General features: G+C 42.9%; 3 protein-coding genes across 5 annotated transcripts in view; all 3 read right to left on the bottom strand.

Moving 5' to 3' along the window:
- LOC101281463 (pancreatic lipase-related protein 2) overlaps window positions 1–699 on the bottom strand; it is a 17,077-nt gene extending 16,378 nt beyond the window's left edge. For all 3 annotated transcript variants that reach the window (XM_004265801.2, XM_004265800.1, XM_004265799.1), the window contains exon 1: window positions 651–699. In XM_004265801.2, coding sequence (XP_004265849.1) covers window positions 651–699 — 49 coding nt within the window. The remainder of the gene's footprint in view (window positions 1–650) is intronic.
- Window positions 700–9,953: 9,254 nt separating this feature from the next.
- Window positions 9,954–24,760, bottom strand: PNLIPRP1 (pancreatic lipase related protein 1). Its single transcript, XM_004265802.1, has 13 exons — window positions 24,753–24,760; window positions 24,227–24,275; window positions 23,530–23,684; window positions 22,926–23,051; window positions 21,144–21,278; window positions 20,224–20,332; window positions 18,605–18,724; window positions 18,378–18,497; window positions 16,718–16,836; window positions 15,691–15,820; window positions 13,674–13,782; window positions 12,796–12,963; window positions 9,954–10,071 (listed from the first exon to the last, which is right to left on the bottom strand). The coding sequence occupies exons 2-13, from the start codon at window positions 24,273–24,275 to the stop codon at window positions 10,008–10,010; spliced, it is 1,404 nt and encodes a 467-aa protein (XP_004265850.1). The 5' UTR covers window positions 24,753–24,760; the 3' UTR covers window positions 9,954–10,007.
- A 13,219-nt stretch (window positions 24,761–37,979) lies between these two features.
- Window positions 37,980–51,573, bottom strand: PNLIP (pancreatic lipase). The gene is made up of 11 exons (XM_033421126.1): window positions 51,528–51,573; window positions 50,137–50,291; window positions 49,411–49,533; window positions 47,356–47,490; window positions 44,988–45,099; window positions 43,620–43,739; window positions 43,384–43,503; window positions 42,757–42,875; window positions 40,490–40,619; window positions 39,278–39,386; window positions 37,980–38,148 (listed from the first exon to the last, which is right to left on the bottom strand). Exons 1-11 carry the CDS (start codon window positions 51,571–51,573, stop codon window positions 37,980–37,982), a joined length of 1,338 nt encoding a protein of 445 aa, XP_033277017.1.
- Between the last annotated feature and the right edge of the window lie 20,352 nt (window positions 51,574–71,925).

Genomic DNA, 71,925 nt, shown 5'->3' with positions numbered 1-71,925 from the left:
TGGGGAGACTGTGCTCAGCAGGGTTTGGGGGCCTCACGAGCCAGGCAGTGAGGGGTTCTGACTGATGGGAGAGGAGGTGAGAAGACCTGGCAGTGTGGGAAAGAGAGCACCTGTGAGGTACACCTGCGAGGTACACCTGCGAGGTACATGGGGGATGGGCATAAGCAGATTCGGGCTCAAGGGGGCTTTGGTAACAAGGGAGGTTTCAGGACAAGTAGAACGTGGGTGTCTGCATCTCCTCTGGGCAGGAGGCCGGGCAGGACGGGAGTTCACAGAGGGACACGTCCACAAGATTTCAGTCTGCAGACGTGCACTTATCTATGCCTAGGAACTGAAGGTATTGGGGGCCTGACAAGAACGTCCCACTCTCCACCTGGCCCAGCTGCCTGCCACCTCTGCCGCCTGCTCCAGCCACTGGAGCCTTTGCAGGAGGACGGGAACCAAGCTGGACAATGCTGGGATAATCCTTGTTGAGCACGGTGCCCTGTCTCTACCACAGAGTCATCACTCCCCGACTGGTAGCGATTGCTGTTTCATGCAATAATGATAATGCTATTAATTAGGGAGAAGGTGATGAGGATGCCTCTGTCTGTCTCACCCAAAGGCCAGCCCAGGCACGGTCACCAAAGGGATGGTGACAGCATCCTCACCTCTGACTGTGGCCAGCAGGAGAAGGCCGATGGTCCAAGAGGGCAGCATCTTCGGGGATGAAGACAGAGACACGCACGGACACCAGATGCACAGGCACGAGGCTGGCGGACAGGGCAGGCGGCCCTCAGCACACATGGGGCTCTCCCTCGATGTGGGGACCCTGAGGCTGAGGCCTCCCTGCACACAGGGAGTTGGGCAGCGCCTCTCTCGGACCCTGCACTCAGGGTCTTTGCACTGCTGTGCTCCCCTGTTCTGGGCCACGTCCCCCTGGCAGCCCTACCCCTACCCGGCTCCCTGCCCGCGTGGGGCTGTGACTTACTGTGTGGCCCCAGAGCTTCCACCTGCAGTCCAGCAGGTTGGCCATGGCCTTTTATAACCAGACTTTATCCTTTGGATTCCTCAGAAAAGGACGGGGGTGAGGGTTAGATAGGGCTCTGTACATGCCAGGTTTGAACCTAGGTTATCATAAATACATAAAGCCAGCTCAGCTGGGGAGCAGGGCTGTTTATGAAGTGAGATTTGAGGAAAGGGAAACTGACTTTATAGGATGGCAAAGGGCTCTGTTAATCTGCATTTACAGGTACAGTTGCCAAAAGATCGTGTTCCCCAGGTGATAAGAGGGAAACTCCAAGCTGTAGTGCCACCCACTCAAAATCCTCTTGGAAACAGGAAGCCCGAACTCATCTCATTGCCCTGCAGACACTGGCAGAGCCGTGCAGGAGTGGGCAGTCCGAAGCATCCGTTCAGTGGAAGCATCTGTTTATGAAGACAGCCCTTGGTTACTTTGGGGGTGAGGTGGGTGGAGAGCATCCTTCCAAAGATGCTGGACAGAGTTGTAAAAACCCTGCTGGCGGAGGCACTCAAAAGAGTCAAATAAACACTGTTCAGATACAGCTTTGTTGGGAAACAATGTAGTTTATGACCCAGGGATAAGAAAGATGGAAGTGTTTGCGTTCCTTCAGGGCTGAGGGGTGAAAGCCAGGTGCTGCCCAGCTGTTTTAAAAATTGACATATGATTTAGATGCTCCAAAGTGTATACATCTTAAGTTGAGAACTTGAGTACAGTTTAATGAGTTTTGACAAATGTATACTCCTGTGTATACGCCCCAGATCGAAAAGCATTTCTAGCAGCCAGAAGTATCTCTGATGATCCCTGTACCACCACCCGCACAGCCATGCTCCGGCTTCTATCACCATAGATTAGTTTGGTCTCTTCTGGGATTGCATATACGTGGGATTATACAGTATGTGCTGGTTAGAGTCTTGCTTCTTTCGTACAACACGGTTTTGAGATTCGCCCATGTTGTTCCATGTATCAGTAGTTGGTTCCTCTTTATCGCTGTGTTATATGGTACATTTCTGTGTGACTCTATCAGTTGGTGTATCCATTCTGCCTTGGTGGACACGTGGGTGCTTTCTAGTTTGGGACTGTTATGGACGATGCTGCTGGGAACTTCCTAGTCTAGTACCTGTCTTTCGTTAGACTTGCACTCGTTTCCCTCAGGTTTGTCCCCAGAGGTAGCATTGCCGGGTCCTGGGGTGTGTGCGTACTTAACTTTAGGAGCTGCTGCTAAACACGTTCCCGCAGCAACTGCACCTGCATGAACTCCCGTCGGCAGCTGGGTGAGAGTTCCAGTTGCTCCCTATTCTACTCCTGCCCTTCAATCTATCCCACAAGGTTGCCGGCAATTTCCGGAGGGTTTCAAGTGTAGAAAATGGCTTCTCTTTTTTGTGAACTTCCCTTCTGAGAACTCTGAGGCTGGAGGTGAGCAGGGTGGTGCTGAGGGAAGCCCAGGAATGAACTTCCTTATCTCAAGTGGGCTTAAGAAAAGTCAAGCTTTGTGGAACTGGTAAAGTGCTGATGAACCTGAGTGGGGTCACCTATACCTCAATGACCCCAAAGCCCAATGTTGCCACCCCACAGCTCCTGTGGGTGTCCTGCAGCTGAGGAAGGAGGTTAGTCCAAGGCCTGACACTCATGCTTATCAAGGACCCTACTGAGGAGCCTGGAATGGCAGTATGAGGCTGAATGGAAGCCCTGGACCCATGCCACGGGGCCGGTGGCAGCCCACCACTCTTGGGAAAACATACAAACTCCTCACCAGAGTGCAGCGTTACCTGGACCATGCCTCTCTCCCCTCCCTCCCCTTGAGTCTCACTCATTGAACTCCAGGCACACGGGCTGTGTGTGGTCTGTTGAAAGTGCCCATCTTGGAGTCTTCGCATACTCTGTTTATTCTTCCTGGAACACACTGCCCTCAGTCTTTCCCTGCCTAAACTGAAGTTATCGCTCAGGGCTCAGCTTAAATGTGACGTCTTCAAAGAAGCCTTCTCCAGTGCCCGTGGAGAAACCAGACCTTCCTTTACATCTCTTATCACGTTCCTTAGTTTTTCTTCCACGGAATGTATCCCAACCGGTAATTATATTTCAGGGATTATTTGTTTAGACCTTGCTTTGGTGGCAGGGTCAAGGTCTATAGAATCATTTATGTGTCACCAGAGCTTAGGACAGCGCCTGACAGGTACTAGGTGATCACTAAACATTTGCTGGACGAAAGGATGAAGCATTGGAAGCTAATGGTGAGCTGGATAACATCCGGATCTCTGCTGCCTTCTCCTCCCTGCTCCGTGCCCCGGAAGCTGTCTCTATGGACAGCCCCCCTGCACCACTTGCCCTTGGCCTTCTGGTTGGGTTCGGTCAATGGGAAAGAGGTGGGAGGAGGGAGAGGTCGGGGTATTTCTTCCCCAGGCTCCCTCCCTTCTGTGCTGTGGTCGGCTGATGGCTGCACTTCCCTCCTGACAGCTGCAGCCCCTCTCAAGCAGCTCCTCCCCTGGCCCCAGCTCCTTCCAGACTCTCATGACAGCTTCCTCCCTCCAAGCTTCAGATTCCAGGGAAGTTAGAGCTCCCAGCTGCTGCTACATCCCTGGTGATTTAGTACCCCTAGTGGATTCCCTTAACCCTGTCCATAGTTCTGTAATGTCCCTTGGATAAGCCCTTGGACTGGGCTATCTTTTGTCACTGGGGCCCCGGCAGGTGCGTCTAGCCACTGGACATCCCCTGAGAGAGGTTGGTCGCAGTGGTTCAGAGGCCTGTGGTCCATCTGGTGGGTTAGCTGGGCCTTGGGCACCACCCTTTCCTGACTCTATGTTCCTAATGAGGACATTTCCATCCTCGTTAGGAAAGGGTTTGGACTGTGTAGTTGTCTGGTTTCACCACCCATCCTAATAGCAGCCAAGCCTTTCTGTGACTTGTCTTTTTTTTTTTTTTTTTGCGGTACGCGGGCCTCTCATTGCCGTGGCCTCTCCCGTTGAGGAGCACAGGCTCCGGACGTGCAGGCTCAGCGGCCATGGCTCACGGGCCCAGCCGCTCCGCGGCATGTGGGATCTTCCCGGACCGGGGCACGAACCCGTGTCCCCTGCATCGGCAGGCGGACTCTCAACCACTGCGCCACCAGGGAAGCCCTGATTGTCATTTTTGACAAAGATTTAGTGAGACACTTTCAGATAGTCTGTGGTTCCCATTGTCTATGCTCTCCTGGCTCCAGCTACAGACTGGTCAAGGAATCTGGGAAAACTTCTCACCTGAGTGGCCAGTGGTGTTTCATCTGGTCAACAGTCACCTGGGAGGGCAGAGCTGGAAAGAAAGGGGAGGGTTATAGTTCATTTAAGCAAGAAGCGATTCTTGTTATTTCCAGGTCACCAGGCTCTGTTCTAAATGCCAAGGGCAGGTCATGGTCACCCCTGTCCTCAAGGGACCCACTGAGGCAGATTTGCTCAGTATGAGGAAAAGTTTTGTAAAGGTTAGAATCACTGGGAAGTAGGATAGGCCGTTGCTGGTAGGGCATGACCCCGGCCTTACTTGGATGACATGGTGACTGAGTAGACATAGACAGAAGCCAAGCATCAGATGAGGGGTGACTTAAGCGATGTACTTCTAAGGTCGTCTTCGAATCTGGGATCCCACAGGAAATTTTGGAAACTGCAACCTAGAGAAAGGACTCACCTTTCAATTCAAGCAAGAGTCACCCTGAAGGAGCGCAGCATCTAAACCCCTCTTTCAAAGTGGATAAGGAGTCATCCAAGAGGTGGCAATACCTAAGATAATGAGAAATAAGCTGAACACACATGTCTCGGGGATACAATCTCTGGAAGAGGTGCTGAGGGCGTGAGAGAGCTGAATATCAGAGGAGAAATAGGTGGTGTTGGTTCAAAAGGTGTCTTGAGAGAAGACGGTGGCCATCACATCGTAGCTCCTAGAGCGCCTTTTTTATTCCCATTCTACAGCCAAGGCAACAGAGGCCCTGAAAGTAAGGGGCTTAGTTGGGGTGAGTGGAGGAGGAAACCTTGATTTTAGGCGCCGCCTCCTACTGTGCAGCTGCTCTCTCCTGGAGGCCTCAGTTTGCTGCCCTGTAAATGGGGGAACCTCGGTGGATTTAGGAACACTGTCCCTGCACCAAGCTGACCCCACGGGGCTGGGCACCCCTGCCACAGTCACCAGTGGCTGGGGGCAGACCCACTGGGTGCTCTCAAGCAGTCCCGAGCCTGCCTGGTCTCTGTGACAGGTGACCCAAGGCAGGGCCCCATGCCGCCTCCCAGTTGGCTGCCCGTGGCAGGGGCAGCTCCGTTCCTCCTTCCTCTCTGGGGGCCTGAGGTTCTGAGGTCCTGCCAGCTGTCTGCCCTGGGAGGGAAGGGAAGGCCAGCACCTGTGGGAAAAGTCATTCACTGGCCACATGTAGGCAAGTGGCAGGGTCAGAGCCTGGGGAGCCCTGCCAGCTGGCGCAGCTGCTGCCCGGGGGAGGGGGTGGCTTGGGTTCTCCTTCGCCTGCGCCCTGAGGCCTATTGAGACCTGTTCATTCCTTACCTTCATCACCTCTTTTATCTGTTCCCTCCCCTCGCCCTCGAGGGGCTGGCATCACGTCTCTCTAGGGCACCGCATCCGCCTCCCCCAGGGTTTCCTCCCAGCTCTGATCCTGTGGGTGGCTCCTTGACGCCCTCAGATGCGTGTTTCACGTGTCTGTTCACTCTTTCGTGTTCATTTTTATGCGGCCAGAGCGTGCTGGCTGCTCTTCCAGCCTTGAGGGTGTAACAGGGAGGGAACAGAGTATCCTACTGCCCTGCCCTCATGGAATTGATGGTCCCTTGGGGCACAGACACTGATTGCCTAAAGGAAATACAATTTCAACTGATTGAACAAGCTAACAAGGAACAGCACACTGAAGAGGGCTTGTACCAGGGCTACGTAATTTGGGCTTTAACTGAAGAGAACAGTTTGCGGGTATCTGGTGGAGAGGGATCCAGTTTAAGTGGAGTCCAAGCTCCTAAGCTGGACATGCGAGGTTGGCCACTGTTATAGGTTGGGTTGGGTTCTTTGCAAAAAGATATGATGGAGTCCTAAACCCTAGGACTTCAGAACATGACCTTTTGGAGTTACGGTTTCTACAGAGGTAAAATGAGGCCAATTCGAGTGGGTCCTAATCCAGTATGACTGGTATCCTGATAAAAAGGGGAACTTTGGATACAGAGACATGCACAGAGGGAGAAGGCCATGTGAACATGAACGAAGAGATTTGGGTGATATATCTACAAGCCAAGAAATGGCAAAGATCACCAGAAACCACCAAAAGGAGAGAGGCGTGGACAGGGTCTCCCTCACAGCTGCCGAAAGGACCCAAACCCGTGACAGCTTGGTCCTGGGCTCTCCAGCCTCCAAAATCATAAGTTTTTTTTTTTTTTTTTTTGCGGTACGCGGGCCTCTCATTGCCGTGGCCTCTCCCGTTGCGGAGCACAGGCTCCGGACGCGCAGACTCAGTGGCCATGGCTCACGGGCCCAGCCGCTCCGTGACATGTGGGATCTTCCCGGACCGGGGCACGAACCCGGGTCTCCTGCATCAGCAGGCGGACTCTCAACCACTGCGCCACCAGGGAAGCCCCCCCACTCCATCTTTTTTTTTTTAGGCTCCCAGTTGATTCTAGTTTGCAGGCTGGTTGGTGCAACCCTGGCACTCCTGGAGCTGCCTCAACTAGTCCCGCGAGCCCCTGGATGCCCAGCTTCCTGCACCTTGGGGTGAGCATGCAGGGCCTGAGTTGGGTGGGTCTGAAGCCCATCCTAATGAGCACTGCTTTGCGTGCCTGCTGCCTTCTGGTAGCTTTGATTCTGGGGTCAGACTGTGGCCATACTCCCTAAGGAGCCTCCCTCATCTTACAGCTCCCTGACTTAAGGATGGAGCCTTCTGTTCCATTATACAGATGAGAAAGCTGAGACCCAGAGAGGTGGAAAGCCCTTGCCCAAGGTCACCAGGCTTGACTAGAGCCCTGACTGCTGGCTCAGTGCCTTTTCCTATTGCTTCCAACCAGACTGAATGTCCCCCTGAGCTTTATGTTAACAAACTGACTATGAACGGGGTGTATTTTCATTGCTCCAAAGGCCGTATTCATATGCATTCTGAAAAATGCACCACCTCTGTTATTTAAAAAAAAAAAAGAACAAAGTCTAATCAAGCTGGCCCCATGCAGCTGCTGAAATCTGGATTTCAATCTGCCGGGGCCACATAGACACTGCAAGTGTCCCCCAGAGTAACCACGGACAGCCCTAATCTCCCCATCCATCTCGCAGGCGGTGCGTTAAGGTCAAGGGTGTGTGGGGACAGGAAGTGCAGGCTCTGTAGCCGCACTGATAAGTAGCCAGGGTGTTATGATGTGATTTCTTCTGTGCTATGATTCCTGCTTACCTTGTGTGAAACGTATAGGATTTAAGCTATTGAAATAGTTCAAAATAGTCACAGTAGCCAGTGTGAACTTCCATATTAGCTGTCTTGGAACGTCCGCTGTAGGACTGCGAGTGTCTTAGAGTGATAAACTGAGTGGTAGTTTAGATAAGAAATTTGATGGGTAACATACGTCACTAGAACTGAAGGAGCAACTGATAGAGACAAGGTACCCTGGGTGTAACTGTTACACCTCCTGACCCACTCCTTGAAAAGAGACACTGAACCCAGAGACTAGAAGGCTCTCTGCTGGAGGACCCGATCCCAAGGTGCTGAGCTGTTGCAGGTGGTCGCTGCCCGAGGCCCTGTCAGAGCAGAGGGCGACTTCCCACTCATGCTTGTCTGGAGGCCTGTGGCAGGACCAGGACCTCCGCTCGTGCCGAGATGCCTCCTTCCCTACTTCTTCTTGGGGTGTTCATTTACCACCTTTCTGATTTTCCCTGCTCTGACTAAGCTGTGTCGTGTGCTGTTTGTGTGCAATAACAAGTGATTCATGAATTGAATATTGGCTACGTTTCGTGTATCTCCAGCCCCTTGATTCTTACCTGGCTTTACCGCTGGCCCCTGCGACACACACGAGGTCAATGGTGGTGATCGTGGAGCCACCTGTTCTCTGCCCTCCTGGGAATTTTCTCAGGCTGTATATCTGATTAAAGGACTTACGCCCATTCTAGGAAAGGGACTCGGGAGGAGCCAGCAGGAGGCTGGCCCTGCTCCGGCTCGGGTCTCCATCAGCTGCCTTCCCTGTCCCTGGAGCAGGTTACCTGTCCCAGGTTACCGGTGCACCTGCTGTCAAACCCAAGGTCACCCAGGTCACCCGAGGCTCAGGGCAGAGCCTCCGCTGTGTGCTTATGGTGTGGCCAGCAGATTAGGGGAGCCTCGGCAACTGGCCTCTTCTGTCTGCAGTCTTTTTTCAGCTTCCTCCTTGTTTTAAAATCCTTTTCTCCAAGTTATTGGCCGTATCTGTCAGTCTGGGGAGCAGGTGAGACAGGCTGTCCTTGAGCAGGAAGGACCCTCTCACCATGGCCGACCAGTCCCGCCCCCCTCATTATACCTGGTTCCACCCGCCACCCTCATACATCTCATCACTTCTTGCCTGGATGTCTGTGGGGGCCTCCTCCTCCTTGCTGGCCTCCCAGCCTGCAGTCTCAGTGGGTCGTCTTCCTGCAAGCCTGGGCCTAGTTCCCACGGCTCTTCGGAGCCTTCCCCATCTTACTCCTCCTTCTTCTGGGCCCCCCTGGCCTGGCATATACCTTGCTGTTTGCCCTAGTGGGCAGCATGGTGGTGTTTATTTAGGTGCCGGCCCCCTACCACCGGGCACGCTCCCGGGGGCCAAATGGAAGTCGGCTTCCCTCTCACTCCAGTGCCTGCACAAGAGGTGGTGTTTGGGAGTGTCTGCAGAAGCTCCATTCCATTGATTGGATGTGCTGCTTGCCCGGGGCGCGGGTTCACGGCCAGCGCTGGGTCTCTCCTGCTCGGTGCGCCCCCCCCCCCATCACCACGGTTTGCTGAGTGCCCACCCTGTGCCCCTGACTGTGAAGCCTTTATTACAGTCGCTTGGGGAATCCTCACCATACCCTCTGCTTTCACGGAACACTCTGGAGCCCACTCGCACTCAGGTTGGAAGCTCAGTGATAGCTTGACGTGCCTCTGGGGCTTAGGAACTGCCATGGTGGGTGGGTGACCAAGAGGGGAGACACTCAAGGGAGGCAGGGCCCTTCCTGGTCCCTACAACCCCCTGGGGTGATCACGGGACAGGCTGGGCCACCTTGAAAACTCCCCCACCCCCAGGTAGGAACACCTGTGTGGGCGGGGCCACGGTGAGGTCGGCTTGGCTGAGTCTCCCCGCCCCCCCAAAGACAGAAAAGTCCCCCCTCAGCCGGGCCTGCATTGGGCACCCCCTGGACCCCTGCTCAGCGCCCGGCCCTGCCTGGGGTGATGCTTGCCCGGCAGGTGGAGAGAGGGCTCTGAGGCAGCCCCGGCCCAGGGCCAGGGGGCGCGGGAAGTCTGTCTGTGCTCTGCAAATGTGCCCACCACAGTCTCTGGGTGCTGGAGCCCCTTAACCTCACCAAGGGCCAGAGCCCCCAGGTGGTCCCATCACCACACAATTTACCATCACAAAGGGGCCACATCCTAGCACGGCCTTCCATGATCTCAAGGTGATGGCAGAGTCAGGGAGGGGCCCTGGAACCAGAGTCAGGGGCCTGACCCTCAGCCCCGATGGGGCACATCCGCTCCGTGTGCTGCAACAGCGAGCCCGCACGCCTGTTTCCTCACCTGCAGGATGAGGGGCAGGGCTAAAGGCTCTGCCGGGGCCCCAGCTCCACTCTCTAGTGTTGCTGTCTGTCGCCGCGCCTCGGGTGAGGAGAAGACAGTGGGCACGAGGACCAGGGAAACTGGGGGGAGCGGGGTTGGTAACTATAGGTCAAGGGCAGGAAACCCCAATATACGGAAATGGGCAGGGCATTTTAAAATAGTCAATTCCCAAATGTCCCACTGGGGGCAGCTGACACCAGCGACAGATGCTGTGAGCAGATAGATGCATGTACGGATTTTATTAGTGTTACACGGCGGCTGCATTGCACCCGGAGTTTAACAGGGCATGAGACTGAGCAAGACGTCTTCTCTCACGGTTTCTTCGCTACAGAAACTGTATCTGTGGAGAGAAAGGAATCTTTTTAAGTGCTGGGCGTTCTTACCTGGCAAAGGTAATTGCTGATTTACAATTCAAAAGGATGAGGGCTGCACTAGGGTGGTAGCTTCAAAAAGTTCCTGGAGGGCTGATTGCCTGGGGGCTTCCAGGGGGAGGGGCTGGCTGGACCCCAGGACGAGGTCAGGGGTCGCTCAGAAGTGGTCCCTGGTCTCTGGGTCCTCTGGCAGCCAGGACTGTGGGCACCCTGGGGCAGCGACTGGACCTCTCACGGCTCTCCTTCTCCACAGTACATGCGGGCCCCCCATAAACCCAGCAGAGGGGTTTACAGATGGGCTCACTCTTGCCCCAGCCATTCTGGGGACCCGATTCAGCCTACAGCAGCTCAAGAAAACACAGCAGCTACAGTAGATGGAGCTCTCGCTAGCTGTCGGCAACCACACTAGCTGATCCACTCACGCAGTGCGCACTTCGTCCTCACCACACAAGTGTGAGGAGGTATCGTTAAGAGTCCTACATCACAGGAGAGGAAACTGAGGCACAGAGGGCTCTCAGTTAATACGTAGAAGAACCAAGATGCAAACACAGGTCAAGCTGACGTTGTGGCCTACGTTTTCTGTGGTCAACTTCAAACCTCTCTGGACCTTGTCTTCCAAACCTGGAGTCAGGGGCCTGGCTCTCCCATTGGGCTGCCCCCTGCTGCCTTCCAGCCATGATACGGGGCTGGTTACTCGAGTCTCAGCAATGGAGTCTTTATTTGTAGAAGAGGGCTTAGCTCCCTCCCATGATTGGTGAGAATCCCAAGTCAATAATGTAGCATCTCATGACAATAAATATAAAAAAGCTTTATAATTAATTTAAAAACAATGCAGATGTAAGTGGTTGTGGTTACAGCTCTTCCAGGAAACATGGGATTCTCTCACCACCTGTGAGCTCTGAAGCTTCATCCTCTCTCCTCACCTTCCCTGGCCCCTCCCCACTTTCTCTTTGTACCTCATTTGTCTTTCCTGGAAGCCCTAACCCTAACCGCCAATCGAATTCCTGTCCTCTGCACCAGAGCCCCGCCCTCAGCAGCCTGGCCTCCCTGTGCCCCTCACATACCTCCCCCCGTCCCTCTGCCCGTCTCCCCAGCACCCTCTTTGGGCCCCTCCCCTCACGGGGAGTTCTTAGTCTGTCATTTGACCTTTCCAATGAACCATAAGTCCATTTTTCTCAACAGCTATACTGTAAACTCCTCAGCAGGCTCTGTCTTTGCATCCCCTCCTATACGCCAGGCATACCTGGTACTTACTAAAGTCAGAGAGGAAGGAAGGAGGATGGTGTGTGGGGAGAGAGAAATAAAGGGAGGAAACTACATTTTTCTTTTGATACCATGTCACTGGAGGAACTCCTGTCAGCAGGTAGGACTTGAAACCCCAATGAGATGACTAAAAAAATTTGAGGGGGATATGAGAGGAGGTCGGACCAAACTCTTAATTTTCTTTAGTCTCCCGCTTATTATTTTTTTTCTTAAATATTACTTATTAGCTGTTTTCCTAACAGCAAAATATTTGAATAAGTTGACGAATTCAGTATTTTTACTCCCCAAACTATTATAGTTTGTGACGCTCTATCTTCCCATATTTAAAATTTTTGAGGTCCACCATCTAGCTTCTCTTAGATCGATTCCCTCCAGAGTCGGCGGGCGGGGAAGCTGCCCTCAGGTCGTCGGAGGGTTGAGGTGACAGCTGAGGCACCTAGAGGGTGCAACGCCCTGGGTGATTTGGTCTCCTACTTGTTTTCCTTTCTTGAATCCACCTGTGAACAAGGCATCTCCTTGGGAATGCCTCTCATTTTAAAGATTCCAATGAGACCACCTTCTTCTGACATGATTTTAGCCACATCCCAGGATCCAGGAAACAGGTCCACTTCCTAATGGGACCTGGGCCACTGACCTTAGAGTCCCAGTGTCCTCCGATGGCAGAGAGGAGGCCTCGGCTCCACCCCCAGCCTGCATAGGGCTCCCCACTGGCCTCCTCGACACTGTATTTTCAGTGAGAGGACCTTCTTGTTCCGCGGACGCCCTGCCTGGGCCAGCCCCTCGGTCCTCCCGTCACAGAGACAGGGTGGACCCCACAGGGGTCATCCAGCTAATGAGACGGCTGTGAGGTCTGCCAACCCACGCCCCTGCCCGGGGGTGTGACATTCCCTGGGGCCTGAGTTTAGTGACCTCACCTAACCTCCAAACCTCAATCAGTGACCAAGAGCCCAGGATCTTCTTCTCGCCAAGCGGCACGGGGGTGTCCTGCTGGCCAGACTTGGGGTCTGAGCTTTGGTCATTACCCCCACCTCCCCGCAGATGCCACAGCCAGGGATGCCAGGAGTCAGGATGAGGATTCTGCAAGTATTGCCACCTCAGCCCTCTCGCCTCATCTCAAATTTTATATCTTTTGCTAAAACTGATTTTCTTTTCCTTCAATTATCCTGAACTTTCATTGATCTTCCCCTCTTTAACTTGTAGCCACTCTCTAACGGATACTTATAACTTTATACCCTTCAGAAATTATTTCTTATTTCTCTTTCTTATTTTTCCTCCTTAGTTTTCATGGAAGGCAGGGCGGTATCATCTGTGCCTGCCACAGAGAGTGCTGAGGACACTGGCTGAACCTCAGCTGACTTTCTGGGGTGAGTTTCCATGACAAATGCAAGTCTCTACAAACATCCTTAGGCACAAGCTGCAAAGACACGTACTCTGTCTTGTCCTCTCCCTGCTGCACGGTGATCTTGGCTGCCCCCACTTTGAGGAGGGTTGGGTTTACCACGTTGTTGTTCCAAAGAAACTTGACTTTCTCAATTGTTCCGACGTCAATATCCGCGTCAAACTCATTGGAGTGGGTGGAGCCTGGTGTGATAATCCCCCTGGAAACAGAGAAATAGAAACGTTCCCATTCACTGAAACAAGTTCTAATGACCATAAAGTCCCTGCCTCTCTTTTCTACTCTAGATTAACAAGATGATTTTTTGTCCAAATTAATTCTCAAATAAAGGTTAAAGAAATGAAAAAGTCAGCTCTATGCCAGCAGCCTCAAACTACTATTTATTTTATTTTTTATCCAGCATGTGGATCTTGGTTCCCTGACCAGGGATCGAACCCGTGGCCCCCTGAAGTAGAAGTACAGAGTCTTAACCACTGGACAACCAGGGAAGTCCCTTAAACTACTATTTAACTATTATTTCCTCAAATGTAAGTTAATTTACCCTCAAAACTTACCTACAGAAAACTATATAATTCCTTCATATTATTTTTTTCTGGTAGAATTATTTGTACAATAACAAGTTATCCACTAGTTTAACACAACAAATACGTGTGACTAGGCTAATCAGAAAATATGATATCTGGGCTAACATTAGATTTATCTTTAAAAATCTGATCTATTGAGAGAGAAAGAATAAAATGCCTGGATTTATAATCGAGAAAAGAACACATGTTAGCAAAAATCTGAAGTGAACTTCAGTACATAAAATAAATAATTTAGAATCCATTGATAAAGAGACGACAAGTATGTCAGTGCACGGATGTGAAGGCCGCGTGTATCAAGTGAGAGGTGGTACCGAGAAAGGAAATTTACTTGAAGACGTTGTATTGGTGAGTGTTTCCCTTATTTCCAAACAAAGCGACTTTGATTTGACCAATGGCTCTTCTTCCTGACAGTGTTATAGAAACTCCGTATCTCCAGCCTGCACAGGACATAGAAAAGAGTTTTTATTCATGCACAAAATAGTTGACAGAAATCTCAGGTTCTTGTCACATCCCTTACACTGAGGCATCGAAGTAGAAGTTCTACATGTTAACCTACGACTCAAACTAGGCCTTAAGGAGAAACACGTATCTGGCAGTGGACCCCTGTAGACTTGCCCGCCCAGTAAAGGGGTCACTAGCCACATGTGGCTGCTTAAATTTAAACCCAAATTAAATAAAACAAAAATCAATTCCTCGCTTTCCCTAGCCACCCTTTAAGTGCTGAATTGCCACATGTGGCTACTGATTACTGCATTGGACAACACAGAGCATTTCCATCATGGCAGAAAGTTCTGTTGGACAGCTCTGTTCTCGAAGGACAGTACTATGAGTTGAGGTGGAAAGAGAAGGAACAAGGGCTGGTCCCCACATTTGGAAAGGTAGTTCAGGGGTGCAGTCCTGGGAGCCTCAAGGGCAAGGTCTGTGTCTTCCCTCTGCCTCTCCAGGGCCCTGGGCAGTCTCCAACACAGTGGTCATCCAGACTTATGCCTGAAGGGCTGTCTTGGCACCCAGGAGCTCACACACATACACAGGAACCTATACACACATGACCACACACTCATGCGCACATAAACACACACACACAAAAACACACATATACACATGCACACACATACATACACACCACATACTCACATACACATTCACACATATGTAGGTAAGCTCACAGACACATCCTTTGCCTAACCCCTACTTGTCCGTTACATCCTCAGAGGTGTTTTCCCTGCCCCTTCCTCTGATCAGGGCCAGTTCCGCTGTCCTGCCGTGTCACAGCAGCAAGCCGTCGAGCCAACACACTTGTAGCTAACTGCTTGTTCAGTTTCAGTTTTCTCTGCCGGGTTATAAATTTCATGCTAGGGTGTCTTGTTCATCCCTGCACCACCCCACATCTAGCATAGCCTGTGGCCCATAAATAAATGTTAGTTGAGGAATGAATATATGGTTTTGAATGTTTAATTTGTTGTTTTAAAATATTGGCAAGTATTTTGTGCATCACTACATCAGAGGAAGGATTGATTAACCAACGCCTTTTTAAAAAATATGTAAACAGCGATGGAAATGTTCTATATCTTGATTTTGGAGATGGTTACATGACTTTTTATTTATCAAAACTCAGAATTATACACTACAAAGGGTGACTTTGGCTGTATATAAATTATACCTCAATAAACCTGACTTAAAAAACTATGTGAGACTTGTATTATATTTATGTATTTATATAAACACAGTCTCTTTTTTACAGTACAATATCTTAGGGAACTGTCATAAGGCAGGTTGGCACAAAGGCTGAAACATGCCTGACTCTACCCTATGTCCTAGCCCATTCAGCAGAATTTTGAGAGGAATTACCCCATTCTGATCCCCTCCAACACTCCACCAGAGAGGCACCCGCCATCAACGGGCATGAGGGACACATGGACAGAAGGCTGGAAATTGAGGAGATTGGAACTGGGCTTCTTAAGTGGGCTAGATAAGCAAAGAGTTGGTACCAAATAAATTTTGAATGGATAGAACAGGTGCGGATGACACAATTTTTAAAATGCATAGGACAAGGAACTGTGAGGTGGTGAAAATGCAGAGAAGATGGCCACAGAGACAGGTAAATTGCTATTATCCCATTAATTATGCTGTTTGTGTCCACTCATTTCATGCCATAGAAATAAAATGAAAGTAAAGCAGACCCTTTCTAAATCCTTGGTTGAGTCTTAAATGGGGTGGTTTGGGGGGATGTGTCCTTTTACTAAGATGAAATGTACCCACAAATATTTCAGGTGAGAGGCCACCCCTGTATGTAAAACAGAAAGGAAACCTCTTTTACTTGGGTGGGAAATCACAGCGCAACTTACGAGCAAATGTGCTGGAATCTCCTGTGTTCAGGAAGAATTTCTGCTGCTCCTCACGTGTCTTGCCAGCAAATCTATCAGCATAGTGGCCCATCTGCGGGCACCCTTCATCTGGACAGGGGAAGCACTTGTTCTAATGAGAAAGATGGATCCGGCTGTAAGGTGTGAATTTGTCTTTTTATGATCCACACGTCTGGGGAGCAATTTTCCTATAGTCTCAGTTTCCTCTTTCATAACTGGAAAGAGATTGGAATAGATGGTCTCTAAACTAACTTCATCCAGGATGTAGTACCCAAGCCTGATGCACACCACATGAGAACTATTTGGGGAGCTTCAGAAAATATTGATGCCTGGGCCCCAGGTTAGATCAAATATGCCTTCCATCGAGTGGTAGGCTGGTGAATGACTAACAGGCAACTCTGGGACAAAACGTCCTGTAGAGTTTACCGATTTCTGTGGTATAAAAATGCTGTGCCTGTGGCCAACTTCAGGCTATCAACACGATGTCATTGAATGTGGGGTCGGGAATAGATGTTCACACCGGCTCTAGTGAGCCCGCATAGGCAGGCTCTGGGGTATCGTTTCGTGCATCTCTCCTTGTTGCCGGCTGCACACGGCACAAACTCCCAGCCCAGCGTGCAGAACCCCAGCATCCACCTTTCCTTCTCTCTGGCATGTAGATTCTTCTCTCCCACATTCCATACTTGCCCCGCCCCTGTCAGAAATGTGCACACTTTCCCCTCCTTCTAAACTCTATGATTTTCCAGCCAGATTCTAACTTTGCCTCTGCAGGAAGCCTTCCTAGATCATTGAATTGACTGCTCTACTCTCCGATTTCCCAGAATCTTCCGCTCCCACATGACTCTTCTAGAATTTTAGCTACCTCCTGCCTAAGGCTTTTTTCCCCCTCCACTCTACAGGACCGTGAACTCTGACATGCGGTGCAAAACAAGTAGGGGAGAGTACTGCAGATCCCAACGCAGCAGGACAACAGCCCCACCTTGGGACGAAAGGTGGCATAATAGCTTACAGACTCAAAGTCCTTGTAGGAAGCGCAGGGGTACGCAGCGAACCCATCGGGATTGAGGATGCTCTCCGAGTAATACTTGTAGCTTCTCAGGTGATTGCAAGCCACAAAGTCCCGGGTTCCTGGGTAAGCAAAGAGGGAAGTCTGCACAGGTGGTCAGGACCCCATGACAACTTCTCTGCCTCTCTCTCCAAGTGGGATGGTTCCAAAGTGGGACCATATTTTCAGAAATTGAAGATTAGTCCAAAATCCAGCCACAAAATGACAGTTAACATATAAAGGCTGCTTTCTGTGTGCCGGACAATGTTCTGAGCACTTTACATATATTGTCCCTGTAAGCTTCACCTTTCCTCAGAGGTGGGTAACATACCATCCCTAATTACAGAAAGACATACAGGCTACAGCCTCAGATTTCAGATTTCAGCTAGGAAGTGGTGGAGCTGGGATTTAAACCCAAGCCCGTCTGGTGCTTGAGCCCAGGCCTCTAACCTCTGTTCCATTCTGTGTCCCAGGCACCAGGCTGGAGGTCCTCGAAGACACAACCGGATGTGACTTGACCTCCTAGGCATGACCAAACCCGGGCAAGGACACTGTCATGCCATGTTTAGGTGAATAAAAAGGAAGGTCAAGTAGCTTTAGGTGGCTTTATGTGAGCATGCCTTTCACTCTCATGTCTTGTTCCTTCTTAGAACCTTCCTTGGCTCCTATAAATTCCTGCCAAGGGGCAGATGTCGCAGCACGCATTCCAGACCTGGCCTGAACTTGCTTGGCCTGATGGGTTACTGATGGGGAGTCTAGGCTACTGGTTACTGGTTACTGGTTACTGGTTACTGATGGGGAGTCTAGGCTACTCTATCCGTGCAAAGCCTCCTAAAGCTGTGAAAGACAAACACGTAGGTCCTCATCCCTAATAGTTGCTTTGATGGTGTCCGTACTTGCCAAGCCATTACGCTCACGTTCAATGAAAGTCTTTACTCATTTGAGTTAAACGTGTGCGGTGCCAAATGATGAGTCTGGCTGAAAATCTCACCTGTTTGTTGCCATTTTCACCTTATTAGATACAGAGTCAGAGCTGTATCTGAAAGAGGCCCTTTATCCCAGGTGTGCTGATCAATGATAAAGAATGGCCACCTTGAGTAGCACAGTCTCTGCTCTAACCTTCCTCACCCGTGATTGCTTCTTTTTCTTTCCCCAACATAGAGGAGTGGTGACTCTCGTGAATGGATTTGCCGTGGACATGATTGGGAATTTTGTCTATGGAGTTGTCTATGGAGTGGAAGCCAGTTACATAAGCTTGAACCATATCACTGACTCCCAAGGGACAATTGGCAGAAAAATTCTCTTAGATTCAGGATATTTACTTTTATGGTATTTCCTTCCTTTATTAGGTAGCTATCAACTGATCGTTGGAGTTACAGCTCTAAGCAATGGTTTTGTAATTCTTTGTTGCTTGTTCACTCCAGGACACCACACAATGTATAAGGAAGTAAATCAGCAGAGCTGAGATATAACAAATGATACGTGGCTATATTTTTAAGAAATAAGGTCTAGAAGGGGGGATTGTATATTTTCAAAGAGCAGTGTGTTTTCGTTGTTAAGATTTGCTGTGGGAGTGGCGTTGCTCCCCCAGGGAAGTGATGTCCCCACTCTGCTCTGGCTTTACCTGCCCAGATGCCATCTATGTCCACGATCTGTGACAGGGCATTCTTCTTGCATCCGGGCATTTCCTCTCCTCCGTTTGGGAAGAAATCAAGGTGACCCACCAGCTGTTTCGTTCCAAAGCCTGAAATGTTTAGAACAGCAATGAGCTTTTCATAATGCAGGGCTCTCATTAAAAGCACATGCTCTCACAATCGCACGTGCTTGCAGCTGGAACGTGGAGGGGCTCACCCATGAATGGGATCAGGGGAGCTGCATCCGTGTGGATCACATCAACAAAGTCAGCGTCGGAGGGATCGAGTCGGACCTCTTCAGGAGTACCCTCGAAACTTGCTTCTACAGGATCCAACCCTAAAAGAGATGGCCAGTGTTGCACACAATAGGCCTGGCTATAGGTGCCCCCAGGATTGAGGTTGTACAGTTGCCCAGGCTGTGCGCTACCTAACTCAAGGGGTGCCATACCCTGGAGTTGTGCAGTGCCATGGCCGGGGTATGGAATATGGAGACATTGAATCTCAGTCATGCTCATTACATTCCAGTGGAGTGGATAGAGAAGGGCAGGTGAGCAAAGACATTTAGATTTTGTTTAGGCAAGGGTTTTTCTCCACATCAGATTCTCCCACTTACTTGTGTATCTTTCTCCTTCAACATTCTCTTTCTCTTCCCAAGTTTGAAGGAAAAAGGGGCGAAATAGTATGGTATCACAATTCAAAACACAAATTCTGGGACTTGGGTACCTTGCTCCAAATCCCTACTCGGCTATTTTTTGAGCAAGTTGCATGACCTTGGATGAATCACTTGACTTCTTCTACACCTCAGTTTCCCCTTTTATAAAAGGGGGTAATAATAGAGCTATAAGATTAAATGAGATAATATATGTAGCATTTAGCACAGTGCCTGGCACATCATTATGGGTGTATAAGTAAATATTTAGAATTATATCTCTTATATCTCTGTTGTTTCGTTCCAAAGCCTGAAATGTTTAGAACAGCTATGAGCTTTTCATGATGCAGGGCTCTCATTAAAAGCACGTGCTCTATATTTCCTTCTTGACAGGACTCCTAGATTTAACAATTGTTTTTGAAGATTTCATCAGAGCAGATGAAAAGGCACGAACATAATTGTCTGTTGAAAATAAAATGGAACGTTCTTATAAAGGTAGAGACTTGAACCAAAAGACAGCAGAACCGGGATTGAATGTCAGTCCTACCACTGAGTAGTTGTGTGACCTTGGGCAAGTCATTTGCTTCCCTCAGCCTTTTTCTTTAGTTCTGAGGATTAAATGAGAAAACGTAAAGCACTTTGCACAGTATTTGGGATAAGCAGGCACTTAATCTATGCTTACTATAATTATTTTATTAGCATTATAATGACTATATTGATATACTTTGTGGTTATAATTTAAAGGCTTTGCTTGGGTTAAAAGGATGCTTTTGGTGTGATGGTGTCTGGGTTTCTTCTACCAACGAAGGCAGTGGAAGCAAAATTTTTGTGTTCTATTCTGCCCTTGATTTCAGAGAAGGGAGAAAGGAATGACATTATGGACTTGTCTTAATTATGTTTGCTCACGTTCATGCTAGCCTTACTCTGCATTTTCCTGGGTGTTCAGTCCTGCTGAGAGACCCACATCACCAGAAAATGGATGGGGACAGAGGCGGAGGAAGTAAAGAGAACAAAGACACCACTTCCCCTGCCACAAAGATAGGCTTCTGGGGGGGCTTCCTAAAATGCTCTGTGCAGACTCTAATCTGGATGGACTCTTTGGGCCCAGCTCCAAGCTAGGCTGCAGTCTTGTATACGCTCCGGGGCTACTGGGGACCAAACCTTGGGCCCCAGCCCTCAAGTCTTACCTGTAATCCTGCCCAGGCCTGGAGTCTTTCTCCCTGCCTCTCCTGCCACGTGGGCCCCCAGGCTGTGGCCGATGAGGTGGACTTGGGAAGGTAAGTAACTGTAGTCCGACTGGAGAGGGAAGATTGTCTTTTCAGGACATTTCTGTGCTGTGGTTTTTGCAAACCTAATGCCGGTACTCCTCTGCTGAAAACCTGCCACTGCCCGTAAGATCAAGCCCAGCCCTTTATGAAAGCGTCAGAGCTCTTCTGACTCAACACCTGTTTTTCTAGACTCTTTTCTATCTAGACACTTAGTGGAACTTTCAGGCCCTCAGATATGTCGTAGTCTCTCACCTCTGGGTCTGGTTTAGCCTCCTCTTCCTCTTGTCATGTCTCCCCAACCACGAGTCAGTCCAGTTCACATCGACACAGCTCAGCCATTAGCTCTCAACTTAGACGTCTCTTCCTGAGAGACATCCTTAATCACCGACCCCCGCTCCCCAGACTGGATTAGCTGCCCCCTGACCCCCACACACGCTCCTATAAAGCCTGTAGCCACCCTTCCCCCTCCCCACATCAGAACGCTGATCACACTCAGTGGTCCCTGTAAGCTCCCCCAGGGCCTTCTCTTTATTCCCTAGCAGAGCTCCTGACAATGTGCCCCCAAATATTGGATGAACAAACAAATGACACAAATTCAAAGTATTCACACCTGTTGGTCTCAGAGATGTTCACCCAGAAGTACTCATTTATTATAGGTGTACAGCGCCTTGAGCACAAACACCATAGGTTTTGATTTGAGGTGAGTTTTAGAAGTAAGACTCCAAGAGAAATATCAATTCTTTCTATTTCCTCTTTAAACATGTAACTCTCAGCTGTGTCTTTACCCAACAGAGACCGGTGGGTGCCTTGTGTCCCCTCGCAGCCCGGCCACCACTCACCTTGAGCATGGCCAGCATCTGGGCCACCTGGGCGCCCACCACACGCGCGTTGTTGGCAGCCTGCGTGTAGGTGGTCTGGGAGCCTCTTTTCCAGTCCACGCAGATGCAGTTCACCTTCTCCACCTTGAACATGTTCTGGTGTTGGAGAGACACCAGGGGGTTATCGTGGGGGCTCATGAAACCGCTTCCAACCAGAGCTCAGAAATGGTCGCTGAGAGTTACCACTGGCTGTCCTTCTGTCTCTTCCTAGCTGGGGCACAGGGATGAACTCGACTTCGTTAGGAATCCCGTTGCCAATAGGAGTTATCCCTCAGGGCAAAAGCTACAAGAAAGGCAAATCGATTCCCTCTCTAGTTCGTAGACTAATTAAAAGCTGACCACTCTCTGGTTTTCTTCGACCAGATTCAATCAGGTTGATTCAATAAGGTGGCTGAAACCAGGGCATCATTCAAAGAATCCTATTTCGAAAAGAAAAGGTCTCAAGTGCATTCTCCGGCAGCCAGGGTCTAAATGACCTTGTGGATTTGACTGCTAGGGGTCCTTTCAGCCTCTTGGCAAAGGCTGGACTTGCTTCACCCCAGGCTGCTGGTATTTACGAAGTTTTAAGGTGGGAGGGAAGTGTCACTATTTTTATAGTCAGGACAGCACAGTATTTCATGGAGGAAACACACTAAAGATATTTTAAAAATAGAACTGCACTGATTTAAAAGATATTGAAGAATTCTGAAAGGGAAACTTCTTGGATGTCAAAGGAACTGATATATCCTTAGAAGTTCTGCCGGGCAGGACGTATGACCAGCTGGAGTCTAAAATGGTACTATAAATTTAAAATCCACCTAGAATCTTTTCACATATACGATGCTAATATGTGTGATCACACACACACGGATACCAAAAACCGTTTTCTCAGGACTTTTATTTTTAAAGCAGCCCTGAGGAATCTCTTACAAACCTAGAGAATTTGGGATATAAACTATATCTTACAGTTTATACATGAAGATACTTATTAATGATGGGACAGAAGCGATACCAAGAGTTAAATGGCTGGTACAACCAAGGTCAAATGCAGAATGATTTTAATTTTCAGGGTTTGTAACTTTTCCTGTTGACGTTTTAAGTCGGAGGGTGGAAGACAGGCTGCTAGGGTAAATTCTTAGGTGTCAGAAAAACGTATTGAATCAGTGAACACAAGAAAAGAAGGGACGATGGTATATCGTGTGTATTTGTGTGTGCGTGCCTCTGCACATGTGTTTTTGTGTGTATGTGAACATGTGTTTGTTATTCTGTTGTCTATCGTTCTGAGCCAAAGATGCTCTATTACAGTGGGTTTGGCATTTTCTATTCTGCCATTTGGGGCATCCAGTCAGTCGAAGCTCTCCGTATCTCAAATAAATGGTCATAGCACACATCTCTGACTCTCAGGGAAGTGGGAAAGACTTGAACAAAAAGAACATAATCCTGCTTTTATAGGAACACAAAGTAGCCTCACTGAAATGGAAGCAGACCATATTTAGGCTTCATTTAACCAGAAATGAGAGGACAGAAGTGTTTGTTCACGCAGCAGATGCCATTGCTTCAGGCTACAGATGTAGTCTAGAAACTTGGAAGGGGATTTTTATTTTGGTGAAGAGGCATTTTTATTGCATAAAGGTACCTCGATACGTCAGGATTTCCTGTTCCGAGCTCGCTAATGGAGATTGCGTAAAGGGAGGTGGAGACATTAGTGGGAAGCAGTGGCAGCTGCCCGCAGCGCAGGCCACAGGGGTTAGAACCAGGCCCTACCTTGCACATGTCCACCAGCCAGCTCTCATCTCCCTTGCCTATGAAGCCGTGGATGATGAACCGGGTCTTCCTGTCTGTTTGGAAATTGGATGCCTCAATCGTTGATGGATCAGAGGGAATAAGAATCTGTGACAAACACAGAAGGGTTCCGTGTTTTTGCAACCCAGCCACTTTAGCCTGTCTCTTTCTTCCCCATCTCTGCCTGTTCCAATGCACAACCTTTCAAAGTTTAGCAAAAAGCCACCTCTTTCAGGAAGCCTACCCTGACCTCTCTTTCCCTGCCCTACCTTCCCAAGTCAGGAATCACTACCTCTACTGGGTCTGGATTGTGGCTCATGGTCTTACACCTTCCATATGTTCTTCCATAAGCTCTTTGCCCAACACCAGAATCACATAACTAGCTAGAGGTTCTGGCAAATGTGAACCATTCACTCATTCAAGCCAGCTTTTTTACCGGAGACCTACTCTGTCCAGGTCTGGCTAGGCCTGGGGGCAGCTGGCGGGATCGGGTAGAGGCAGAGGGTACAGCGGTAAGAACTCCTGGTCCCCCGGTGGGCACAGCCCCTCACCAGTTACAACAATGTTAAAATGGCAGAGGTCTCACCTGAAAGTTGTTTGGGTTCTCGTTGGTGTAGAGCAGGAAGCGAGTCCCGATGTCCTCAGGGCTCCAGGGGAGAACTTTCAGGGGCCTGATGGCGGTCCCAGCCCAGGGCTCAGAGTCAGAGAAGCACCCAATGGAATCATAGCAAACTTCCTTTCCTGTAAGAGAAAAGATGACCCTGCTCAGGGGTTAGCTCCCAAGGCTAGCCTGGTTACTCCCCTGCTTGGGGACAGGCTGAAGACCATGCAGACACTTGCCCCTGCCCCATCAACTCTCTCCTTGCCCCCCTCCCCCCGTGCCCACCTTCTGATCAGGGAACAGTCTCACTGACTCCCACAGAGACCTCTCTGCTTCGAACCACCATCAAAACTTAAAAGTCCTGTGTTCCCTGCCTAGATCTTCCAATAGTTTTATTTGACTAATGTGATAATGGGCACTGGTAAGTCAATACGTTAACCCAGGCAGGTGTCTAATGCTTTATCTGGAAGAGTCTAGCCTCAGGCCTCCTGGACATGAAGGCAGGTTGGTGGGGAGATGCTCTGAGACGGACCCGCACAAACTGCAGCCCCACCCGTGTCTCTGTGGAAACTTGGAGCTGTCTGCAGCCGCTGGAAGCCCTGCCATGGCTGAAGCTTTCTCCGGCCAGTGCCGAGATGATGGGTTTATGCCCTTCCCAAGGGGCAGGTGGGATGTGTTTTACCTTTGGCTGCTCCCAGCAGGAAAAGAGTGAGTGTCCAGATGCTCACCATCTACAATAAATTCAGATATTTGGCCTCACCAAAAGCATGACCAGAGCAGTGAGCAGACTCCAGAATGCAAGGCTCGGGCTTCCCTGGTGGCGCAGTGGTTGAGAGTCTGCCTGCTAATGCAGGGGACACGGGTTCAAGCCCTGGTCTGGGAGGATCGCACATGCCACAGAGCAACTAGGCCCGTGAGCCACAACTACTGAGCCTGCACGTCTGGAGCCTGTGCTCCGTAACAAGAGAGGCTGCGATAGTGAGAGGCCCGCGCACCGCGATGAAGAGTGGCCCCCGCTTGCCACAACTAGAGAAAGCCCTCGCACAGAAACGAAGACCCAACACAGCCAAAAGTAAATAAATAAATAAAATTTTTAAAAAGTACCTGTACCATTTTTTTTAAAAAAAAAGGAATCTTAAAAAAAAAAAAAAAAAGAATGCAAGGCTCTTTGCCCCACCTCCCTCCTTCACAGCTGGCGGGAGACTTACCCTGTTGGATGTTCTAGGCCTTCCTTCTGGATCAAGTGCCCGGGCTGTTTTCTTATATTCGAGCCTTATCAATTGTACACTGCTTCGAGGAAACAGCAGGTGATTATAGAACATACTGTGTGCACTTAATAGTTTAATCTGCACAAATACACAAAACAAGATTAATAATAGAGGTCAAATCTTCCCACAAGTCTGGGAAGATGAAAGAATGCTTGAATAAAAGGAGGTGAAAGGTCTCTAACTTTGCGCCTATGTACATGTGCCTGTAACTATGAGCTGAGTGGGCCCCACTTTCCAATTTTTTATTTTATCACCTAGTACAAGTCCCGCTGAGGACACTGCAGCAAACTCTAATCGTGGAGGGCTGTGTTTCTCACTTAGAATGGCTGGAAATGCCCTTGCAAATCGCTGATAGTGAAAGGAAGTGTCTAAGAAAACCTCCTCTTTCTTTTTGTCTGTCTGTCTGTCTATCTCTGTCTCTGGCAGTCTAGTAATACTTGAGCACATGAGCTTTGGAGACAGAGTCAACGGCCCCCATAATAGCCTCTGACCACAATCTCCCACTAACTAGTGTTCCAGTTACCTATTGCTATGGGATGAACCAACCCAAAATGTAAGGGTTTAAAACAATAACAATTATTATATTATCCTGCTATAATTTGGAATAGCTGTGTTCAGGAGCCCATAAAACCCATGTCACCAGACCACGTAATGTCTGTCGAGTTTCCTCAGACCGTCCAAAGTTTGCACACCTGTCCTACAAGACTCTACCCTCTGAGGCTGTCATGAATTACCCACTGACCCAAGCATCTGTGAGCAGCTTGTCTGGTTCACACAACAAGCAGATAAGCCTTCACATGGCAAATGCCATTGGTGTCCTACCCTGCCCCCAAGTTAAATATGCCTCCGTGTCAAAGTTCACTCTGCTCCTGAATAATCAGGACACTGGGGTCCAGGCTGGAGGGCCCTTCTATGAAGAAAACGGAAAAGACTTGCCCTAGAGTCATAAGGAAGAGCAGACAACAGTTAGTGAGGCTTAGTATGTGCAGTCAGAGTACTTTCCATGTATTACCTAATTTAAAGTCTTACAACAACCCCAGGAGGTAGGTACCATTATTTGCCTCCCTTTACAGATGTGGAAACAGAGGGACAGGTCTTTCATTGCCTATAAAGTCACACAGCTAATGAGTGATGAGATGGGATTTGAATCCAGAGTGAAATAAGGAGCTGCTGAATATCAGTTGTTCTGAGCAAGTTATCAACAAGGTTTGTTGAGTGTCAATCCACCGCGAAGAATAGGGGAAGTACTTACACAGAATACGTTGAAATAGAAAATAAATGTCCCCCTTCTCCAGACTTGAGCCATCTGGTTGACCTAAATGATGAGGTATTCAAGCTTTGGAAGTCTGTTCATATGGTCCAGGCAGGTGCTGGAGCACTTGACAAAGACCATGGAGAAGACAAAGGCATTTATGCTTTCCTTTGACGTTGCAGTGCTGACGCAGGACGAGATTTGTGATAATCTAACAGTGGGTAAAATAGGTAATTTGGCTGATAGGAGATGTCAGATGACTCTGTCTGCCTCCTGGACCTCTTCTCTTCCTGCTGTCCACTTGACCTTCCCCACATGACCACAGTGGCCTCCGTCAAACATGCCAAGTTCTTTCCTACTTCAGGGCCTTTTCACTTACCATTCCGGTGGCCTGAAACTCTCTTCCTTAGACCTCCATTGGGTTGGCTCCTTCTTGTCATTCAATGATTAGATTAAATGTCACCTTTTCAATGAGGCCACCCCTGGCCACCTTCGAAGCCCCTCCACTGCCAGCCTCCCACCCAATCCCTAGCACCTTATTTGTTTCCTTCTCATCACTTTGTCACAAGTTATAATTATCTCTCTTGTTTTTCTATTTATTTGCAATCTTCCTTTTCCCACCTAGAATGCAATTCCATGTGGACACAGACCTCATTTACTTTGGCCACTGCTGTGCCCTCCACCTTCTAGAACCTGACACTGAAGTGGTTATAAATTAATGAAAGAAAGAATGTACATATGAATAGAGTTCATAGACATTTTATCCTTATTCTCCGAGTGGATTTCAGTCCTGGGAATGGTGAGAGGGCACAGTTCTAAGGAGGAGAAAAGATGTTGTTCTTCAGAGAAGCAAGAATATAAACATCTGATTAGATTTAGGAGAAACAATCATCACATGATCTGTCACAGGTTCCCCAAAGGTCAGGCGCCCATGCCTACTTCCCCCTCAGCTCACCTCACTGCCAAGTTCATCTGTGGGTTCCACGCTCACCCCTGCAGAGCAGTTCAATGGTTGAAACTGCCTTAAGGTGATCAGAGCTCATGTGACGTCCTCTGGGCAGGAAAGGAAGGTTTAATCTCCAACAGCCACTCGTGTGTGGTGGTGAGAGCAAGTGTGGGCTCCAGACACTCAAGGGGAGAGGCATGGGCATTTAGGGCTTAGTTTTTCCTTCTTAAAAAAAATTCTTTTCACTCATGTTTGTAAATAGGTAATATATGCCCCTCTACATCTGATACAATACAAAGTCAAAAATGATGCTTCACCAGCTCCTTGTGTGTCCTTCCAAGATATTCTATCCACTATGAGTATATATATATATATTATATTTTATTTAAAAACATACAAAATATAAATGATTAACAAATCCTATACATTATTTTGCAAACTGATTTTTAAAAATTAATTAATTATTTTATTTTTGGCTGTGTTGGGTCTTCGTCGCTGTGCACGGGCTTTCTCTAGTTGTGACGAGCAGGGGCTACTCTTCATTGCGGTGCGTGGGCTTCTTATTGAGGTGACTTCTCTTGCGGAGGAGCAGGGGCTCTAGGTACATGGGGATTCAGTAGTTGTGGCACATGGGCTCAGTAGTTGTGGCTCACGGGCTCTAGAGCACAGGCTCAGTAGTTGTGGCACATGGGCTTAGTTGCTCCGTGGCATGTGGGATCTTCCCAGGCCAGGGATTGAACCCGTGTCCCTTGCATTGGCAGGTGGATTCTTAACCACTGCGCCACCAAGGAAGCACTTGCAAACTGATTTTGAAAATTAATTATATGTCTTGAAAACCATTTGTTATCAGTGCATACAGATGTGTTCCAATCTTTTGACCCGCTGCACAGTATTCTGATATTTGGATATTCACTATCAGTCCTCTACTGATGAGTATTTGGTTGTTTCCAATCTTTTACTATTAAAAAGGATGCCTCACTGAATTTTTTTTTTTTTTTTTTTTTTTTTTTTTGCGGTACGCGGGCCTCTCACTGTTGTGGCCTCTCCCGTTGCAGAGCACAGGCTCCAGACGTGCAGGCTCAGTGGCCATGGCTCGTGGGCCCAGCCGCTCCGTGGCATGTGGGATCTTCCCGGACTGGGGCATGAATCTGTGTCCCCTGCATCGGCAGGCGGACTCTCAACCACTGCGCCACCAGGGAAGCCCCCTGAATATTCTTATACATTTGTCTTCTGGATGGATGGTGTGTCTGTAGGATAAATTCCTACAAGTGGAATTTAAGGAGCAAAAGATACGTACATTGAACATGTTGATAGTGGTTTCTGCTCCTTGTGTATGTTGGCTACTCTCTCCACCCCACCCGTGAAACAACAGTGAAGGAGAGACGATTAACTATTTAAACAGTAACTTTTTAGAGGTATGTTAGTTATGGGGCTTTTGTTGTAAGCAACAGAAATCAATTCTGGATAATTTTTTTTTTTTGTGGTACGCAGGCCTCTTACTGTTGTGGCCTCTCCCGTCGCGGAGCACAGGCTCTGGACGCACAGGCTCACGGGCCCAGCCACTCCAAGGCATGTGGGATCTTCCCGGACCGGGGCACGAACCTGTGTCCCCTGCATTGGCAGGTGGACTCTCAACCACTGCGCCACCAGGGAAGCCCCTGGATAGTTAATTTTTTTAAAAAAGGAGAGATTTGTTGGGAGAATATTGGGGCATCTCATGGAATCCATGAAGTTGTTGAACCGTGACACCCAGGGAAACCCAAGAAATGAAACCACTCTGGAGACCTCGGCAGGTCGTCCTCAGATCCCCTCCGCCCCTCTGTCCCTGAATTAATTAGCAATGGGATATGGGTCCTATTAGGAAGGCCTGGATGTGCACCAAAAGATGGAGGTGAAGTTGTGAGCTGGGCACCTTCAGCAAGAAGTAAGTGGTTCTGCAGTAGTAAATTTAGCAATCCTAAATCAACTAACTCTACTTAATTTGTACCAAAGTGCACAGTTAGTGGCTCAGTGCCAGTGGGCAGGGGATTTGAAATAATGAAGAGATGATCTTCTTGAGTTATCAAGAGTGACTGGCAACACTGGGGAGTGGATTTGCTGATCAGGAAAGCTGATCAGGACTGTTGCATTATGTTAAGATAAGAAGAAGCAACCCTGTATTCATCAGCATTAGTTGTTCAAGAATAAGTGTGCTGTATCGAAGCACTTTGTTTTCTACAAACATCAAAAGCAAGTGAACCAAAAGGGCACCCTCACTTCTGATGACAGCAGTGAGGAAAAGGCAGTATAAGAAGGCCAGAGGGCTTCGCTGGTGGCGCAGTTGTTGAGAGTCCGCCTGCCGATGCAGGGGACACGGGTTCGTGCCCCGGTCTGGGAAGATCCCACATGCCGCGGAGCGGCTGGGCCCGTGAGCCATGGCCGCTGAGCCTGCGCGTCCGGATCCTGTGCTCCGCAACGGGAGAGGCCACAACAGTGAGAGGCCCACGTAACGCAAAAAAAAAAAAGAAGGCCAGAGTCTGGAGCCTGGGTTGACCCCTTGCTGTGAAAAGCCTCCTGACACCTGACCTGTTCCTTCCCCAGCCCCAGGCTTCCCCGGGTGGAGAAACAGTTTAGATGATGACAGATGGATTGTGAAAATGGTCACAGTTCTTTACCCCCTCCCCTTCCTGAAGCTGCCCTTTGCCATGTGGTCTTGCAGCTTCTTCCATCAATAACTGGAGTCTATTACGCCACCACCTGAATCTGGGCTAGCTGTGTGACTTGGTTTGGCTATTAAACGTGATGGCAGCAACATCTTGGAGCAGCTCAAATCCAGCCGACCCCTAAGTATGTGAGAGACCCAGACAGGATAAGCTGCACTTCTGACTCAACCCACTCTGACTGCAGACACATGAGTGAATCCAGTCAAGACCAGAAGAAACACCCAGTTAACCTGGAGATTTGTGAGCAAACCTGTCTAAAGCCACCGAGTTTAGTGATGATTTGTTATGCAGCAGCTAACCAATACAGAAACTCAGCTCAGCCAGGCCTGGGATTCAGAGAGAGCAGCTCTCATTGCACTCACTGTTGCCATTCTCGGGTACACAGAATCAGATGAGCGTCTATTCTTTTCTAAGACAGTGAGAAAACTCCCACATCTGTCAATATACACTGTGCTCTAATGCACTGGCTCTTGTTTAAATGCCCTGAGGGATTTAATTGGACAAAGCCCCTAGCAAGACTGGGGTCTAAGCTGCTTCTCCTTTAAAGCCTCTTCGACCAGTTCATTCACTCCACACTAGATGGAAAGATTCCTGGGCGAGGCTGTTAAATAAGAATAACAACTGAAATATGTTGAATGAACTGATATCCTGGTCAGATTCAGGGAATTAAGGCGGGACTCATGTGCCTGCAAATCTGTGGATCTCTTCTGAAAATGCGACTTCATTTCCACCAGACAGCTTTCCTGTCTTCAAGATGTATGACTCCTTGAAAGTCACAAAGGTGAAGAATGAGGTTGCCAGCCATTATCTGCCATGTCCACACATCCAGATGGAGCCGAGTAGCTGCCTTCCTCTAGCCAGTCAGTTCTGTCCTTGTTTTCTCCTTCAATTTCAAGTTCACAATGTATAGATACCTTGTCATCTTGTAAGAGAACAATCTTGTAAATTTGAGGGGAGGAGTAGGTTGGCTCAAGCTGGGTTCTAGCAGCCCCTTAATTCCAAAGAAGTGTTTGCCCTGAAAAAGCTGTTTTCTAAGTCTTTTTCACAGCCTGGACACTCACCTGCATTCGTTTGAACCACAGCTCTAAATATCCCTTGAACTGGTTGAATGTCTCCCTGTGTTTGTAGTAACAGAAGTGGGGGGTGCAAAACTTTGCCTTATCATCAGTCAACCATTGACTTCTTTCTTTTTCTTTCATCAGAGATGCCCTGTCTGTGGGATGTGAATTCAGGTTCTGAGTGTAGCTCAGACTTCCCAAAGTCCTTGAGGGCCGTTGGTAGATTCCACCCGTTCTTGTCGGCTGGCTAACAAGTGAAAGTCTCAGGGCAGACAGACCCTGGTGCCAACTGGGGAGAACTAGGCCCAAAAGTCTGCACCCTCTATAGGGGGGCCTGGGAATTTCCAGAACAGCCCCAGCTTTCAGGATCCCAGAGTACCTGAAAGTTCTGGGCCAAGTAGAGCAGGATTTAGATCAAGAAATGGATCAGAACTTGCATTCCATGCAAGTACCAATTGGATTGATTTAAACCCCAAACATGGGTCAAGTCACTGCCCTTCTCAAAGCCCTTTGGGGGTCTCTGCTCATCACTTAGAGAATCTTCCATCATCTGATGGTCATGGACCTTCAGAAGCAGGCACTGGGTCCCCCTTTTGCTCACAGTGTGTTCTTCGTGCCTAGCAGAGTGCCTTACACACATTAGGTGCTCAATATGTGCTTGTCAGAGGAATAAATGGTCAATCAAGCCCAATCTGGTCCCATCTCCTATGACTCCCCTCTCTGAACATGGTCTACAAGATGTAACACACTGCAGTTTGCCAAACACTCCATGCTCAGGTACTATACTTTTGGACAAGCTGTCCCCTCTATTGGAATGCTCACCCCTGGTCTTATTTTAGGCTCCCCTGAATACAGAGTCTGAGATAAGGGCTTGGGTGCAGAGAGTTTATCTGGGAAGTGACTCTAGGAAGCACGAGTAAGAGGAGTGGAGAGTAGGAGGAAAAGTGTTACTGGGGATTGACTCTGCTGCGCAATCTGAACCACAGAGAGAAAGTGTCAGAATTGTTCATAGGATGGGTACCTGGGGCACAGGCTACCCTACCCTTGGCCCCCTACACTCCTTGGGTAGGCTTAACCCCCTTTTCTTTCCCTTTACTTACTTTATATAGCCTTTCTCCATCCTACCCCTGCTCTCAACCTCTCTCCCCAAATCAAATGCCAACGCTTCTTTCCTCCCAGGATAGTAACTCATACTTCCTGACACTGTTTCATAACTGTTTCCTTGTCCAGCTCCCTCATCAGACTACAATCTCCTGGAGGGTGAGAAATGTATTTTATTTATTTTACATCCTTCGTGCCAACAGCAGTGTCTGGAATATAGTAATGGGGGCTCCATAAATGTTTGTTGAATTAAGTAATGTATTTAATTCAGTTCCAATGAGGAAATGACCAAGCTGGTGTCATTTCCAGAGAAATTCAAAAAGGAACAAGGTGGGACACTGTGGTGGCCACAGAGGTGTGCCGCTCAGATCCTTTCAGGAAAACCTGCTGCAGGACCAGAGATGACTGGCAGCCCAGCTGCCGCCCCTTGGATCCGCGGGGCACTCACACAGAGGCCACACTGCTGCCGGCTGCCTCAACCCATGGCTGAGCACGGCATGGGTACAAGAGCCCGTCTACTCCTGCCTGAAGTAGGATTCCTGCCAAGGATCACCTTCCCTTGGGGACTCCCCATCGACTTGGCCAAGACTTTCTCAGACATTTGCTGAGGGCTGGGGCTCTTCCCACCCAATCTTTCCTTCCTTTCCCCTCTCATGGATGTTAGACCTGCACTGAGGTCTGAAGTTTCTCCTGCCTACTCCTGCTCTCTCCTCTTTCATCCATCACAGACATTTCCCTGGCATCTGATTCTCAGAGGGCCCAACTGACACAGACACAGAAATAGACATGGCCAAGGATTTGAAAGAGAAAAGTTCAGATTAGAACTGGAGACTCCCTATGTGTCAGTCCTCCTGAGATGTCGATTAAAGACGATGGAAAAAGTGGCAAAGGTGGGGACTTATCATGTGTGCCCACCACCATCAAGAGGGTCACTTTGGACCTGGAAGCCTGCCTTAAGTGATCAGAATGACATCAGTAATAGTAATGGGCATGACGTCAGTATCAAGTAAACAATATTCCCAAGTTCAAATGCCAGGTAACATGTAGCAAAATTCAACAGTCATTTGTGGTTTTTCAGACCACCTCCAAATATTGGAACTTAATCACATTATCCAAACATTTCATTGGAAATAATGGACATGATGGCAAAGAAAGGAATGTAGTGCTTCACCACTAGATTTTATTAGCAGTAAGATTCAGTGTTCACATGTCAGCAGCTCCTAACACAGGGTGAGGGTAAGCAGAATATCTTCCCTCACAGTTTCTTGGCTACAGAAGTTGAACCTGGGGAGAGAAAACAAAAAGTCAGCTCTTCCTGACACACAATTGGTGTGTGGAGTTTGATGACAGCCACTTCCTTCCCCTCAGGCTGAGTGAGTGGCACACTCTGTGCCCCAAACTAGACACTGGCCGAGTGAATACCTCTTGGGTATAAAGGACTGCATTTTCCTTTCTAATTTTATCCCATGGCTATGCAATAGCAGAAAGAAGAGGTATCATTGGACACGCCAGAGGACACGGAGGGTCCATCTGTCACATCCCCAAAGCACCTACTAAACACGGCACACCGTCAGTGAATGCACCTGAGGAAGAGTAGGGTCAGCGGCATGACAAGAAATCAGCCAGAGTAAAGATCCTGAGGTCCTGGTGTTACAGTGGCTAGGCATTCTTATTTTAATTCAGTATTGAATTGAATGACTAATTTACTCATTAAGACTGAGCAATACTTAGGAGGCTTTGGAGCTAACGTTCTTTAATAAGATACAGAAGCATATATAAAGTGCCTGGCACATAAAAAATGCTCAGAAAAATGCTCTTTTCTCTTCATCTTCATTTTCTTCTCTGTAATCTAATGGCTAGCCGATGTGCAAATAGCAAATTAAAGAAAGGTTAGGGGCAGGACAGGAACAAAGATGCAGACGTAGAGAACGGACTTGAGGACGTGGGGAGGGGGAAGGGTAAGCTGGGACAAAGAGAGAGTAGCATGGACATATCTACACTACCAAATGTAAAATAGCTAGCTAGTGGGAAGCAGCTGCATAGCACAGGGAGATCAGCTCGGTGCTCTGTGTCCCCCTAGACGGGTGGGATAGGTAGGGTGGGAGGGAGATGCAAGAGGGAGGGGATATGGGGATATATGTATACGTATAGCTGATTCACTTTGTTATGCAGCAGAAACTAAAACAACAAGGTAAAGCAATTATACTCCAATAAAGATGTTAAAATAAATAAATATTTTTAAAAAAAAATAAGAAAAATATTGGACAAGATGAAACTCAGTGCAAATTAGTGAAGGACTTTGACTAAAAGCTCCCTCTCATTTGATGGCAATCCGTAAGTTAATGTTGTTCTTCATTTTTCCCATTAGAATATAATAAATTAAGATACACCATCAAAAAAACCCCTAATATTGAAAAGAGTCACAAGAAGTGAAGGGCACACAGTATATATAAATAAAGGTGATCTGAATTTCTATTGTGGTAGTTAAGGATTTGCTGAAGTCAGATTTCCTGCACATGAATTCTGGCATTGAGCTTTCACTGAATTATCTGTAAAATGGGGATAATAACAGTACTTATTTCCCATCACCACAATCAAGAGAGTAAACATATCCATTATTCCAAAATTTTCCTCTTATCCTTTGTAATCTCTCCTTCCCATCCCTTTCCATCTTCCCTTTCCCCAGGCAACCACTGGCCTACTGTCGTTATAGACTACTTTGAATTGTGTAAAATTTTATATGAATGGAATCAAAGGTGTATGCACTCTTGTTTAGCTTCTTTCATTCAGTATAATTTTGTTCAGTATAATTATTTTCAGATTCATCTATGTTGCTGCATGTATCACTAGTTTGTTCCTTTTCACTGCTGAGTAGTATTCCATTGTACAAAAGACCACAATTTGTTTATCCATTCCCTTGTTGGTGGACTTTCAGTTATTTCCAGATTTTGACTATTGCAATAAAAGGTAATATGAATATTTATGTACAAATCTTTGTATAAATATATGCTTTCTTTTCTCTTGGGTAAATACATAAAAGAGAAACACGGCTGAATTTTAGGTAGGTGTATGTTTGGCCTTTTAGGAAACTATGAAAGAGTTTTCCAAAGTGGTTGCATCGTTTTACATTCCCATCAACAGTTATATGAGAATTCAAGTTTCTTCACATCCTCACCAGTGCTTGATATTGTCAATCTTTCAAATTTTAGCCATTTAAATAAGTTTATGTTGGTATCTCATTGTGGTTTTAATTTGCATTTCCCTAATAATTAATAGAATACCATTTTCTGTTCTTTCGCTTCTAATCTATTTGTGTCTTTATATTTAAAGTACATTTCATGTAGGTAGCATACGGTTGTGTATTGAGTTTTTAAAATCCAGTTAAACAATCTCTGCCTTCTAATTGTCATATTTTAATTTAATACATTTATTGATACGGTTATTATCTTGCAAGTTGTTCCCTATGCTGTTTTTCCCCCTTTTTATGCCTTAAAAAATTCCATTTAATCTCCTTTTTTTGGCTTATTAGCTATAGTTCTTTGTTTTACCATTTTAGTGGTTGCTTTAGAATTTATACCACATATTTTTAACATCACATTTTACCTTCAAGTGGTAATATTTTAATTTACATATGGTATAAGAACATGATAAGAGTGTGTTTCCATTTCTCCCTCCTACCTAATGCCTGATGGCATTGTTCTCATATATTTTACTTATACACGTTATAACAGCCCCTCCCCCAAATATTGCCATTACTTTTTAAACTTTCAATTATTTTTAAAGACTTAAATAACCATATTTTAAAATCTCATACGTTTCCCAACGTAGTTACTATCCCCTACGCTCTTAACGTCTTTCTGTAGATTCTTTTACAACCAGTATAACTTTCCTTTCTCTGAAGACTTTCCTTTAACATTTCTCATGGTGTTGATGGGTTGGTGATGAATTCTTTCAGCTTTGATATGTCTGAAGAGTCTTTATTTCATCTTTTTCTTTGAAAGATACTTTTGTGGATATAGAATTCTAGGTTAACGGTTTTTTCCTTTCAGTACTTTAAAGATGTTGTTCCACTGTTTTCTCACTTGCATTGTTTTTGATGTGGAATCTGCCTGTAATTGTTATCTTTATTCCTCTGTAGGTAATGTGTGTTTTTTCTCTGGCTGCTTTTAAGTTTTCTTCTTTATAACTGGTTTCGAGCAGTTTGATTTTCACATGTGTTGGCATAGTTTTCTTCATGTTTTTTGTGGTATCACTTGGATCTATATGTTTACAGTTTTCACTATGTTTGAAATTTTTGAAGCCATTATTTCTTCAAATATATATTTCTCTCCTTCCTCCTTTGGAGTCTTCAATGAGAACTATATTAGACTTCTTGTTATTTCACAGATCACTGATATTCTTTTCATCAGAAATTTTTTTTCTCTCTTTGTTTCATTTTGGATACTTTCTATTACCTCTTCAACTCCACTAATCTTTTCTCTCACAATGTCTAATCTGCTCTTTCATTTCAGATATTGTAGCTCTCATCTCTAGAAACTCAACTTGGGCCTTTTTTCTATATATAGGCCATACCTCTACTGACCTTTTTAAACCAATGGAATACAGGTTTACTAACTGTTTGAATCTATGTCTGCTATTCTAACAGTTGTGTCGGCTCTGGTTTGGTTTCAATTGATTGATTTTCTCATTATAGGTTGTGTTTTCCTGCTTCTTTATATACATGGAAAACTTTCATTTAATGTCATATATTGTGGATTTTAGCCTGTTAACTGCTGGATAATTTTGTATTCCTATAAATTTTCTTGAGCTCTGTTCTGGGGTGCAGTTATCTGGAAACAGTTTGATCCTTTCAGGTCTTGCTAATTCTAGGCTAATTTTTTTTCCTGCTACTGAGGGAAGACCTTCTTAAATACTCTACCCAACATTTCCTGAATTATGAGCTTTTCTGGTCTGGTTGGAGGAAACAAGTACTGTTCCCAGCCCTGCAAGAGTACTGGGTAGTATTCTCTCTAATCCTTTCAGGTGGATACTTCACAGACCTTGGCTAGTTTCCTCATATATATGTGCTGATCAGTCCTCTGCTGAATGTTTAAGGAAATTGCCCAGCTCCCTGAGATTTCCTCTCTGTAGCTCTCTCCTCTCTGGTCCTCTGTCCCGTGAAGTCCAGTTGCCTTGGATTTTTTGGATTCTTAGTTCTGTTTCTTCAACTCAGGTAGTTTACTGGGTTCTGCCTGAATTTTTCCTCTTTGTGTGACATCCTGGAGACTCTGTCAAGGCAGTAAGCCGGGACAATTTGAAGACTCTACCTTTTTGTTTCTTATCTCTCAGAGATCACTTTCCTTTGTTGCCTAATGTTCAGAGTCTTGAAAACTGTGGTTTGATTATATTTTGTCTGAATCTTTGTTTGTTTCAGTTGGGAAGGTAAATCTGGGCTCTTGTTACTCCATCTTTGCCAGAAGCAGAAGTCTCCACACTGGACTTACATGAGGACTGAACGATATGACGGCAGAAGCAGCATAGCACCGTGCCTCAGAATTTGGCTTTATACTCAAAACACTTGGGCTGATATTGGTATTGTTATGATTATCATCATCATCATCACCTCATTGCTTCTGGTAGTTCACTCTGGTAAATATCCGTTGGTTCACACACACTTTGGTCTTGATTAGAACCAAGAGTTGACCTTTGTCTTCACTAAAAGGACTAATGACACAGGACAATCTATTTGTATTCCTTGATAAGTTAAGTGTTATCTCGGTAATTTAAGTGGCAATTTGGTGAACCCAGGAAGCTTGGGGAAGATACACATATTAAGCACACACATAGCACAAGGCACAGCTGCTAAATGAACTCTTTCTTTTCACCTTAGGATTGTGAAGCCAGATTCTCATTCTAACACTTGTATCCGATCATACAACAGTCAGCTACAAATCTATCAAAGTTGTTTTCCTAAAGATGTACACTTTCTTCTAAAGAAACAAAAGGTATTAGGAAGCAGTGGTGACTGAGATATAGGAGAACCACTATAGGTGACTTAAAGTTGTCTTTCAATGGGAGTAGAATTATAAACGTGACTCAATGATTCAAATCTCTTTGGATTTTTATTACTTACACTTTTCCATCATTGCGTTCCACACTGATCTTGGATGCTCCCACTCTGGGTCGAGTTGGGTTGATCACGTTATTGTACCAAATAAATTTAACCTTCTGCACATCTCCAACTTCCACATCTGAGTCAAATTCATTGGAATGAGTACTGTCTGGTTGGAGAATGCCCCTTGGGAATGAAGAAGTTAATAAAAACATACATGAATATACATAAACATACATATAAATATACACATATATGTTTCTAAAAGCAGTTAACAATGTATCTCTAGTAAGATGATTGATAGTACATTTGTGAATCTAATGGTTAAATAAGTGTAGACATGTATGCCAACTCAGTGGTAGTTCATTTGCCATCAATATTTCATACTACTTTGAAGTCATCCTTATTTTCATAAAACTTCAAACATGTTATAGTCACAATCCTCCCACAATTTAATAAATGATGACATCATTATATCATCCTTTTCCAGTTGTTTTGTGGGTAGAATAATTATTTAGTGATTATAAATCATGCATCAAAATAAACATCTGTGGTTTTCTCAGGAAATAGCAGAGAAAAAATTTAGAAACAGAGTTCTAAAATGTATTAAGGTACAAGGGTGAAATAATCTCTTCCCTTTAATGACACATGGCAGTACTGTACTTCTGAAGGGGTTCAGAACAAGTCTCCCCAGAATGTGCCACTTTGGCAGGTGGACTATTTCGAGCTGAAGGAAATCAAGACCCAGCAGACTCAAGGATAACTTTTACCTCTCCCTTAACTGCCTAAAAGAATTTAGATAGAAGGCCTGGTTCAGGAAGGGAACTATCACCTGAGATAGCTACAAGGAATATGGGTTAGGTGTGCTAGGCTGGCGGGGAGCTCAGCTGGGCCTGGAGATCAAATTCCTCTCCGTGTCCTGTTGTCTCTGCCTGTCATGGCAAACCTTTGTGCACCAAACCTTTGTTCTTCCCATCTTACTGTGGATCGTCTTTCTCCCCTTTGAAGTCCCAGACCCCTGTCCCTTCTCCTTAGCTCAGAATGGCATATAAGCCTCAATTGTCTCACTGCCTGTGGGTCTCATATTCTTCTGGGACCCCCATATGTACATAATTAAATTAGTTTTTTCCCCTGTTAATCTGTCCTATGTTAATTTGATTACCAGACCAGCCAAAGAGCCAAGAAAGGTAAAGGGAAAAATCCTTTCCTTCCCTATATTCCCATATAGTAATGAATAAACTCTTATGTCCCTGACATACATTGTATGTGTGAAGTATTCCAACATTGAAGGAGCTTAGAGTAGTAGTTTACTCACTTGAAAATTTCATACTGCTTAGAGTTTCCTCTATCTCCAAACAAAGAAACTAGTATGTGTCCTCTAACCTTCTTTCCAGACAGTGTGACAGCCACCTTATACCTCCAACCTGCAAGGGGGAAATATTTGCAAACTATCAGCTTTTAGGAAAATTATTCTGGAAACAGGCTAACTTGGATTCCACTACTGCTGAATTTTGAATAATTTTTGTATGGTTTTGGTAGTTCTTCTAGTCAAATAGTGATGGATATTCCTTTAACTAAATGTTCAGAGGGCAGACATTGGGGGAGGGGAGGAACACAGACCCTTTCCAAAGTCAAAAGATTTCAAGCCAAGGGACTAAGTTATATATTTTGTTTTCAATTTTTTTAACCTAACAATTTATTCTTGAACATTATAAGAACTTTATGTTAAAAGATAATGGAAAAATAATAGTGTGGTATTTTCATCAGTTTATTTCATTTTTACAGATCACAAAATTTTAGAGTACTGTCATCTTTTTGTCTAAATAATCTATATTTATCTTTAACATTCTATAATTCAACTTTTCATCACCATTGGAATTGTATTAATTTATGGTAACCATTTTATGGTACTAGTCAATAGTGAACTACAATTTTTTGCCATTTAGAGCTAGCCTGGGCCAAACTGGGAAGGGGATAAAATTTAGCTTTAGTTTTTACAATGCAGCTAATAACCCTATTGACTCCCATCCAAATAGTTTTCCTCCTCTATTACCCAGAAAAGAAACCCAGGGTCTGTCCCCAAGTCTCACCATTCCTGCATTCACTGATTCCCATCACACATGGAGTCTACAATCCTAATATCTCTTGAATCTGTCACCTCCTTTCCACTCCCACAACCTCTGCCATCTCTCTCCTGGGTTGCTTTTCTGCTTCTAAAAACCTCAGAATTTTGCACAGTGAAACTTTTAATAGCGTATGAAGAGGCTGGAGCAGAAGAAGCCTCCTGAATTCGGTACCAGAATCAACTGTGAAGAAATTTATTTTTGCATCATTGATAATTCAGGCCCTAAACTCTGTTCTGCCACCCAAATTAGCATGTTCACATTGAGCATGGCATTGATGTGTTTTTCCATTTTGGGGAGGAGTGTTTAAAACTTTTGTACAGAAAAGCAATTTCACATATTTCCACTGGATGTGATAAGATACATAGTATTGAGAATTTAAGACAAATAAAATAGGGGCTTACGGGCAAAATTGCTGGCATCACCGGTGTTTAGATAAAATATCTGGCCCACTTCTTTGGTTTTCCCAGGAAATCTATCAGCATAATGACCCATCTGCGGGCAGCCTTCACTTGGACAGGGGAAGCACTTGTTCTAAGGAGAATAAACAAATGATGAATGAGGAGGCTCTTTTTTTAAAAGTGTACCATCTTATTCCACGTGTTGAATTTTCAAATATTTTAAAGCCAATCGTCTTCTGATAATAAAAGAAGACTTTAACAGTATCTCAACAAAGGTTAAAAATGTCTCATTATTTACAATGATAAGTCAGCAATTTCACTATTAAATAACATGACACTAGCATAAATATTATAAAAATTAACTAAGAGAACTTATTTATTTATTTACATTTTAATCCTTTCTCTTTTGCCTCTCTAAGTTGTTCCGGTTGCCCCAAGACACCCATCTGCCTTTAGGTGGTTAGAATTTATTTTAGAAAAATTGCAAAAGAAAGAGCAGGAGGTGATAATCAGCTTCTGGCTCACAAAATAGGACTCACTGGGAGGACAATAGACTTAAAAGTCAAGCTTTTCTCAATTTTCTCTAGCTCCCACTTAGCATATCAAGTCTGGAAGATTCAGATCTCAGAATTCTCCCAGTGTGAAGGGAAGATGCTCTAGTTGGTCAGTCAGGCTTAGCCATGAGGTCTGGAGAAGATGGATATCATATAGGAAAATGTCCTTTTTTCGTGGGCCAAGAAACTGCAAGGAGAAGAGAAGGAGGGGGATGAACAGAGGCGGAGGCAGATGGACATAAAAATTCCTGCTATGAAAGGGCAAGGCTGCCCCACAGTAGAGGAAAGTGGTGAACTCCTGAATCAGTGGACCAGATGGGGAATGGGCTGAATTTCAGGGTCCGCATTCAGCAAAAGCTAAGGGAAACTGAGCCAGCCAGGAAGAAATGGCCAAAGCTCTCTGAGAGCATTGCCCAAGCCAGTAGCTTGGACATGCCCAGACATCACCTGCAGATGACAGCTATGAGCCCGTCAAGAAGGCGGACCCACAAGCCTCCTCTCTGCGCTCCACACACACACTGACCACCACCACCATGATCACCTTGCCCAATACCAGCTTGGAGAGAGGTGGTCCAAAGGCTGAGAAATCTGCAAAACTGAGAATTGTTTTCCTATAAAAGTGTCTGAGCATCACTTAAAAGGACTGTTTATATTATTGAATCAGATTAAATTTTAACTGGATGAAACCTAAAGCTTCTGTGTTTGTTTGTTTTCCCCATTACCTAGAAAATACGGATTTGGGAAGAAAATAAAAATAAAGTTAGACCAAAGAAGGGGGGGCATTCTCATTGCATATGCAAGCTACATTGTGAATAGAATATGCACCCAGCCCCTCTCCCCTACACATAATAGCTAACATTTGTTGAACGCTAATTATTATATTTTAGGTTCTGGGCTAAGCAATTAAAACATGTTATCTTATTAAATCCTCCCACCAAATCTATGGAATCTACCATTTTATTTACATTTTGAAATGAAGGAAGTGCCTTAGAGAAGTTAAGTATTTTGCCCCGAATCATTCAACTATTTAATGGTAGAACCAGGAATCAGATCCTGTCTCTTCATTGCTAAAGTATATCTACTTGATAATTATAATTTCACCTAGCACGTTACTTGAAAATTTACATATTAAATAACATAGGGTATACATTTTTATTTGAAAAAAAATTATTGTGAAAGGAAAAGCAATAGTAAAAAAAAAGCCAGGCAATTGATATGTCATATTCAAGATCAGATTTAAGGATCCCAACTTAGATATTTAGAGAATGCCAAAAAAAAGATGGACACTCAAAAAAAAATCTTGGCAATTATGAGACTGCACAGAAATGTCCACATGCCCATAATCATATACCTTTATAAGGTTAACATTTAAAACAAGTTGTTCATGTTCATCAGCATCCTGCAACCATAGATCAGATTTCCATAGACAATTTTTGCACTTAGAATTATTTCCAAACCAAGTGTGAACATTTAGCTGACACATACAGAAGTGATAGAGAGCAAGGTAGATTTGGGATATTTCAGTTTACAAGCGCATTTCTCCAAAGTTCTCCAATGCTTTATCACTATTAAAATAAACATGTATTATTGAAAGTATAAATCATGTGGCAGTCATATAGTAACATTCACTGAATGCATGTCATGTATAGTGAACCACACTGGTCATGAGAAGCGATGGTCACAAAATTCTTTAGGTGCAAGATAGAATCTACTTACTGCACTGAAAACGCTGTAAGAGGCACAAGGAAATCCAGCAAAGCCATCAGGGTTGAGGATGCTATCAGCATAATACTTGTAGCTTCTTAAGTGATTACAGGCCGCAAAGTTGCGTGTTCCTTTAAAATCAGACATGATTACACATCAGTGACAGATTTTATTTTTCCAAGTTAATGCCATGGTCAGAATACAGTTGTTGAATAGATTTTTCTAATTAGTGTGAACTCATGGCAGTCACAGAACAATGAAGGGTAGTTATGATTTGAGATGCAAGCAGAATTTAATATAATCTGTTTAAGATTATAATAGTTATGCCATAGCTAAATGAAATGGAAAAATAACTCTAGGAGGAAAAGATTGGTCTGTAAGGGATAGGTATGACTGAGTAGTGAATTCCCTGAATTAGATCCTTGAAAAGTTGACTACAAATACACTTTCTTTCCTATAGTCTTCTCATGTCCACCTCCGCCAGTGAAAACCTGTATCTTGGGGATACAACTAAAAGTTCTTTGTTATACAAAATGTGAGACCTGTACAATACCAAAATATTTAGCAAGTTTATCAAAAGGAAACACAGATTCACACCCCGCCCCCAAGAAAATCTCTTCATATACATAATCGTTGTACCTTCCCAGATCCCATCTATGTCAACAATCTGAGAGAGAGCATTCTTCTTACATCCGGGCATTTCCTTTCCTCCATTTGGAAAGAAATCTAGGTGGCCCACAACTTGGCTCATTCCAAAACCTGAGGAATTTTAAAATATGGGAAAGTTGATGTTAATGTAAAGACTCAAAACACTCTAAAACGCTCTTATGTATAGACTCAAAAAACACTCCAGGGGGACAAATTGAGGAACTCACCCAGGTTGGGGATTATGGGGGCAGCATCTGTGTGAATTACATCCACAAATTGGGCATCACTGGGGTCCAATCGGACTAATTCAGGTGTGCCCTCAAAGCACGGTTCTGCTGGATCCAACCCTAAAATAGATAGGATGCGTCATGTCAGTGTCTATCAGTGGACATGCATGTTCACCTTTCTCTTTAGAGACCTGAGTGCAGCTTTGGTGGTAATCATGAGTAATGCGTGCAAAGAAATAAGCTGGTTCTTCCCTGTCTTACCAATTTCTAAGGGAAATCTGTGTCTAATTTACTATTTGCATTAAAGTGAATTTTCCTCAAACCATGGAATTTGGCCCTACTTACGGATGCTTAAGTCATTGGGACAATCCCTGTCAATAGCACAGTTACAACAGAAGAGCCAGACTCTGGGAAACACTGGACTCCTAAGAGATTTTCAAGCTAAAAGAGTTCCACCTATACTATAAAGTCCTGTGAGGGCAAGGATCTTGGCTTTCACAGTCACTGCGACCACAGCTTGGCAAGTGCCTGACTGAGCAGGCTCTCATAAGCATTTATGGACTATGAGAAAGAATGTTCTCTCCAGCAAGTTAAAGAGATATCCCAGACACCCCCACCGATGCAAATGTAACCAACTTACCCAAAGTATTAAAAAAGAGAATCAGGGGGTCGGAGACAGGGGATTTGGGAAGAACATAAAGAAGGGAAGATGCAAGAATAAAGTAATCATTTCCTGAAATAGTCACTTCAGATCCAGGATAGCAAAGTCTTTCTTATAAAGTTACAAGGTTGTTGTAGGACCTGGGTATCCAACATATGACTCCATTGGCTAAAGGCAACCAGTCTGAGATTTGTAAAATCATATTTTTTATCTAATTAGCAGCATGTAGCCCGGGCAGCCCAGGACACCCAGACTATCTGTCCCCACCACTCTCGGGTTGTGGTTCATGAGGACTGGACTAATTATCAATTGCTATGAAGCAGAATATAATTAATGATACATTTTTGAGCTCTTTGGGTTTAATTCTATTGCTTCTATTATTTATGCCATTTCTTCTATTCACCAAACTCATCCTTTGTGAATACCCGACAAAGAGAAAATAGATATGAATAAGACATCCAGATGTTCTTAATTCACATTTTAGTCACATGCAGTATTTATATGTTAAACAGGGCTCTGTAGACTAAAGATTGGTATTAATAACAAATTCATAAGGTCTCAGAACGCACCGATTTCTCTGATCATGTGATCTAATTTGGAAAATGTGAAAACTTGTCTCCTCAGGTAAAAGCAGGTCTGTGCCAAATTTCTGTCCTTTTAGACCCCGTATAGGCTTCATTTAGTCCAACTTTGCAGCTTTGACCAACCTGTGATTCGTCCAATGGTCCCATTTGTCCTCCTTCCTGACTCCCCAGCAGCGTGGGCACCTAGACTGTGGCCAATGACGTGGACCTTGGAAGGTGAGTATCCAAGTGACGACTGTTGGAAAGAAAACTTCTTCAGAATGTTTTCAAACTAGCAAAATTCACGATGGGCAGAAAAGAGAACGCTCTGAAAACTCAATTTTTAAGAAGAGAAGCTTCTCCTTTAAAGCAGTCAATTTTCATGGATTTTTCTTTTCATTTATCACGAGAAATGGCGACGGTGTAATGTTTAAACTGGTGGAAGTAGTGTTCTCTTTTATTGTTCTACTACGTAGAGGGGACTCTTGATGGATATCAGGACTTGTTACCCAGAGGTGGTGAAGCAGTATTTGGATTAGAAAGTAATGATTATTCTTCAATAAATGGTGTTGTGAAAACTTGACAGCTACATGCAAAAGAATAAAACTGGACCACTTTCTTACACTATATACAAAAATAAACTCAAAATGTATTCAAGACTTAAATATAAGACCCGAAACTATAAAACTCCAGGAAGAAGCATAGACAGTATATTCTTTGACATCCATCTTAGCCATAGGTTTTGGATCTGTCTCCTCACGCAAAGGAAACAAAAGCAAAAATAAACAAACGGAACTACCTCAAACCAAAAAGCTTTCGCACAGTGAGGGAAACCATCAGCAAAACAAAAAGGCGACCTACTAAACGGGAGAAGATATTTGCAAATTATATATTTGGTAAGAGTTTAATATTCAGAGTGGACAAGGAACTCACGTAACTCAATATAAAAAAACATAATCTGATTTAAAAAATGAGGCGAGAACCTGAATAGACATTTTTCCAAGTCAGACATACGGATGGCCAACAGACATATGAAAAGATGCTCAACATCACTAATCACCAGGGAAGAGCAAATCAAAACCACAATGAGGTACCACCTCCCACTTGTCAGAATGGCCATCATCTAAAAGACAACAGATAATAAGCATTGGCGAGGATGTGGAGAAAAGTGAACCCTCATGTACTATTGGTAGGAATGTAACTTGGTAGAGCTACTGTGGAAAACAGTAGGGAGGTTCTTCAAAAAATTAGAAATAGAACTTCCATATGGTCCAGCAATTCCACTGCTGGTTATTTTTCTGAAGAAAATGAAAACATGAATTCCAAAGGATATATGCACCCTTATGTTTATTGCAGAATTGTTTACAATAGCCAAGCAATGGAAAAAACCTAAGTGTCTGTCAATAGATGAGTAGATAAAGAAGATGTGGTACAGACATACCATGTTTTATTATGCTTTGCTTTACTGTGCTTCACAGATATTATGTTTTTTGCAAACTGAAGGTTTGTGGCAACACTGCATTGAGCAAGTCTATCGGCACCATTTTTCCAACAGTATTTGTTCACTTTGGGTCTCTGTGTTACATTTTGGTAATTCTCTCAATATTTTAAACTTTTTCATTATTATAATATTTCTCATGGTGATCAGTGACTTTTTTTTTTTTTTTTTTGCGGTATGCGGCCTCTCACTGCTGTGGCCTCTCCCGTTGCAGAGCACAGGCTCCGGACGCGCAGGCTCAGCGGCCATGGCTCACGGGCCTAGCCGCTCCGCGGCATGTGGGATCTTCACGAACCCATGTGCCCTGCATTGGCAGGCGGACTCTCAACCACTGCGCCATCAGGGAAGCCCAGTGACCTTTGATATTACTATTGTAATTGTTTTGGGGCGTCACAAACTGCACTCAAGTAAGATGGTGAACTTAATCAATAACTGATCTGCCAGCTCCACAAACCAGACATTGCAATACATATTTTGGCACCTGAAACTAATAGAATATTGTGTGTGTGTGTCAACTATACTTCAATTTACAAAGAAAAAAGAAAAAGAAAAAAATTAAAAAAGAATAAAAGAATAATGAAAGCAATTACTTAAGCACTTTCAGGTTTAACATTTTCTAAGTTTTTAGTTACCAAATCAGGTTAGCTTGTCATCATTGTGCTTCTCTTAAAAAGATAAAAACAACAAAACCTCTACTTTAACCTTCAGGTTGACATTATCATATCAACTCGGCTTAATAACTGGTAAAATTAAAAGAACTAATGATGGAATTCAGTAGAAACAATCTACCTGGTTGCTTGAATAATAGCACTTAAAAATCAGTTTATTCACCTTAATAGGCATATTGATGAAGCCCAAATCTAGATTTTGTTTTGCATTTTTCTTTTTAATCAAGGAGAATGCCAACTCTAAGTAGAAAAATACTTTACCAGTTATCATACATACAGCAATTTTTCTGGAAGAGAATCCAGAGGGCAATGTGCATGGGCTTTTGTATAACCCAGAGGTAGTTACCTCAAGAACGTCAACGAAATATGCCACTTCTGCTCCCACAATCCGGATGTTCTGTGAGGCTTGTGTGTACCCAGTTCGTGAGCCACTTTTCCAGTCCACACAGATGCAGTTCACACTTTCCACTTTAAACAGGTTCTGATGGAAGAGACACAATAAATAAGTAAATAATTCAACATCTTTCCTAATTACTAATTAACACTCTTGAAGACCAGGATAAATTCCCTCCTTGACCTACACAATATCATGCTCGCTTTTTAACCCCAAACCAATAAACAAAACTTTTAATCTGTTATGGTTATGGAATCCTTTTTAAAGCTTAACATTGGCTCCAAACTAGAGATTTGGCCATAATGGGAACTGGATTCTTGGGATTTCTACAGCAACAGATGCATAGACATTTGTTGCAGGGAAAAGTGTATAAAATATGGTACAATGGGTTGTCTCATTAGAGCATCATAAACATCACAAGACATTGTCCCTTACTAGACTGTACCTGAGGGCATTGCCTGTCTTGTTCACTTCTGTATCCTCAGTGCCTGGAAAAGTTCCTGGCACATAGTAGGCACTCAGTAAATATCTACTAAATAATAGAATAAATGAAAGACTATGTTAGGACCCTTTAAATATAGGTATTGAAGGCAAATGAATAAGCTTCTCCATGATGGAAATACTAATCAAAATTTTTGTGCGAACACGTTTTATTGTACATGACTGAAGTTATTTCACATAAAAATATAAACTTTCAGATATCTGCTGGAAGCCTTTTTGGGTGGGGGTCAATGATAGTTTCATGAATGCTAGATCTGGCAGGAATTTTATTTATTTGAGTATTTATTTATGCATATCCCCACCTGTTTTCCAAGAAGAATTTGAGAATGCAGCAATATTAGAAACCATCTCCAATTGTTTCATTTTACAGATAGAAAAATCCAAAGAGGGGAAACGATTTGCTAGTGTCCTGGTTAGCTAAAGATAGAATCAGAACTTGAATCTACTGCATTTAACCTTCTAATTTAATGTACTCATTCCTCCATTATAATGCCAAAGCCAAGTCAAATGCAAGAAAAACACATCTGCTTTCGGATCTCAGAAATAAATTGTATACGCATATCTGAAAATCTACATACCTTTTGAGCTGAGAATCATTTATTTATTTTTTCTTCACTGTAGTATAGAAATCTATTACTACCCTCCCTTCTACCCCAGCCCAATAATCATCATCTATAAATTATTTTCGAAGACAAGTTGTGGTTTTACTGATTATTTTTAAACTTGTGTAGTTAATTAGCCCCTTCATTTTAACTGTCTTCAAGATCAGTCGAAACTCTCTGGAGTTAACTCAGATCAGCCTTTGGCTTGAGTCACAGGCAGGCCTGAAATAAGACCGCTAAAGAAATGATTGCATCTTTGCGCCACAGCTGGCCACAAAATCTTGATGAAGAAATGAATCAATGACAATGTTCCTTAAGCACTAGCAGTTACTGGAAAATTTATTCTGTTTGATTTTCTGTCTTTTAATTCTTCATTATCACAGGGCACATAGCCAAAGGCAAATTTAAGAAAATAGGATCACTACTGCTGAAACAACAGAAGCCAGAAATGAAAATCTACACAGTTTTCTTAGCTATTGCTACCATAGGAGATAAAAGAGTAGCAAGGGAAAATAATTAGTTTGGGCAAAATGAGTTATCTTAGTTCTTCACACAGAAATCAAAGCCTATTGAAGAGACTAAAAGCTATTGAAAATGCAACAAATGTTGCATCAGTATGGCAACATCTGTTGCTAAAATTTAGAGATATCTCTGTATTAGTTATTAAATAATCGCTACCCAGAGCCACCAAATGCCTGCCAGCCTTGCTGCTCTGACTGTCCCAGGTCCCCTCCACCCCGTGTCACCTCCTGGACCTCCTCTGGGAACCCCAGGCCCAGTGGGGTCAGAGGATCCTCCAGCCTCATGGTGGCAGTTATCTGTCCTGCCTGGGTAGGGCCTTGCCTTCTCTGTTGTTAATTATCACTCTGGAAACAAACTTCCCTTAAGAGATTTACAGTCTCACCTTGCAAATGTTGTGCAGCCAGCTTTCTTCTCCCTTGTCTATGAATCCATGAATAATAAAGACAGTTTTTCTATTTGTTTTGAAATTGGAGTCTGTGATAGTAGATGGATCTGCAACGAGTTTCTATTTGGGGGAGAAAAATGTTTAATGTCAAGTTTCTGAAAATATCAAATAGAACTGTTACGAGGAGGGAAGTGGCAGATGGGAGAAGACTCCTGGGACTTGGGATCCTTGTGAGTAAGGATTCTCTCATTACAACCAAGCTATTCGCAATTATCACCAAGTCGATACTTTCCAGATGTCATGACATTTTTGCATTTGCTCTACTTGGGGTAATATGTCTGCTATAATATTGGTGGTAGGGTCTTGTCTCCACCCAAAGGAAGGCTATGTACGTGTGTGTGCGTGTTTTATAGATACAAAGTATGTTGGGAGGTTATACATAATACTTAGAGATTATATATATGTAATATCCATATTTAGAATATTGTATTAAATGGTACCATAGAGGTAGAATAAAAATAATATCAAGTAATGGATACTTTAAACAAATTATCAAACAAACCTTTTATAAACAAGTTATATAAAATAATACGGTCACTGTGCTAATAGTCTGCAGAGGTGCAAATTCCACTGTCTGATTTGTTCTCTTTAGAAGACAAAATTCAGTATCCTTATTACATAAAACAGATGAAACTTAGTTCTGAAAACCATAAGTGTTCTTACTTGAAAGTTGTCTGGGTTCTCGTTAGTGTATAGGAGGAAACGAGTGTTGACATCTTTTGGAGACCAGGGCAAGATTTTGAGGGGTCTTTCTACAATTCCTGCCCAAGGGGAATCATCACTGAAGCAACCAAGTCTTTCATAGCAGATTTCTTTTCCTGCAATCACCCAGAAGTGTTAGTTTCACCAGGATGTTCTTTTTGATGGTCTCTCTGACAATACATGAGTTAAACTACATTTTGTGGCATATTTTCTTCCTCCACATCTTCAAACACCTTCCTTTATACACACTCACAAAACAGCTTCAACAGACAACATCCCAGCTAAAGACGGGCTGCTGCTTCTCATTTCCACTATGTAGGACCGTCTCACTCCCCTTCTGTCTCTGTCCAGTCCCATGCTAGGACTCGTTTGAGCCTCTCAACTCAGATGTCTTCTCTGGGCCCTTGGTGCCCAAGAAGGGAGCAGTCTGGTGTCCCCAGGTCTTGGTAGTAGGGGGTGAGGCGCTTACCTCCTCGTAAACATCTTCTGGCATTGGGCTTTGGGTTGAGAGCTTAAGTTTCGTGCAAATGCCAAAACTTTACGTCTCTCCCTGGGTGAGTATTTAGGTCTCTGACCTATATCTGAGGGGCATCCTGGATTCTTGTGATGAAGAAGCTGCCCACAAATAATCAAACAGAAAACCCATGGTTTGACACAACTCTGTGCTTGAATGTTAACCCATAAAAGAACAACACAAAGGAAGGGTTCTCCAGGGGGATAAAGTCTCCATTAATAGTGGGAGCAGGAATAGGAGTAGTAGTCGTTGTGGGCGCTGCATTCTCGATATGTGCCACGTGCCGGGCGAGATGATCTACGTGACTTATCACACCTAAGCCTCACAGTTACCCTACAACAGGGGTGGCATTATATGCCCAGTTCACAGATGAAGACAGTGAAGCACAGAGAGGTTAAGAATTTTACTCAGGGAAATACAGTTGTGGCTGATGGAACCAGGGTTCAAAGCTTACGCTTGACTCCGAGCTAGGGTTGCTAAATTTAGCAAATGAAAATACAAGTTAAGTTTGAGTTTCAGATAAACAATAAATTTTTTATTATAACAATAACAATAAATTTAAATTTTCTTAACTTTAAATTTTATTTATTATAATGATAAATTTTATCATTTATATAACTATGTCACATATTCTTCGTTTTACCTGAAATTCAACTTTAACTGGGCGTCTTAGTTTTTATCTGGCAGCCCTACTCCCAGTGCTGTGCTCCTAATCATGGATCTGTCCCCCTTGCTCTACTGCTCATCCTCATAGTAGCTGGAATTCAGGTGTTGTAGCCCTTCTTCCAAGTATTGAGCAGCAAGTCTCTTCCAGCATGACATAAATAGTTTTTCTTACCTACTACTGCTCCCAGCAACAGCGAAAGTGTCCAGATTAGCAGCATCTAAATAAAATTTTAAAATATAATTAAGTCTGGCTAAGTAAGTTCTTAAAAGATTGGGATAATTCAAGTTCAGCTAGACCTCTGAGGGAAAATGGGTAAATTCGACTAAATTAGACCTGGTAAACATGTTCCAGACTCACCATGGCAGTTCTGTCAAGTTCTGCCCACAAGATAGCACCTAGAGGTCCTTTTATAGGCAAAGCTTATCTTTTTGAGCAGTTCCATGGAAAAGTGGCATGAGAAAAGAGGAGGTTCCAAGGATGTATTTCTAATTTTAATCATAAATAAACCAAGATTGATAGAGTAGGTAAAGTTTTCCACAGTACTTTTGGAAAGATGAGAAAAGGGTAGATAAGCACAGTTCTCTTTCAATGTGATTATACAATGCTTAGAATCACCATAATTTCATTGTAGTGAAGGTTGTAGCCTGCCCGTTTTTTAGTTTACAGTTCTCTGTGCAGGTCTGTGGGTATGGGTGAAATGCAATTGTTTTCATAGACTTGATAGCAGCAGTCTTGACCACAAATACTAAAAGCTTACCAGCTCATGCAGTTTTTGTACAACCTTGCCTTACCTTCCAAAACAGTGAAATAGAGGCATTTCTTCAAGAGAGTTCATTTCTTTTAGGAAAGCTGTTGACAGTTTATTTTGATAGTCCATAAGACTAGTTTATTTCTCAACAATAACATGGAGGAAAGAATAAATGAACTGATGAAAGGAACTGGGGGTACTTCTAAGAACATAGAGGTGAAATCAGTGACCCCATCACCAAATGAAATTGTGCATAAGAGTAAAACAAAATTCAACTTGGAAAAAAATGGTCTGGGAAATATAATATGGAAGAGGAGTATTTGATAGAAAAGAACTGGTATGTTTTCAGTTGGTGATCGCATTGCTTAAAATTAATTTTAAAAAGACTGGGATAGGCTACTATATTTAAGAGACTGGAGCATTTGGCCTGACAGCATCACAGCTATAGGTCGAATCATATGAAATTGTCACGTTTGTAGGTCAAAAATGGTCAAAGGATTCAGTTCCCTGACAAAGTTTACAGGTACAGAAAAAAGCGAGAAAATTATTTGTGTATGAAGAAAATTCAGGGATGTTGGACAAGGGAAATGTTAAAATCAGGACAGAAGTTGCAAGGAAGAAATCCCATGGATGGGAGCAGTGGCAGAGTCCCACTGAATCCTTCATGTCTCAGCATTTAATCCTATCCTTAGGGACTCTTCTCCAGCTCTGATTAGGTTGGTTTCCCTCTCTCCTCTAGAAACACCTCCCTTCAGAACTAGCCTCATTTGACACCCATCACAATCAGTTGTGGATCATAAACTCTGAGAAAGCTAGAATTCTCCAGGCCTTGTCTTACGTCAGCATCTAGACATGTTGACATGAAGCAGGCCCTGAACACATCCCCCATGAATGAAGGAACAAACAAATGAGGAAATGAATATAAAAAGCAATATAGTTTGAATAATTTCTATAGGAACAACTGCCTACACAATCTCACAGTAAAGAACTGTGATTTTTAACTGAAAACAAGCAAAGTAAACAAACCAAAAAAAAAAAAAAAGGAGCCAATGTTCACTCTGGAGTTGACTATAAAATAAAATACCTTCTGTGTGAATTACCAACTAATTCACACAAGATTTCTAAGTTGGCATTTTAGATAGTACAAAATTTAATCCATAGTTAAGGAGACCTTTGTTCAATATAGGTTGTAGAATTAGGACCAAAAGTCACTAAGTTCTGAAACAGAGACTAGAGTTCATGGAGAATTTTTTTTTTTAATAAACTAAAATAAGTTCAAATTTTATAGTGTTTCGGGAAGAGTCAATTTCCCAAACTGTTATAAAAGCTAAGAAAGGAATTGTATGTAATCAGCAGTCTATCATGTCAATTCTGGATGAATGACTTCCCCTAAACTCAATCTCGCTGAACCCTTTAGTTGGGTTGTAAAATTTTATGAACTATATTGTTTCATTCAGATCACTAACATGCTATTTATGTCTGTTTATAGTGTGTATAGAAGAGATTGCTGGCCTCTTCCTACAGGGAATAGAACTAAACTCTATTACCCAATCTGTCTTGCAGTATGATGTGCACATGATCAACTGGCCAATGAGATGTGAGTACACACACGCACATCAATTCTAGTCTTGTTCATAAAAAACCCACACATGATCTGCCGTATGCCTTCCTTTCTGTGGCATGATGCAGACAAGAACAGTGACTTTGAAGGCCATGTGTTGAAGCTGGTGGAACCATAAGCTGGAAGGAGCCTGGGTTCCCTGCTTAGATGAAAGCCACCCATCAATCGCAAACACCCATTTTGAACTGTACATAAGCAAGAAATAAATTCCTATTATGTTAAGCCACTGATATTTCAGGGCTACATCAACTAGCATTACCTCAACCAACAAAGATTATTTTATTGTACAATGACTTCTCCTACTTCCAACAACAGTTCAGGTACCAAACATTGAATCCTCGGTTGCAAATTTTACCATGAGATTTGGATGCAAACATTATGCAAAACATTAATACTTTGCCAGGTTACTTTCCAATTCTTGGCTTAAAAAATCCCCTTTCCTGCCACTTCCCAAATTATAAAAAGTAATTGCCCAATTCTTCACTCTATTTTTGTAGAATTTTAATTTTACTGGGTATTTTTCAGTTCAGACCCTGATAGTGACCATTGTTTCACAAGCAACCTGAGGCCATATGATACTTCAAGGTTTAGTGAGAATTCACCCAGTGTTGCCTGGGCCCCCAGATGCAACTTACTTGTAGTTAGAGCAGTTCAGTGTGCTGGGTACCTAGGAAACTCTCAAGCACCACAGGCAGGTGAATTGGAGCTACCAGCAAAATTCTGCTCTCCACTAGCTTTTGTTACTCCTCACATCTCAGGATTGTGGGCTAGAGGGTGGGCCCTGTGAAGGCTGATAGAGCCACGGCAGTCCTTCTCCAGCTATTGCATGGCACTGAAAGTGGGCTTTCATTGAAAAATAATTCTATGTCTCCTGGATTCAGCAGAGCCCTACATAACACTGATTCAGTTTTGACTCTGAAACCTTGGACATTTAAAAATAAAAAGATAAACTTAGATGTTTCTAATCCAGTAGCCATGTTTGCAGAGGAGTTAAATATTGACATATGTTTAGGCTCTGATTCTGGCAGCCTTGTGATAACAAACTCCAGGTGAGAGAAAGAAAGACCCTGGGACACCTGTGCAGACAGATAACTGACATGTTAGCCAAACGGGGTCTCATTTACTTAACCTTCACAGAGCCTGTCATGTCCTCCCTTATCCTGCTCAGCCCACAGCCAGGGCCTTCAATGGGAGGGAGAATATGCCTACATGAGAATGCCAGACTTCCCTGAGCAGAAGGAGACTGCAATAATCTGAGGGTTATTGTGGCCTCACACCTTCCAGAGCAACCGTCCTGCCAAATTGAGGTGTTTCTGGGACTTCCCTGGTGGCGCAGTGGTTAAGAATCTGCCTGCCAATGCAGGGGACACAGGTTTGAGCCATGGTCCGGGAAGATCCCACATGCCACGGAGCAACTGAGCCCGTGCACCTCAACTACTGAGCCTGCGAGCCACAGCTAATGAGCCCATGTGCCACAACTACTGAAGCCCATGCACCTAGAGCCCATGCCCTGCAACAAGAGAAGCCGCTGCAATGAGAAGCCTGCGCACCACAACGAAGAGTAGCCCCCGCTTGCTGCAACTAGAGAAAGCCCTCACGCAGCAGTGAAGACCCAATGCAGCCAAAAATAAATAAATAAATAAATTTAAAAAAACCACCAAAACACTTTATAGCTGAGTGTGCTTATTAAAAAAAAAACAAAACAAACGTGAGGGATTTCAGTTCCCCCAGACTCAGGGACTGAAATTATAGTCAACCCTCCTCTGTTACGTATGAAGATGGTTTACTTTGTGAAAAAGAACAAGCATACTTAACATTTTATAGCATTGATTATTCAGTTTTACATACTTATAAAGTATGCATTTAATGTCCTGCAGAACCTGTGGAAGCTTTAGCTATTTTTCTTATGAGGATAGTGAGACTCAGAGAGTTTAAGCAACATTTCCAGGGTCACACTGTTGGTAAGCAGGAGAGCTAAGTCTTGGGGACAAATTCTTTCCTCCAGCTCCAGATGACTTGTGTAAATCCACAAAAGGCCACGTTCTCCAAGGCTGTGTTACAGTTGATCTAAAAATGGTCAAGAATGGGTACCGTAGAAGATGTTAAATGTGTATGTATATATATATATGTATAAGACTGGGTATCTGCTTTCCAAAACAAAGCCACACATATTTTTTAGATAACTTGTTTTATTTGTATTTTGTTCCCTTACTACTAATGCAGCAAATGGCAGTATTTTTTCAAATGGAAATGCAACTTTTGTGATATTAACTATGATAATCATTTCTTTCCTGGGCCATCACACTTCTAATTGCTTTTCTTGCCCTCAGGACACTGTCTATCCTCTACACACTGCCTGATAGTCAGGCTTAAAATGCAGACTGGCCACTATTGTTTTTAAAACCCCAGCCCTGTGCTTTCTAGATCAGCACAGCCTAATAGGAATATACTGTAAGCCACATTTTAAAAAGTAAAAAGAAATAGGTGAAATATATTTTAATAACTTATTTAATCTAAAATACCCAAAATATTATTGTTTCAACATGTGGCACATTTCAAGGGACCACATGTGGCTAGCACCTATCATATCAGATAGCACAATTCTAGATCAAATTAACTCTTCTTATCACAAGTAAAGCTTTACAGATATGGTTACCTTCTCTGAGGTTTTTAACCTTGTTGCATACCCATTTGGTCCATTTTCCAGCCACTTTGAACTCCTTTCAAGACATGAGCTCTCAAGAGAGTTTAATGGGATCCAACTACAGGGTACTTAACGAATGGAATAACAAGATTTTCCAGATGTCATTGAGCAGGAAGAGACAGCAAATAGGTAGAGAGATGCAAAATTCAACAGACCTAGAGATCACAGCTTGGATACTGAGAGCTATGGTGAAAGAGGGACAAAAGAGAGATAGCAAGCAAAGGAAAAAGAAAAAAGAAAGAAAAATATTAAACTAATAATTTGTACAATTTTTTTTTATACCTAAGATGCTTTGGGGGTCAGACAATTAGAAACGACCTGAAGAACCTCACAGAGAGGCAGGCAAAGCCAGAGGCTGTCTCACCATGTGCATTTCATAAACAACCTTGTAAGGCAAGTAGCAAAGTCCACTTAAAATATTATAAGCTGAAGGATTTCTACTTCTAGTAAGGATGGAGCAACTGGTATCAGACTTGCCCTTTTACCATAAATAATTAAAAGTTTGGAAAAAAAAATATAAATGATTTGCAAAGACTGAACAATGGGTAGTACGAGACTGTAATAAATGGAAAAAAAAGGAAAACAAATGAGGTGAGACCTTCAATCACTGGCATTTCCTGGACCCCAGCACAAGCAGGGAGATTCCTATTAGAGCAAGGCAGGCTCATTTTGCTGAGGAGATAGAGAGCAGAGGCTAAAGTAGTTAGAATTTGCAGAGCAAAGTACTGGAGAGCAGGAAGCTATGAAGATGGAGAGTTTTCAGAAATTGGCACGGGTGTCCGCTTGCATCTTTGGATAAATACTAAGCTGTGTTTGCAAAGAGTAAGATCTACGAGGCTGATTAATAAAACAACTGTTAGGGAAAGACCAACTATCTGAGGGAATTTATAATCTGAACAACTCCTGGAGTAATTAATAGTGCATAAGGAAAATCACAGTCAACACAATAACAGATAATTAAGCCAATTACATTTTTTTGTTTATATGATGACTATAACTTTGTCTAGAGAGTACTGAACACGTAGCTGAAAAGCAAATACTTCAGATGAGGCAGTAATTTGGATAACCGAAGTTATATTAAATATAGTTTAAAGTGAAATTCCATTTTCTCTTAAATATCCTTTCCTGGATAAGCAGTTATATAAAGTATTTCTTAAATGTATGAGAAAATTGTGTGAGTCATAAAAATTACTGGAAATAACATCCTACTTTTTATGGGTGATATCATTCCCTAGTCATTGCCATGTCATGACAAATATTTTCCTCAATTAAACATTATAGGAAGGGCAAAGATATCTTGCAAAGCTCTCTGAGTTGAGAATGCTACTAGAATAGCCACTTCTTAAGTGTTTACACACCATAAATTCTCTTATGAAATCAGACTCGATTACACATTAAAGACAATTTTTTTCCTAGTTAGTATCCTGATCAGGATATACCAATGGGATAGATTACTGTCAATTGGATCAGAATCACATTGAGAGACAAATTACAGTCATGAAGGAAAGTTTGTACCTTATGATTCATTTTTTAGTTCCCAAGAGCTGTTCTGAATAGTTAGATCATAGATAATGTGTGAAAAAGTTTAGAAAAAAGACTGATTCCTTTAGATGAGTCTAACTCATTAGTGGATAATCAGAATCAGCTCAATGTTTATAACAAATATAATTTCTCCAACAGTTTTCCTAGCTTTCCCTAATCTAGTAGAAGCCTCACAGAATACTGGAAGTTTTCAGAATAATATTTGAACTTCTTTTGCATAAAGAAAAAGAAGCACATAATATCAACTATTTAGCAAGATTGACAAAACATAATACTTTCCCAGGAAAATCTCTTTATACACATAATGGTTTTACAGTCCCCAGACTCAGTCTCCATCTGCAGAGTGTAGGAGAGAATTCTTTTTACATATGATATCTCTTTCCCTTTATTTGTTAGAAATCTGGATTCCTGCTACTCAAAGTGTGGTCCATGGGCCAGCAGGGTCAACGTCACCTGGGAGCTAATTAGTTAGGAATGCAAAAGCCACCTGAATCCGCTGAGTCGGAATCTGCATTTTAACAGGGTCTGCAGGAGATTTTGTGGCGCATTGAAATTTGAGAAACACGAATCTGGATGGCCCCAATTTGGCTCATTCCAAAACCTGACATATTTTAAAAGGGAGAAGGTGAGGTTACTAAATTGCCAACTAAAGAATAAGAGCTGATCACCCTTGGAAACTGGGGTCAAGGAGCTTATCCATTTGGAGATGTTGGGAACTGCATCTATCAATACAAATATAGCAAATGAACCCCCTGAATGAGGTCTTTAAAGCACCTGACCTGGGGTAAAATTTGTATGGGAAACACATGCTCTGCCAACTCCAAGATTAGCATCAGTAAAAAAAGAACATCGGGCTTCCCTGGTGGCGCAGTGGTTGAGAGTCCGCCTGCCGATGCAGGGGACACGGGTTCGTGCCCCGGTCCGGGAAGATCCCACATGCCGCGGAGCGGCTGGGCCCGTGAGCCATGGCCGCTGAGCCTGCGCGTCTGGAGCCTGTGCTCCGCAACGGGAGAGGCCCGCGTACCGCAAAAAAAAAAAAAAAAAAAAAAGAACATCATGCTTACCACCTACCCCTGAACACTGGGTTTCTAATCACGTGGTCCAGGACTGAAAACACTTGGAAACCACTCTCACAGGCTAACATGTAACTATTTGAAGTTCCCTCTTAAATGCATTGCATTCTTAACCCAGAGCTGCAGGATGGACAGGCTGTGATTTGCCTGGTGGCCCCATCTGTTCTCCTTTCAGCTTCCCCAGGAGCTGGGAGCCCAGGGGTCTCCAGTGATGTGAACCTCAGAAGACAAGTGCCCACTTTTGGAGAGTAAAATTTCTTCAGAATGTGCCGAAATGAGTCAATAATAAAATATTGTATGCAGTGGGAACCTCTGGCACCTTGATTTGCCAAGATAATCTGACAATAACATCTACAAAGGAACAAGGGGATTTAGGTCCACTTGAGGGAAGATATGAAAACATTCCAAATATTCCTTAGCCATGATATTTTTCTTTATTTTTATAAAGAAAATAAAAGTACATCTAATTCTTAAGGCATCAATAGTTGTCATGGGTCATTATCTTGCCCCTCTACTGTGAAATGAAAGCTAAATTTAATGATGAGTCATTTTAAGATCTTGCTATTAGAAAGTAACCTAGGAAATTGCTTTAAAAACTAATAATGAATTAGTTACTTAATCCCATGAAATTCAAGTCTAAGAAGGTTTTCATACCTCTTCCTGCTCAGTTCAGCCTTTCATTTGTTTCTTGAGGTTCCCTATAGCACAACCAATTTGATATTTTGGATGATTTATATCAATTTGTTAAAACTGAAACTAATAACGGATGAAATTCAGTTTAGAGACCAAATTAATTAATTAAACTGCTTTAGATATATTTATATTTTTTAAGCAGAACTGATTGCAAATGAGGTCAAGCTGGCTTCTGAATGAAGTTTAAAAATCATTGTCATTCACAGTAGTTTTCTGTTGAATTAAGGGGAGAATGTGTATAGATGATCACACTTATACAAATGCTTTGGAACAAACTCCTGAGAGTGGAGCCTGTGGAACCTGGTAACAGGTCAGGTTTTTTTTGTTTGTTTGTTTTTTTGACATGGCACATTTTGTAATTAGAAGTGTTTGTGATTTTCCTCTTGACCATGTGAAAAAAAGGGGAAATGCCTTGGGAAACTACTTTGCAGTGTTACCTGGTCCACAGTTATCTGCCCAACACCCACAAAAGATGCATGTCAGCTCCCACCACCACTCTGTGGGACCCAAGTTTATGTCTTTAGTGTACTTTCGCTCCTGTCAACACAGTCGTATTTATTTCTTTCACCTGAAAAGTGCACGAACTCTCTAGAGAAGTAGTAAATTATTCAGGAAACAAGTGTCTTCTCTTTGAACACATTTTGGGGAATAACATAATATCACTTCTATCTTATACATTCTCATGCACAGGGTTAATCTAACGGCAACAAACAATGGGACAGAAAGAATTTAAACATTACAATCCTATATATGTAGTCTCATATATTTTAATATTGAATTCGCCAGAAGTTTACTCTGAGTGAGAAACTGAATTTTACTGTAATATAGGCATAGATATTTTATTTTTTAATGTATAAAACGTAGTATCATGGGCTGTAAGCAGGCTAACTATTGTAGTGCTATATGCAAGATTCTTCCACTAGAGGGCCCCTCAACTAAATATATATATTGAAGGGAAGTGAAAAAAGGTTTTTTGGGTTTTTTTCATGATTAAAAGATTAAAAAACAATCAAAAGACTTTTTAATCTCTGCCATTAATGTATATCAGTGGAAAGTTATTTCAAATGAAAACATACAGCTATTCAACCAGAGCTATATAAGGTGGCAAGTCTATGATTAGAGGAGAATGTCATAAACAAAATAAAAAATAAAATCCTACTGTGTTAGTGCTGGATGGAAACCTTAAAAATAATTAATTTAGAAATACCCTAACCTCATTCCAAATACTATTCTTAGTAAAGGAAGAAATCTTAGAAATAATTTTTAACGTATTCAATTTCACCAAAATTGGAGACACCAAGGCTCAAAGAGGGGAAGTCATTTGCCCAGGGCCAGAGCACCAGTTACTGCACAGTCTGGACAAGACTCCAAGCCCCGGTCAGTTCCATGCTTTCCCCACTATTCTCTAATGTAACAGTATTTTCCACCTCTATCAACATCCCTATCTATCTATCTATCTATCTGGAATAAATCCTTCTGATTCTCAAGTACTGGGAAAAGTCCTTGAAGCTCCCGACTTTGGGGCTGAGGGACAGGTAATACTGCAGTTTTCATCACTAGAGGTGGAACTGTGCCCCTCCTGCCACACACCTATGGCCTTAAATTATGTCCCAGGCTTCCCTTCAGGTGTTGCTGTGGTTATTTCTGATTATATAAATTCATCGATTTTAATTTCTACTGTCTTACTTTAATTTATCTATTGGTTTTTAGTAGTTGCTCTAGGGAGACATATATCTTTAATTTTTCACAGTCTACTTAGAGTTAATATTGTACCACTTCACATAAACATTAACAACTTTGCAAGCGCTTAGGTCCATTTTCCACCCTTCACTGTCCTTTATGCTATAGTTGTCATATCTATTACATGTATATAACATGACTCATCCCACAGGACGATATTAAAATCAAGTAACAGATTAAAAAAATTATGAGTGGAAAGATGATGTTTATTTGCCCACATAGTTACCATTTCCTGTGTGTTTCATTCCAAGTTTCTGGCTTTGGAATAGCTTGTAGTTCGGTGGACATGCATTCGCTTTGTTTCCTTTGATCTGAAAATGGCTTCCTTTCACTTCATTCTTGTTTTTAAAATACATTGTTTTATTTTGCAACTGCTTTCCCATATGATTTTCTCTCCCATATGATTTTATCCCCATTTTATGACAAGCTATTGAGGACAGGGTACTAAGCGACTTATTCAAGACAACATAGCCAGGAGGTAGAGTAAATCAGGACTTAAATCCAGATCCTCTGACTTGAAATTCCACAATCTTTCTATTACGCCAGTTATTTATAAGCAGGAACATGAAGGGATGAAATTGCGATAACTCAGAAAAGTAGTTAATGTGTGGATTAGGGATGACAGGAAGAGGAATAAAAGGCCTCCTAACGAGAGAGACTTCAGACTACTGAGGAAAGTACTCTGGATGCAGACGGAAGAGTCCTCCAGGTTAAAAAAAAATTCAATGTAAAGAGACTATTCTTGCCTAAAATTATGGCGTACAGTAAGATTCAGGCTACAAAAGAATGGTTGTTGAGAGCAGAGGACTTTCACATTGTAAAGGACTTTCCCAGGAAACTTCCATTTCTGTTAGCTCTCAAGTTAATCCAAATTGAGAAATAGCAATTAGGAACAGAAACAGCAATAGAATGAGGAACAGAAGTATGGTTATTAAGCCCTAGTCAAGATAGACGGGACAGAAGGCTTATATTTTAAGGATTGGTATTATGTCTTTGAAAAAGGAAAAACAAACTTTTCTGCAATCAGAATACCAGCAGGAATCATCCCAAGCCAGATTTACCAATGGAGCTTAAATTTCAGGGCCCTCTTCAAGTGCATGGGTTCTTTGAGCTGTTTTCAAAATCTTTTTTTAAAAATCAAGGTATAATTGACATGTAACATCTTATTGGTTTCAGATGTACAACGTAATGATTCAATATTTGTGTATATTGCAAAATGATCACCACAATAAGTCCAGTTAACATCCATTCCCATACATAGTTACAATTCTTTTTTCTTGTGATGAAAACTTTTAAGATCTACTCTCTAAGCAACTTTCAAATATGCAATATACGGCAATAACTATAATCACCAGGCTGTACATTACATCCCATGAACTATTTATTTTATAACTGGAAGTTTGTACCTTTTGACCTCCTTAACCCATATCACTTGTCCCCAACCCCACCCTCACCCCTGGCAACCACCAATCTGGTCTCTGTATCTACAAGCTTGGGGTTTTTTGTTGTTGCTTTGTTTTGTTTTGTTTTTAGATTCCTCATGTAAGTGAGATCATACAGTATTTGTCTTTCTCTGTCTGACGTACTTCACTTAGCATAATGCCCTCAAGGTCCATCTATGTTATTGCAAATGGCAAGATTTCATTCTTTTTTATGGCTGAGTATTCCACTTGTTCCATTCTGTGTGTGTGTTTGTGTATGTGCATGCCTCCTTGTGTATATATATAGGTATGTGTATATCACATCTTTATTCACTCATCCATCGATGGACAGTTAGGTTGCTTCCATATCTTGGTTATTGTAAATAATGCTGCTATAAACATAGGGACGCATGTATCTTTTTGAGTTAGTGTTTTTGTTTTCTTCTCACTTCATTCTTGAAGGATATTTTGCTGGATATAGATATATGGCTGGATGGCTTTTTTCCTTTAGCACTTTAAAGACATTCTATTTTCTTCTGGCCTTTAGATTTCTGATGAGAAGTGAGCAGCTATTTAAATCATGTGTAATATGTTGTTTTTCCCTGGCTGCTCTCAAGAGTTTATCTTCAGTTTTCAGCATTTTGATTATATTGTGCCCAGGTGCGGTTTTCTTTGCATTTTTCCTTCCTGGAGTTTGCTAAGCTTGCTGAATCTGTAAATGTACATCTTTCAACAAATTTGAAAATTTTTTTCCTAATATTTGTTCTGTACCACCTGTCTCTTTTCTTCTGGGACTCAAATTATAATAAGTACGTCAGACTTTTTGATATTGTTCCACAGGCCCTTGAGGCTCTATTCTTTATTATTTTTTCAATCTTTTTCTCTGTTCTTAAGATTGGATAATTTCTACTGATCTATATTCAAGTTCTTCTATCATTATCAATCTTCTGTGAAGCCCATCTGTGGAATTTTTAATTCATATATTTTATGTTTTCACGTTGGAATTTCCAATTGACTCTTTTTTATAGTTTTTATTTCTCTTTTGAGGTTTTCCCCTGTGTTCATTCCTTATGACAGTTTCCTTTATACCATTGAACGTATTAGCATAACCAGGGAAATGCAAATTAAGATCACAATAAGATACCACTATACCTATTAGATTGGCTAAAATTTAAGACTGACAATACTAAGCATTGACAAGAATATGGAGAAACTGGAAAATACAATGCTAGTAGGTATGTAATAAAATATAACCACTTAGGAAAAAATATTTCTGGGTTTCTTAAAGTTAAACATACACTTACCAAATGATCCAGTCATTCTATTCCTAGGTATTTACCCAAGAAAAATGAAAACGTGTCCACATGAAGACTTACATATGAAAGCTCATAGCATCTTTCTTCCCAATAGCCAAACCAGGGAAAACCCAATGTCCATCAACAGATAAATGGGTTAACAAAATGTGACATGTCCATACAGTGGAATAATACTCATCAATATAAAGGAGTGGCCTACTGATACATGCAAGAACATGGATGAATCTCAAAATCATCACGCTGAGTGAAAGAGGCCAGAAACAAAAGACTATGTACTGCCTGATTCCATTTATTTAAAATTCTAGAAAATATAAGTGAATCGCTTTTGCACACACGAAAAAATTAGTGGCTGCTTGGAGCCAGGCTAGAGGACTGTAAAGGGGCAAGAAGGAACTTGGGGGGCGGGGTATATCTTGATTATGGTGGTGGTTTACCGGCTTATGTAATTGTCAGAACTCATCAAATCTCACATTTTAAATGAGTGCAGTTTATTTTAAATAACAAAATTTATAACAAAGTTGATTAAAAAATAGCCCTATGAGGAAATGCTACTAAAATCCTCATTTCATAGAAAAAAGCAACTAATGAAAGGATATATTTATTACACGGAAGAAGAAAAATAATACCAATGTAATATATTAATTAAAATTAAATTACATAAATGACTTGGACTTACTGATTCTAAAGATCTCCAAACATACAATTTCACTATTTGAAGCTATCTAGACTTTAAAATGTAACATTTTAAAAATTAAGAGCTTATGTAGAACAAAGTACACATACATTAAGTGAACCACTTGATTAATTTTTATGCTTGTACACACCCATGTAACCATCACTCAGATCAAGATATGGAATATTCCAGCACCCAGAAGACTTCCTCAGGACCCCTTCGAGTCAGAAATTACTCCCAATGAATGACCAATGAATGACCAATGAATGATGACCTATATCACCTTTGCTTATTAGTTTTGTCTGTTTTTGAGCTTCGTATAAGTGGAATCATATGGTATGTATTCTTTTGTGTCTGACAGTTTTCACACAATATTATGTCTGTGAGAATAATTCATGTTGTTGAATGTATCAGTAGTTCCTTCTTTCTTAACATTGTGTGTTATTTCACTGCATGAACATACCACAATTTATTTAGCCACTTTATTATTGGCAGACAATGAGTTGCCTCTGGTTTTCGGCTATTACAGTATGCTATGAGTATTTGGAAACACATATCTTTGGCAAGAATAAACCATAATTTCTGGTGGAAAAGTAGAATTATAGCATCATAAATAAAAAAGCATTGTAAGTTTAACTTTATTTTGATTAGCTAAAATACATAGGCATTAAATAAGAAAATAATAAGTAATCTTGAAGTTTGCTTTTGTTATCGTTAGAGGAGCAGATGTTAATATCTTCCCCAGAGGAGGATTCCAGAATGGCTCCTCATGGAAAATGATGTGGAAAGCATGCGAGAATGAGCTTCAAGTTTATCCAGAATGTTATTTGAGGACCTCTGTCTGCCAAATGGTACTTGATGAGTTAAAATTAAGTTTGTTTCCACATCTTGGCTATTGTGAATTGTTGCAATGAACATGAGAATGCTAATATCTTTTTGAGTTCTTGATTTCAATTCTTTCAGATAATTACCCAGAAATGGAATCGCTGGATTGCACGGTAGTTCTATTTTGAAATTTTTGAGGAACCTCCATATAGTTTTCCATAGCAGCTTTACCATTTTGCATTCCCACTAACATTGTATAAGGGTTCCAAATTCTCCATATCCTCAGTAACACTTGTTGTCTTTTGTTCTTTTGATAATAGCCAATCTGATAGGTATGAGGTGATATCCTATTGTGATTTTGATTTGTATTTCCCTGATGATTTGTGACACTGAGCATTTTTTCATGCACTTATTGGCCATTTTTATGTCTTCTTTGGAGAAAGGGCTATTCAAGTCCTCAGCCCATTTTTAAAGTGAGTTATTAGTTTTCATGATATTGAGTTGTGTCCATTGTCAGAAGAATGGATAAAGAAGATGTAGCATATACACATAATGGAATATTATTTAGCCTCTAAAAAGAAGGAAATTCTGTAATACGTGACAATGTGGATGAAACTTGAGGACTGAGCTAAATGAAATAAAGTTGCAGAAGGACAAATACTGCATGATTCCACTTATATGAGGTATTGAAACTAGTTAAACCCATAGAAACAGAGGGTGGAATGGTGGTTGCCAGTTGCTGGAAAAGGGAAAAGGAGAGTTACTAATCAAAAGGCACAGAATTTCAGTTAAGCAAAATGAATAAGCTCTAGACATCTGCTGTATAACATTGTACCTAGAGTCAACAATACGGTATTATGCATTTAAAAATTTGTTAAGAGGGTAGATCTCATGTTAAGTGTTCTTCACACACACACACACACACACACACACACATTGTAGTAGGTATTTCTTTTGCCTCTATCCTCCCTCCCAGAAGCTCACATCCAAACATCGAAACAAACGTGTCAACAATTGACTTCAACATCAGCAGCAATAATGCTCTTTTCTAAGCAAGGAAATGTCTTATCCCTGGCATTTCTCAGGTCAGCATACTTTCAGACTCTTTTATTTCCCACTCATTGCTGGTAGCCAGGACCATTAATTCAGAGGGAGAAGTAATACTGGTTTTTGATTTTCTTGGTTTAGGCTTTAAACTGAGAGCATAATGGTCCCATCTTGGTTAGAAGTCTTTCCTTTTCATGTGTGAATTTTTCCCTCTCTGGCTGCAGCTGGGGATATCCTGGATTCAAGTGCACTTATAAACGAAACAATGTGCAGATTTCTTTCAAGATTCTAAAGGTATTTTATAAATACAGATTTTGAAGAAAAAATATTTAGCATATCCAAACGTTTACCCATTTAGTAATTTTAAAGCATAGGATTTTAGCACTTTACAAAAGCTTTCATAAGACATCTCCTTTAACACAGTATCTGTGTTTATCTGCCATTGCACCCAACAGCAGCATCTACAAACAAGTCCAAAAAATTGTTGACTCTAGCTTTCAAAGAATGGAAAAATAACTGAAATAATTTAATTTAAAAATGTGGTAAAACACACATCACATAAAATGTACCATCTTAACCATTCTGAAGTGTAGAGTTCAGGCATCAAATACATTCACATTGCTGTGCTGTCATCGGCACCATCCATCTCCCGAACTCTTTTCACTTTGCTAAACTGAAACTCTGTGCCCATGAAAGAATAACTCCATACTCTCCCCTCCCCATGGTCCCTGGCAACTGCCATTCTACTTTCTGTGTCTATGAGTTTGACTACTCTGGGTACCTCATTTAAGTGGAATCATACAGCATTTGTCCTTTGGTAACTGATTTATTTCACTTAGAGCCGTGTTCTCAAGTTTCATCCATGTTGCAACTTGTGTTAGATTTTTCCTTCCTTTTCAGCGCCAAGTAATATTCCATTATATGTAAGTACCACATGTTGCTTATTCATTCATCCATGGATGGTCAGTTGGGTTGTTTCCACCTTTTGACTATTCTGAACATTGCTGCTATGAACACGGGTGTACAGATATCTGTTCAAGGGCTTGCTTTCAATTTCTTTGGGTCTATATCCAGAAGTGGAATTGCTGGATCATATGGTAATTCTATTTAATAATTCAATTTTTAAAAACTTTAAAACATTAGTAATAATATTGTATGAGTCCTATTATATTAAGGTCACAAACAGGAAAACCTATCATATGGTGATAAAGTCAGAGAGGTGGCTACCTCTGAGCAGGGGAGGCTGACTGGACAGGGCCAGAGAGACCTCTCCAGGGTGATGGAAATGTTTTACATCTTGATCGGGGTAGAGGTTACACAGTATACATAAGAATGCATCAAGCCATACATTTAAGCCATATCGTACATTTTACTTTATGTAAATTATACCTAAACAAACTCTCAAAGATATTTAACAGTGATATTTTTAAGCTGATATGGCAAGAAAACTCAGAGCCACGATATATTTAATTTTAATATAGATAGATAGGTATGAAATAAGTTTTACATATTTTAAAAAGCATTTGTAATATCTAAGTAGGACAAATTTTCCCAGTTCACCAGGCAGTTTCAGGAGGTTCCATATATCATGCTAGAAAATAAATGCCCTTTTATGGATAAATGTTTCCTTTTGCCTGTAATTCCATGGAAAAAGAATGAAAAAAGAGCAAAGTTTCCAAGGATATGTTTCCTATGTTAACCATTGAAAATTTATATCATTAACAATTGAGGGAAGGTCATAAGTGTATACATTAAATTTATCTTTACATCTGAGTAATCAATGCTTAAATGAGTCACTATTTCAATGCAGTTCATTTTTATTCCGCAATTCTGAGTATATATATATATATATATACACTTATGGTTGAAAAGAACTTTGTTACCACAGAGCCTGTTAGGGAAGGCTGCCAAACAAACACTAAAAGGTACCTGCCCTCGTATTTTTTCTATGAACAGCTTCTCTAACCCACAGTAAATTCAGAAACAGAAAATTAAAGATAATTCTTCACTGCTAACCCAACCAAATAATTCCGTCATTCTAGAAAAATGGGTGTATTTTGACTTAGAATAATGTATGCCTGGCTAATTTACCTCTCGACAATAATGCAGAAGAAGAAGTGACCTAAATGAAGGAGCTGTGGTTAAAGCATAAAGGAAGAATGAGTTACAGACCACCAATAAAATTATGAGAGAGTAAGCTGAGATTCAATTTGGAAAATTCCATCAGGGAAAAAAATAGTCAAAAAGATCTTCTGGTGAGGAGGACTGGAGACTTATGTGTACAGCATCTGCCTGGCTACCGGCTCCTATGCACCCTGTGAGGCCAGCAGCAGAGCTTCCCGAGAGTCAGTGCCTTTGCGTCCTGAATATGTGTCCCTAAAAAAGATGACTCCGTGCCCAGATAACACAGCAGGTACAGAAAAAAGAAAGCAAGACGAATAAAAGGGCAGAGACCTTTGTGTATAATGAATGATCAAGAAGTTTGGTGAGTGACCTGCTTGTAATGACACACACAGAGAGAAGAACTAGTTCTGACAAAATCAGATTAGTTATGGATAGAGGAAGAGTGAATTATCTTGTACAATAGGCCTAGTCACACCAGCTGCCTGTAAAATCTTGCACAGGGATTTTAATGAGCTCTCATTATCTCAGAACTGGGTTAAAACATCAGAGAACAGAAACTTCTAAGAATCAGAGTCCTAATTCTTCACGGCATTTGGTCATGCGAACATCAAGCTAACCTTTCTGTCACAGCAAGAGACTGGGCTTGTCACAAAGGTGAGTTCTGCACAGATTCTCCAGTTTGCTACTTAGAAAACATACCATCGAATCCCTAATAACAACAGCCTTTGCTATTTATAACTGTGTTCAAAGCTTATTTACTAATCACAGCGTTTGAATTGCACGTTCACCTATCTCCCATTCCATAAATCCATGGGAATAAAGCAGAGAGAAGGGGCGTGGGAGAGGGAGAGGGACTTACTTTAGTTCTTAAATAGCTTTAAAAATTAACATTGAATTGTCACAAAAGAATACTTGTAAAATATGTGTATGGCATAAAGAATCATGATAAAGTGACTGTTAATCCTTTGCTCAAAACCTCCCAATAGTGTCACATCTCCCTCAGAGGAAAACCAAAATCTTCCTTGAGATCCACTCCCACCTGGCCCCTCCCACCTGGCCTCCTACTCACCTTTCCCCCACTTGGCTCCAGCCACCTGACTTCTTGCTATTCCTGGAGGGCTGACTTCTCCCATCTCAGGCCTCAGTCCTTCCTCTGCCTGCAGCTCTCCAGCTGAGCCGCACGTCCTCAGGGCTTCACCCCAATGCCACCTCCACAGCCAGTGTTCCCTGGCCACCCTATATACAATTTCAACTCACCCCAGTCAACACTTCCTCATCTCCTTCTGTGCTTCATTTGTAAAATTCTTAGCATCTATCACTAAATAACATATACTGTTTATTAATCATGTTTGTTATCTATCTCTAAGCACCAGAAATTAGCTCCAAAAAACAGAATGTCTGTTCTGTTCACTGTCATTTCCCCTGACACACTGAGAGCTCTGAATAAGTATTTGTTGAGCGCGTACATGAGGAAACACCCTGTATCCAGCACCCAACTGAAGGAATAGGACAAATCCCCTGCATGACCCTCCTCCTTTCCATCCTTTCCTCCTCGATCAGAGGTGGCCATGAATCTTGTTTATCACTCCCCTGCTTTTTAAAAAAATACTGTGTGTGTCTGAAACACAATATGTGTTTATATGCCTACAAATATACTGTTTAGTTTTGCATATCTCTGACTTCCTATAAATGCAATCATTACGTATGCATTCTTCTGCGATTTGGTTTTTTCATTCAACAGTGTGTCTTTGAAGTTCATCCATGTTACGTGTAGCTTTGGTTCAGTTTTTGCCACTGTATAGTATTATACTGTATGATTATACCACCATTAATTTATCCATTTTTCTGTTTATTGATATTTGGATTGTATTTGGTTTTAGTGTTACAAAAATTGTGAACATTCTTTTATTTATTTATTTATGTTTGCCTGTGTTGGGTCTTCGTTTTTGTGCGAGGCCTTTCTCCAGTTGCGACGAGCGGGGCCACTCTTCATTGCGGTGCGCGGGCCTCTCACGGTCGCGGCCTCTCCCATTGCAGAGCACAGGCTCCAGACGCCCAGGTTCAGTAGTTGTGGCTCACGGGCCCAGTTGCTCCGCGGCATGTGGGATCTTCCCAGACCAGGGCTCGAACCCATGTCCCCTGCATCAGCAGGCAGATTCTTAACCACTGTGCCACCAGGGAAGCCCCTCTGTGGACATCCTTATAAATGACCTTGCGATTGTGTGCTTCCAGATCTGGGGCTGGACTTGAAAGGCTGTAGGGTCTTCTGTTCTTAGTCTTTATTGGATAGTGTCAAATTATCTCCAAAGAGATTATTCCAACTTACATTTCCATCAGCACTGCTCTGGTTGCTCCACATTCTCACAATAACTGGATATTATCAGACTTTCCTAGTTTTGCCAATCTGTTGGCAGTAAAACCACCTCGTGGTTTCAGTCAGTGTTTCCTTGATTATCAATGCTATTAAGTGTGTTTTCTTTGGCTCTTTGGGTTTTTTCCTCTGTAAGTGCCTCCTGACCATTTTTTATTTGGTTATTTTTTTCTATTGTATTTGTAAGCATTCCTTACATATTCTGGATAAAAATACCTTGTTCGTTACGAATGTTGCACTATATCCTTCTGATTGTGGGATTGTGGGATTTTTACTTTCTTTATGTTTTCTTTTCATGAACAGAAGTTCTTAATTTTAGTGTAATTAAATATATATTATTTTCTTTGTCAGGTATCCTTTTTTTTTTTTTTTTTTTTTTTTTTGCCGTACGCGGGCCTCTCACTGTTGCGGCCTCTCCCGCTGCGGAGCACAGGCTCCGGACGCGCAGGCTCAGCGGCCATGGCTCACGAGCCTAGCTGCTCCGCGGCATGTGGGATCTTCCCAGACCGGGGCACGAACCCGTGTCCCCTGCATCGGCAGGCAGACTCCCAACCACTGCGCCACCAGGGAAGCCCTGTCAGGTATCCTTTTTAACTCAGAAGTTAGATATCTGATACTGTCTTCTAATTGTTTTATAGTTCTTCCTTTTATATTTAAGTCTTAATCCACCT

This window comes from Orcinus orca, chromosome 14, assembly GCF_937001465.1.
Source record: "Orcinus orca chromosome 14, mOrcOrc1.1, whole genome shotgun sequence".
NCBI lineage: Eukaryota > Metazoa > Chordata > Mammalia > Artiodactyla > Delphinidae > Orcinus > Orcinus orca.
This window is presented reverse-complemented; position numbering and strand designations above follow the sequence as displayed.

Coding starts and splice junctions, on each gene's coding strand:
- PNLIP (XM_033421126.1), bottom strand. CDS start 51,573: ATGCTGCTAATCTGGACACTTTCGCTGTTGCTGGGAGCAGTAGTAG. Junction 43,504..43,619: donor CCCCATAATCCCCAACCTGG/GTGAGTTCCTCA, acceptor AAAATTCCTCAG/GTTTTGGAATGAGCCAAGTT. Junction 42,876..43,383: donor CATAGATGGGATCTGGGAAG/GTACAACGATTA, acceptor CTGATTTTAAAG/GAACACGCAACTTTGCGGCC.
- PNLIPRP1 (XM_004265802.1), bottom strand. CDS start 24,275: ATGGTGAGCATCTGGACACTCACTCTTTTCCTGCTGGGAGCAGCCAAA. Junction 20,333..21,143: donor AGATGCTGGCCATGCTCAAG/GTGAGTGGTGGC, acceptor TTCCCTCTCCAG/TCGGACTACAGTTACTTACC. Junction 18,498..18,604: donor TCCCCTGATCCCATTCATGG/GTGAGCCCCTCC, acceptor TAAACATTTCAG/GCTTTGGAACGAAACAGCTG.